The sequence below is a fragment of the Neolamprologus multifasciatus genome, chromosome 9, assembly GCF_963576455.1.
Source record: "Neolamprologus multifasciatus chromosome 9, fNeoMul1.2, whole genome shotgun sequence".
Classification (NCBI taxonomy): Eukaryota; Metazoa; Chordata; class Actinopteri; order Cichliformes; family Cichlidae; genus Neolamprologus; species Neolamprologus multifasciatus.
The window spans coordinates 4,757,377-4,828,528 of NC_140447.1; the positions used below are offsets into that span (position 1 = coordinate 4,757,377).

Consider the following 71,152-nt stretch of genomic DNA (forward strand, 5'->3'; position numbering starts at 1 on the left):
AGCATCAAATGGGAAACTGCCATCTCAGTTTTTCAGGCACCTTAGCTAACCTAGCACTTTGGGCAAAGTTTGTAGTTAGTCAGAAACCACATAAAAAGTCTGAACATATGTTGCTGCAGTTGTTTAATTCCTCCAAACTGCTGACCATTTGCTGCTGTATGCTGTGTTAGTTATCCTGCCCGGGTACTGATGCATATTCAACACAGACCCTGTTGGACCCTGCTGCCCTGTTGTCATGACACCCAAACCAACTTTTTACATCAGAATATTAGACTGATGGTTCTCTAATTTTGACTTTAACCATTACTTTTTTCTAAATCTAACCATGCTGGGGTACTGGTGCTGCAGTGAACCTGCATTTTGAGTTTATTTTGTATTTTTGTTTTTGTTTGATGTATTAGTAATAGTAAACGCTAGAACAGAACATTTTTCTATGTCTTAGTTAGGTTTCAGACTTTTAATGTTATCATCCGTGTTTCCTTGTTTACGTGTCATTTCCTGTTTCCTGTGTAAGTCTGTCGTGTCCTCTGCCCGTGCCTTGTCCCAGTTACCTGTTCCCATCATCCTCTCCCTGTGTTCCATCCCGTCTCTCCAGCCTGGCACGTGTTTCTCGTCCTATTGTCGAGCTTGTGCTGTCACAGTATATGTCTCATTGTCTTTCCTTTTTTATTTTGACAGTCTTGTGTTCGATGTTCAGTGTGTTTAGTTTTGCTTCCCCTCTGGCGTCAGCTGTTCCGCGTGTGTTTCCACTTCCCTCATTAACCATCTGTGTATTTAAGCCCTCTGTCTCACTTTTCATTATTGAGTCGCCTGTTTATCTCCTCACAGCTCCACAGTTCATGGCAACAGGATTATCAGGTTTCACGTCTTAGTGTCTCCCAGTGTAGGTTTTGTTAGTTCTCATTCAGTTTATGTTATCACTTATTTTCATGTGTTACATCAGCCGTAACAAAGGGTCGCTTTTTGTTAGCATTAGTTTTGCCTCCTGTGTGTTCTGCTTTTGGGTCCACATTACAACACACCGGCTACTCGCCTGTAACAAACCAAGTTTTGTTAAAGTTGTTGTTAAAAAATAAATAAATCTAAATTTGTATCATATCAATCTCCCACACCGTTGTCACACACTAGTTTTCTAGAGGAAAGTTTTGTGAGTTTTTTGGTTGGACTTTTAAAAAACAATTTCTTTTGCTATATAAATAATGTTTCCTGTGACACAAATTTAAAGTCAGAGTTTGAATGACTGTTGAACAATACTGCAAACACACAAAGTGCGAAGTGCACAAGTGTGATTACTCAGGTAAATATGAAGATTTTGCTTTTTGAAGTAGGGACAGTCATCAGATTGGGGGGGGTTGGTGTTAATTGGAACTAATCTTCTGTTTTAAAAGAAAAACACACAACATGTAATGCACAGGAATGCCCATAAAACACAAGCTTGTACTTTTAAGACCTTTGATGTAGCTTCACTCCTCCATCTCCTCTTTCTTCTTCTGTAATGACAAGTACATTTTTCCTCACATAGTATCCAATTACCCAGCTGTTAGATGTCTTGATTGATACACAGCATCAGAGCTGTGTGTGTATGCATCAGTGTATGTGTGCACATGTGTGCAGCATGTCAGCGCAGACTAATTACTAGATGAATGTCACTGTGTGACACAGTAAGGGTGAAGTATCACATCAGCAGCAGCAGCTAGAATATGTGGGATAGATCAAGGTGCCGACAGGCTTCATTAACCTCCAGTCAGTGGTTTGCGTGTAAGCACTTGCCCATTTTTCGTTGTGTGTGTGTGTTTGTCTGCAGCATTGTGACAAGACTTCATATGTGTAATTGGAGACTACGCCACTTCTTATTTCAGTTTTCATATTGCCTGCAATAAAATAACAAGCAGGTGTGTTTTTGATCACTGGTGTCAGAGAGGAGTGGGCTTTTAAATGAGACGAGCTCTCTCTCCAGTCACAAGATTACCTTAAAATGATATATGCTAATTTGTAAATTACTCATGTGTAGATAGTAGACCCAAACAGTTGAAATAACTAAGTTGTGAAGTTGATGATGTCATAATCACTGGTCCTTGCCTGTTGCTGTCAGTTTTACCAGTTTTGGCAGTTTTCATCCTCGTGTTAGCCTCTCCTGTGTCGTATTAATCATTTATTCTTTTATTCTGACATCTCTGTTTGTCTTAAACTTCAGTCCAGAATTTTGTCTCTTTTCCACCCTTTTTGTGCCACACTGTCTTTAGTCCTCTCAGTATGTGTCAAGTTTAGAGTTTTTGTACTCATGATTCATTCTTTTGGATTTGTTTGCAAGTGTCATCTGAGGAAGAACGATTTCTTATCTAGTTTTGCATGCTTTGTTGTGTTTTAATGTTGAGTGTATTTTTTTTGTGTGTTGCATGCTTTTATTGTATTTATTGGAACTTCTTCCGGAGAGACTCTGCCCCCTGCTTTCACTAAGTAGATACACCTGGAGGACACAGGGGACAGCTGTCAGTCAGGCCTCGTTGGCAGGGAGAGGCCAATAAGAGGGCCTGGCCGGTTGGAAAAGGGCATGCAGCTGGATGTAAGGAAGAACAAGGAGAGAGAGCCATGGAGCAACAGGAAGTGGCTGTGTGCGAGGACGCTGCCAAAGGCAGCGCGAGCCATGGAGCGGCAATCGGCAGCAGGGTGCAGCCGCAGGAGGAGGAGAGAGGGCCCTCAGTCAGTGGATGGCAGACTATTCCAGGGTGGTAGCAAGATGCCAGCGAAACACTTAAGGTACAGGCGGAGTTTGGAGCTCTGCCCTCGTGGGGTAAGTCCCGTTTTGTTAAAATACATAAAGACGCCCCGGTACATTAAGAAGGGTGACTGCCGCTGCTGTCCCGTGCTTAGCGGAAGCTCGAGCGTAGTGGCGAGGAGACGTAGGACGCGGTCGGCCTGGTGGAACAGGCAGATCCTTAACAACCAGGAAGTGTGAAGGGAGCCCGATTGGGACCCTCTGGACTTTTGCTCGTGGACTGAGGACCATTGGACTTTTATTGTGCAGAGTTTTATGTTTTATTTTTATTTTTTCTCTTCCCTGATCAGGGTACATTTTTATGCTCTAAATAAAGTGTATTTTATTTTTATTGACTATTTTAACCGGGTTTTACATGTCTTTCTGTTCCCAAGATCATCCCCTTCTGCTCTTCCTGCTCTAGCACCCGTGACACAAGTACTGCTTAGCCCTGTCTCGGATTCTATTTTGAATTCCTACTGAAACTTTATTACTAACGGTATTTCTGTCTTTGCCTCTCATTCATTATTGAAGTTGGCTAAAGCTCTCTACCTCTACTCTACCTCACGTTGTAAATGAAACACAACAACATGCCTCAATTACTCATTTATGATAGAAACCGCAGTGGTTTTCCAGAATCTAATGTTAGACTAATGGATGCGTTTTCCACTTCAGTTCAGTTCATTTTTGTTTCAAACATGTGCATTCACAATCATTACAAAATATCATTCCATTCTTTTGTTTAAAAAGGAGTAGGCAGACGTGTGCATTTATTTGTCCCTACCTCCTCAAATTCAATAGTAGCCTGATGGTTTGCCAGAATTGTTATGAGGTCAAACAAAACTCCAGGTCCATGATCGCAGTGGAACTGCCTCGTACACAATCTTTCACTTGGCTTTGTATAAAACAGTTACTAATTATCAGGGTGGTTAATTAACAGTATCAGCAGGTTTTATTTACTTTTTCTGAGAGTTACAGCTCAAGATTACGTCCTTGGATAATTTGTATCTGTATAATTTGTATTTGTATGTATTATACAATCATGGAAGAAAAAATGTGCAATTTTGCAGCAGACATCAGATTTTATGGCAGAGTTATGTACATTTACATATAAGCTGCAAATTCAAATAATGCATAGACAGTCTGTGTACGCCACAAATTCATGCTTAGCTGCAATCTTGGATGATTTGACTGCCAGCCAAATTCAGCTGATCGCAGGTAGGTGTTGTCTTTATACAGCTGGCTGTCTCATCGGTATCCCAACAATGATACAATCATTAACTGGCCTTGTTAGGAGAGATGGCATCCATCCCACTTTAGATGGAGCAGCTCTCATTTCTAGAAATCTTGCCAGATTTTTAAAACACCCTCAAAATGACGATGCAGAGCTGGTGCTAGAATGCAGAGCTGCAGTCTTACACACCTCTCTGCAGCCTCTGTTCTCCTTTCACCCACCAAAACCCCAAAGGAACAAGAATATAGCACCCTCAACAATAACTATGAGTAAAATATTGACTAGTGTTTAATTGAATGTGACCATTTTTACTTTATTTTTTTTTTAAACGGTCTACCCCACTTGAGTTTTGAGTACTTGAACGTGACGAATCCAAATGGATGAAGGAATACGTTCAGAATAAGTATTTAAGCAACAGTACGGAAAAATAAGATTATGGTTCAAACATTCCTGTGCTACCGATCAACTGTAGGAAGAGATTCTCTTCCTCTTTAGACAGAATGTAAAGCTTTACTTTAATACCACAGTCTGTATAAAGACAGCCTTTGAGCCATTCACACAAAAGAAAGTAATGAATGCCTAACTATTTGTTCAAAGTTGTGATGGAAGCCAACTGCTGTGTTTTTTATTTATTTTTCCCTTTTTTCACCATATACTCCTACCTTAGATGAAAAGCAGACCGATTAAGCTGAATTATTATTTTTGCAGTTTAGCAGATGATTTGAAAATTTCCAAGGACTATTTTGAAAACAAATCTTGAAAAGACAAGATGATTAACTAAAGTTAATATTGTAATTGTGTATGCTTAGAACAATTAATTGATTTCTTCATTTGCAACAAACAAATGTAAGTACCTTTTAAAGTCTTTTTACATTTGATTCTTGTGTGAACAAAAAAACATAAGACTTGACTTGACAGTCTGGACAGGCCATTAGAATGAAAAGTAAAGAGTCTGAGAATGCAAGGAAGGTTTTGCTAATTGGGTGCTAATTACTTAGTAAATTGTCTAATTATGCGGACAGATAATTAGGCATTGCTTGCACAGCATTCTTTCAGAAGTTAATTCATATTTTAGCATATGAAGGGAGCAGTGGGAGGGAGTTTGACAGGACTGCAGCACTTAAAGGTTGCTGTGTTAAAGGCCTTGCAGAGCCTCACGAGAAAGGTGGTTGTTGAGCAACATGATCCTGTAATATGACATGTATAATTTTGCTGTGGCTATGGATTAGTGATGTGTTGTTCACGAACGAAATGGCTCTTAGAGCCGGGTCTTTGACGTGAACGACGCGAGCCGGGTCCTTATCGCGAGCCGTGTTTTTTGTTTTTTTTTTCTTTCTCTCTCTCTCTCTCGCACTTTTGTCGCTTCACTCTGCCCGCGAGCCTTGTGCTTTGCGCTGGGCAGAGGGGGGAGGGGCGGTAGTTTGACTTGCAGTAGCACAGGAACAGAGCGGGAGGGAGAGAGAGAGAAAGAGAGCCAGGGACAACAAGGTCACATTAGAAAATTGCAGATGATAAAGGATTCAGAAAGTTTATTCATGCAGGTCCATATGACAGAGAATGTGCATCTTCATTTTGTTTTCATATTTTAATTTATATTTAATTGTGTTGTGGTTTGCCGTGTTTTGTGTTGTTTCACTTTCAATTTGTTTAAAAGAAAAAAGCTGAAAATTTAAATAGTTAAAAGTTGAAATGTGAATAGTTGGTTTTTCTATTATATGATTTATTTATTACATTTTATGTGGAGTGAATAAGTAAAAGTATATTTACGGTGGTCCCTAGAGACAAAACACAACAGAAATGCTCCAGGATGCTAGGGCGCAGTGTTGAGCTTTTGTTACCTGGTGGCTACACAAGCCAGCAAGTACCAACGACCGGATTTGGTGTGTGGTAGTAACAGGTAAATTAACTTTTTTTCAAAATTATTTGAATATATATGAGTGCTTGTGTAGAAATACACAAACAATTGTTTGTGTATTTATCACTTAAATTACACAATTGAAAGCATATGTGTATTAATACACACATGCTTTCAATTGTGTAATTTAAGTGATCTAGGTAGCTCTGTTTTGAAGTTCAGTTAATGCTAGGAATGTGTTTTGGAGTTTGAATGCGTTGTCTCTGGGGGTCACTGTATATATTTATATATAAATAAAACCGCTTTTTTTACATTAGTAATTCCTTTTTTTGTGCATAATTTCATATTATTGTTAATAATAAATTAATTAAAGCAACAAAACAACCTGAAGAGCCGGTTCGGAGCCAAAAGAGCCGGCTGTCTAAAAAGAGCCGGAAATCCCATCACTACTATGAGTAATATCTTATGGAATTAAAACGATAGGATGCCTTCAGCAATGTAGGTGCCAGATGTCATTTTAGCCCATCGCTAGGTGGTTGCTAAGCAACATGACAATAGAGATATAAATAAAATCTACTTCTGATCTCATAAAATTTGCTTAAGACAGAGATTATGTGTATTATTGTGTATTGGCAACCCCTAAAATAAACTTGCTTGACATTAACACAGATTTGAATCCTCTGTGTGAGCCCATGATCCAATCCAATCCAATTTTATTTATAAAGCACTTTAAAATACCCAGCACAGGAACAAAGTGCTGTACAGAAAATAAGTTAAAACAATAGAATAACAGAAAAAGCAAAATAAATAAATAAAACACATAAAACATAAAATTAAAACAGCCCTATATTAAAACAAAAACAAGATAAAACAGCATCGAATCACCTAAAAACAACTAAAATAAAAAATAAAAATAAATCCACCCTAACCACGCCTTTAAAGCTGTGACACTGGCGTCACTTTCATTTTTAATTAAAAAAAAAAAAGAAACATCGCTAAGCCACCTAAACATAATTAGTAAAGAAAACTTAACTGTATAATGGCCAGTGTTGGGAAGGTTACTTTTAAAATGTATTCCATTACAGATTGCATGCCCCAAAATGTATTCTGTAACGTTACTCAATGACAGTAATGTATTCTGAATACTTTGGATTACTTAATATTGTAGTGTTTTCAACGAGGATGTTGGTGACACCGAGTTAAACCACAAATGAAGACCCTGGAGTTTAGTTGCAGCTTGTTTAATTGTCTCCATGAACATGTGGTGAAAACTGAAATGACAGAAAATAAACTCCATCTCAACAGGCAGAAGCATGTTTACATCAATAAAGTGCATTACTCTCACTAAAACATTCATGTTAGCAAAATATACATTAATATCCAAAGCTATCTGCATGAACTGTCATATAAAGTAACTTACGGCGTTCCAGCCTGATAATTTGGAGTAGATGGCATTTGATTACATTTCCATACTGCCTTTAGCATGAGGAGCCTGTTTCTCAGCAAAACCGAGTGCTTGACCAAAACCGGAAGTGCTTGACCAGAACCGGAAGTGCCCCGCCAGAACAGGAAATACATTTTAGCGATATTTTCCTTTTAACTAAAACTCAAGTAAAGCATGAATTATTCATTTTAACAACACATATTAATTTTTTAATGGCAAATCTTTTTAGAATTATTTATTTCAAACTTATGAACCTATTTATTCAGAGAAATGCCTTAAGGGCAACACACTCCCCGCCTGGCCTCGGGAGGCCACTGTGCTAAACAAACATTATGCATTCAGTCCTTTGGCATGAGGAGGATAACTTCTGTAACTGGTCGCATAAATGTCTTTATGCATCCTTGATCGCATGTCTTTACCTCAATTTTCCTTACTCGATCGTCCTTGCTTGGGAATGTGGCAGTGACCCTGGCCATGGGCCAGCTTTTTCGTGCAACCTGCTTCTCCTTGAACAGAACCAGGTCACCAACTTGGAGGTTTCTGCGCGACCCGGTCCATTTCTGCCTTTGCTGCAATGTGGGTAGATACTCTCGCCTCCAGCGTGTCCAGAACTGGTTGGAAAGGGCTTGGACCCGTCTCCATTGTTTGTTGTAGAGGTCTTTATCCGAAAAGTCTCCAGGTGGGGATAGGAGACAAGATTTCTGCGTAAGGAGCATTGAAGGGGATAGGACGAAAGGGTTCTCTGGATCAGAAGACACTGGGACGAGCGGCCTTGCATTTATTATGGCTGTAACCTCAGCCATGAGTGTGCATAACACGTCGTGAGTCAGTTGAACCTTATTTTGTAGTAGCATGGAGTCCAGGATTCTGCGGGCGACTCCGATCATGCGCTCCCAAGAGCCTCCCATGTGGGATGCATGTGGTGGATTAAACTCCCAACTGCAGCCTTGGATAGTTAGGTACTGTTGGAGTGATTTATCCATTCCAAGTTCCTTTGAAGTGCTAATAAAGTTGGTGCCACGGTCAGATAGCAGCTGTTTGGTGGGGCCTCTCAGGGCAAAGAAGCGGCGGAGGGCGTTTATGCAGCTGGATGTGTCCAGAGATTCGATTACCTCAATATGCACAGCTCTCAAACTCATGCAGGTAAACATGATGGCCCACCGCTTACTTTCAGCTACTCCGCCCCTGGTACGCCTGGTTGTTATGGACCACGGTCCGAAGACATCAAGGCCGACGTAGGTGAAAGGAGGACAAGTTTTTAGGCGTTCAGGTGGTAGGTCCGCCATGAGTTGTTGTTCTTGTTTTCCACGTAGTTTGCGGCACGTTAAACATTTGTGGATTACTGAATTGACTAGTTTTTTGCCGCCTAAAAGCCACAGCCCAGCAGCTCTGATTGCTCCTTCCGTCAGATGACGACCTTGGTGCCTTGTTAGCTCGTGGTAATGGCGAGTGAGCAGAAGGGAGATGTGACTGTTTTTTGGAAGAATTACTGGGCTCTTTTCAACACTCTCAATTTCTGCGTGTTTGAGTCGGCCTCCAACAGAAATGAGACTGTCCTGTAACATTGGGCTGAGCTTCTTGAGGGGGCTCTGTTTTGAGATTGGCTTGCCAGCATCAAGGGCAGAAAGCACCTTCTCAAAGTATGCCTTCTGTGTCTCTTTGAAGATGACAGTTTTTGCTTGAGCAATCTCCTCTGGAGTTTGAGGCAGATGACATTTGTGCCAGCCTTTACATTTTTTGTTTGGATTAGTCCCATTGAAGGACTTTGCAATGTGGATAAGATTTGCTATGGCTCTGACTAAAGACTGAAAAGTAGAAAAGTGCTCAAAACGCTTACAGATGAGTACTTGGAGGTGAGTGACGTAAGTTTTTACTTCTGGTCTAATTTCTGAGTCCTTATCTGGTTCAATCAGGTCAAACGTTCCACTCAGTTGTGTTGTCTCTGCGGCAGGACGGTGGATGAAGGGTGGTCCGGTGAACCAGGTGGACTTTTTTAGTTGGAATGCCAACAGTGACCTAGACGCATGGTCTGCTGGATTTTCCTCTGTGCGCACATGATGCCACTGTTCTGGCTTTGATGACTGGCGAATGCGCTGTACTCTGTTGTGAACGTATGTGTAAAACGTTTTTGACTCATTACAGATGTAGCCAAGCACTACCTTACTGTCCGTATAGAAGTGCACTGCATCAAAGTCTAAGTCCAACTCATCTTGAATGAGGTCGGCCATTTCTGCTGCCAAGACGGCTGCACATAGTTCAAGCCTTGGTATTGTAGGTTCTGACAGGGGGGCTAGTTTTGCTTTGCCCATTATGAACCCAACCTCGACCTTCCCATCTGTTTGAATTGCCTTTAAGTAGGCTACAGCTCCTATGGCCTTAGTAGATGCATCTGAGAATAAACACAGTTCCTTTCGCTTTGCTCGACTTAGTGAGGTGGATGTGTAGGTTCTGGGAACATGTAGTTCTCTTAGATCCTGAAGGGAATTTCTCCACGTTTCCCATCTGCTTTGTTTGTCCTCTGGAAGGGGTACGTCCCAATCTGAACATTCCGAAGTAAGCTCTCTGAGTAGGGCCCTTCCTTGGATTGTAACGGGTGCCAATAGGCCCAGGGGGTCGAAGACGCTATTGACAGAGGACAATACGCCACGGCGAGTGAATGGCTTGCTTGAGGTGGCCACTGAGTAAGTGAATGTGTCTCTTGTTATTTCCCAAATGAGTCCAAGGCTTCGCTGGGATTGTGTCTCTTCACCACTTAAATCTAAGTTTTTAATGACAGGAGCACAATCTTCTGGGCAGAAGGCCTGCATAACTGCCTGAGAGTTGGAAACAAACTTATGCAGGCGCAGGTTAGATTCAGCGAGTGAGGCTTGTGTTCTTTGAAGCAAGTCTATAGCCTCAGCAGGAGAGGGGACAGAGATCAAGCCGTCATCTACATAAAAGTGCCTCTCCACGAACTTTACTGTATCTGCACCATAGTCCTTCGAACCTGCCCTGATGACCTTGCGTAGTCCATAAATGGCAACAGCCGGGGATGTTGAGTTGCCAAACACGTGGACTTTCATCCGGTACTCAACAACTTCGTTGTTTAGGTCGTTGTCCCTATGCCACAGAAAACGGAGGAAGTTGCGGTGGTCTTCGCATACCATAAAACAGTGAAACATTTGCTGTATATCTGCCATGATTGCAACACTTTCTGTCCGGAAGCGGAGAAAAACTCCGACAAGTGTGTTGTTTAAATCAGGGCCAGTCAGGAGGACATTGTTAAGTGAGACACCCAAGTACTGGGTGCTAGAATCGAAGACAACCCTGATCTGATTGGGTTTTTGTGGGTGGTAGACTCCAAATGTTGGAAGATACCAACACTCTTCTCCCTTTTCCAGTGGAGGAGCCACCTCAGCGTGACCATTGGAGAGGATTTTTTCTATGAAGGCCACGTAATGCTCCCGCATTTCAGGTTTCCTATTAAGGGTGCGTTTTAAGGAGGAGAACCTTGTGGCCGCCTGCTGTCTGTTGTTTGGTAATTGCTGGCGGGGTTCCTTAAATGGAAGTGGGGCGACCAAACTGTTGTCCACGTCTCTGTACATAGCATTGTCCATCTTTTTTAGAAAGAGAGTGTCCTGTATTGAGTGAGCTGGTTTGTTGTCGTTATCTGTCCGGTTAAAAACCGTTTGACCCAGAGTTTGTTCGGGCGCTTTACCTGGCCTGTTTGTGTGTGGCATTTCTTTGAGTTGCAGAAGGCTATTGCATGGTTTGAAAACTGTAGGGCGGCCATTTTCCAGAACGACTGTCTTCAGAGTGCTGACTGTAGGCTTATGAACATTACCCAGACAGACCTCCCCAACTACAACCCACCCTAGGTCTAGGCGCTGGGCGAAGGGGGCATTATGGGGGCCGTTAATTCTCTGCCTGACCTTGTGTGCCTGTAAAATAGTGATGTTCGATTCATGAACGAATCGTTCAATACTCGAGAATCACTTTACTGACTCGTGAATCATGATTCACAAGCCCAACTGACTCACTGACTCATCCCTGTTTCTGTTAGCAAACTAATTCGCTTAGTAGAAATATATCTAGCTTATAATTAAAATTGTGGGGGGGAAAAAACAACAGCCAGTTTCTTAACAAAAGCATTTCTGCTCTGAACTGGAAGAAAAAACCCTGAGTAGAAGCTCACATCAAGAAAATAGCTCCTCGGTTCACAGTAGCATCGCTCTGCTAACATGCTAACAGCACATTTGAGCTACTCACCCCCTCCCTTCCTATGCTGAATTGTAAGCGTAAGCAAATCACTCAGGACTCGCTCACTCCCTCCCTCCTGTGCTGAATCATAGAGCGAACGAATCACTCAGGACTCACTAACCCCCTACCTCCTGTGCTGAATCATAGAGCGAACGAATCACTCAGGACTCACTAACCCCCTCCCTCCTGTGCTGAATCGTAAGCGTAAGCGAATCACTCAGGACTCGCTCACCCCCTCCCTCCTGTGCTGAATCATAGAGCGAGCGAACGAATCACTCACTCACTCACCCCCTCCCTCCTGGCTCACAGCTCAAACGAGTTGAACGAATCACTGACTCACTCACCCCCTCCCTTCCTGTGCTGAATCGTAGCATAGAGGAATCACTCACTCACTCACCCCCTCCCTCCCGATTCGCAGCTTCTTCTTCTTCTTGGTTAGCAACCAACGTTAAGGTGCATTAGCGCCCCCTGGCACACAGCTCAGTGGACCCTCATGCTTCATACGACACACTCACCCCTCCCTCTCGGTTATCAGCTGTTGAAACTCAGAGCATGTTACCTTGGAAGAGTCGCTCCTTCACCGAAGATGAAGTCCGATAGTCTGACTGACGCAGTATAACATTCAGTCTACACTTTTTTTGCAAAGATTAAAGCAGACTTAAAGAAAAAATATATGAACTCAGTTCCACCACTATTAAAAAAATAAAAATGTTTAGACTCGCATTCTGCTGCTGCAATAATGTAAGTTAAATAATTAGAAATTCGCTATTTCACTAAATTATTTAGATAAGAAAATATATATGTGACACATTTGAGGAAAATACTAATAATAAAAAAACAGAAAATTCTAAAGGTGTTTGTGGTTTTTTTCCATGTGTATGGGGCAAGGGGGCGGTACTACGGTGTTGTTTGCAACAGTGCGACTTAATGATACGAGGAAAAATGGATAGTCGTCGAAGAAGCGATATTTGGATGCATTTTGAAATGAAAAGTGCAACACATGCACAATGCAACATTTAAAAGACAGTTTTGTCTTTTCGAGGGGGAAGTACATCAAATATGAGAAGACATCTCAGTAGCAAGCACCCCACAGTTATGCTACAACAACAGCACAGTCAAAACCCAGCTACTACCACTGGACAACCTAGCGGCCAGCAGCAGGAGCAACAATTTTCAAAAGCAGCATTATCAACAGCGGTCACATCACCTGTTTATTCCAGCAGCACATCAACAAGTACTCAGCAAGAAAATACAAGCACACACACAACAGGACAAGGACAACAATCAGCAAAAAGAAGACAGAGGCAGTCTTACATGGGAGCATTTGTGTCAAGGCCCATGATGCCTCTTCAGCAGAGCAAGGTTGACCAGGCTCTGGTTAAAATGATTGCCCAAGATTTTCAGCCCTTTTCAATCGTTGATGACAGAGGATTTAGGGAATTCACCAAGGCACTTGATCCTTCATATGTTCTTCCCAGTAGAAGTACAGTTTCCAGACAGCTGATGACCGATTTGTTTCAGAAGATAAGAGCTGATGTTCAGGAAAAAATCAAGACAGCACCTGCTGTGTGCTTAACAACTGATTGCTGGACCTCCAGCACATCAACAAGTTACATGTCTGTTACATGCCACTATGTGACCGAGTTTAAGCTGCAGTCAAACTTGTTGGACTGTTTTGAATTAAAAGACAACCATACATCTGAAAACCTGGCTAGAGAGCTGGAAAGGATTGCAACTGAATGGGCCATTATGGAAAAGATAGTTGCATGTGTAAGTGATAGTGCAGCCAATGTCAAGAAGGCTGTGGGTGACATTCTGCACTGGAACCATCTAAATTGTTTTGCACACATTTTGAATTTAATTGTCAGAAAGGGAATCCAGCAGTCTCAAATCCAAGAAATTATTAGAAAGGTAAAAGCAATAACTGAATATACACGCCGCAGCACAGTAGCTTCTGCTAAACTGAGAGAGACACAGCAGCAGATGGGACAGCCCCAACTACGACTGAAGCAAGATGTGCCAACCAGGTGGAATTCCACTTATTACATGCTGAAGCGGATTGCAGAAGTGAAGGATCCCCTCATTTCCACCCTGGCCTTGGTAAATCCACAGCTGCAAACCCTGTCACTTGAAGAGTGGGAGATGGTCAAGGAAACCTGTGAGGTCCTGCAGCCTTTTGAGGAAGTGACTGTGGAACTGAGTGCCGAAAGGTATGTTAAAATAGTGTCGTAATACATGTATATATTTCATGTTGTGTCATTACATTTGCCTAAACACATTTTTCAATTCTTTCCCAGATAATAGCATTTAAGATGTTTCTTACAAAAGCTTATAATTAAATGTAAACTGTAAAATGGTTTTATATGACAATGTATGCTTAATGCACTGCACTGCAGGGGCTGTAACTGCATTAAAACACATGGAACTATAGTCTTTCCTTTATTTCTCCTCAACAGGTTTGTTACTGGATCAAAAGCCATTTTAATGGCAAGAGGGCTGCAGAGGGTTACTGCACACAGACAGAGAAGTCCTTCCATCTATCAGCCAATCCGCAACATGGTAGACATCCTCATGGCAGAAATTGTCAAACGGCTGGGGGGGATCGAACAAGTGAGCCTGCTTGCAGATGCTACACTTTTGGATCCCAGGTTCAAGAAGCATGCATTTTTACATGATAGACATGCAGAAGATGCTGTAACAAGAGTTGTGGGAGCTGCATCGAGGTCCTTAAGACCACTGCCACTGGCAACACCCAGCACAGAGGAAGGAGAGGGTGTCCCACAGGCCAGTCCTTCCACTGAGACGGTGCCTGTGATTTGGGCTGATTTTGAGGAGTGGGTTGCATCACTGAGGCCAGGAGTCCAAAACCCCTTCACAGAGGCAATGCTGGAGATTAAAGGATTCCTGTCAGAGCCACTCCTACCCCGAACATCTGACCCCCTGGAGTGGTGGAAGTCCCATGCCACTGTCTTCAAAAAAACCTGCGATATTATGAAGACGAGACTCTGCATAGTGGCAACTTCCGTTCCATCAGAGCGGATCTTTTCAAAGGCAGGACAAATAATTACAGACAGGAGGAACCGTCTCAGCCCTGGAAAAGTTCGGGAGCTTATTTTCCTCAATGCCAATCTGTAAGGGACAATTAATTTTGAAGTGGACTAGTACTTTTGAACGCATTAATCTGTGAATTTTATTTATTTTTATTTTTATTTTTGATTTTGTTGATTCACATTTCATTTTCTATCTGTCAGAAATTTCATTGATATTCTATTGAAATAAAAATAAAAATTCCCTTTACAAATCTTTATTTTTTTGCTCTTTTTTGCTCTATAAAAATAGTTGATTTTCTTTTTCAATCACTCATCTTAGCAATAGGGTTTACATGAAAAGAGAAACAAATTAAGTTTGCATGAAAATGTACATTTTTTGCACTCTCCTAGCAACTGACTCAGTGACTCAAATGACTCAAAACACCCGATTCATTTTGGTGAGTGACTCATTCAAACTCGATTCACTAAAAGGAATCGAATTTACCATCACTACTGTAAAATGTCTCTCCCTAGTAGCAGGAGTATTTCGGCTTTAGGGTCTAGCTCTGGGATGTACTTTGCTATGGTACGGAGGTGCGGCTGGTGTAGCACTGCGCTAGGAGTTGGGATTTCATTCCTATTGTTAGGAATGTCCTGACACTCGACACTATGAGCGATGGTAGAGGGATAACTACTGACCTATCCAGTGACTCAATATGGAAGCCTTCAGCTATTTTACCCCATGTTTCTACAACACCAGAGCATGTTCTAAGATTGTAGGAGAAAGGTTCACTTTTAATGTCAAAAAGTTCGAAGAACTCAGGCTTGGCTAAAGAACGATTGCTCTGATCGTCTAGTATTACATATGCTTTAACAGCTCTGTCCTTGTAACCTTTACGGTGTGTTCACACCGAACGCGATGGACGCGAATAGAGCGTCAGGTTTACATGTAAAGTCAATGGAAAAGCGCGATGACGCGCGATTGCGGGTCCCGCGAAAATTCGGAAGCAGATTTGCGTCGCGAAAACGCGAAAACGCGTGAAACGCGCGTCAGTGTAGCGCGTCTGGCGCGTTTGACTCGCGAATAAAACCACGCGCGTGAGTTTTTGTGTTGCATTTTGTGCATACGCGCGTTTCGCGTCTACCGCTCGAGTTGGAAAAATCTGAACTCCAGCGTCAAATCGCGCCCCGACAACCAATCAGGGGCCTGGTGACGTGGCTCTGACCTAGGTCAAAGGGGCAGGTCCAGCCAAAGCCCGAATTCATTCTTCATTCAGTATGGAGGAAAAGCTAATCAGTGCCGTGGCTAATCACCCGGAGCTGTACGATGCTAGCTACTACTTTTACCGAGACAGGAATAAAAAGGACCTAGCTTGGAGACACATAAGTGAGGAGATCGGGCAACCTGGTAAGTTCATTCCTTCTTTTTAATTTTCAGACTGACCCGATGAACCCGCGCAAAAGCTAGCAAGCCCGCCTACTGTCCCGCTATTTTCCCACTGATGTACAAATACCTTTCCGCTAACAAGATAATGCGTTTATTCAGAGGACATCTGCAGGAGAAAGTGGAAGAGCCTCAGGGACACTTATAATAAGGAGAAGAAGACAGAGAAGGAGAAGAGGAGTGGGTCTGCAGCAGGATCGGGGAGAAAATGGAAGTTCTTCGCGGTCATGGGGTTTCTGGACCCCTTCCTCACCCCGCGGGAGACTAGCGGTAATATGGTGCGGACCGTGGAGAACTTCTCCCCCGAGGACCAGGGACAGCCCGGAGAGGCAGCAGGGGAGTGTCAGTCAGAAGGTATGTTTACATTGAGTTAATGTAGGCAGTTAATTTATGCGTGTTGTCATACAGGAACATATTTTGTTTATTAATAAACAGTATACAGTAGTCCCGCTGTTCATCCGTCACTGCCTGCCTTTTCGCTGATTTTTTTTATGGCACCGTACAGCTTTCAACGATGTGCATTGCATTCTGCAGCCCAAATGACAAATCTCCTCCATGTCGTGTCTCCTGCGCTTGCCAAACTTATCATGTTTGGTTTTGATAACCATCATGTCCAATAGAAAAAAACAGCACAAAAACACTCATAACTATGAGCCTCATTCGGAAATACACACCTGCACCGGGAGCAAAAAAGGCGCACAAAAGTGGCGCCGCAGACGGAGAAAAAGCGCGGCATAATACTTTTACGTTTTAAAATCGACAAAGGTTTTCACTTTGAGAATCAACTTGTGAGAACTGTGACTACTGTTCATGTGCTGCAATAAATGAGACCACTGTATATAATAATAAGTATATAAGTATATAATAATATAATATTCTCTATGACTGTTGTCTTCAACCTATATTAACATTAATAATAATATTAACATTTAATATTGTCTTCATAGAGTCAAGTAATCATGCAGCAGAGTCCTCAGCTGTCTCTTCTCCTGGCTCTCCAGTCCCTGGTCCCTCCACTCCTGCTGCTGCACCCACAGGTATGAACATCAAGCACTGACAGCTTTTTACTTGCTTGAATTCCCTTGTGATCACCTTTACTAAATATCTACAACCAATCAGTTTATATCCTGTTTTTTTTTTTCAATTTTGAAAATGAAAATCTAGTAGCAGCCTTCTCATTACTTTGTGTTGTTTTGTGCTGTGTTTTACAGGCCCACAGAGGAGGACAGCTCGAAGGCGGGCGAGGGACGGGTCCCAGGACGGTCCATCGGCGGTGGAGCTGGCCATCCTGGAGTCCCTAAAGAGGCCACGCCCGTCTCCAACTGAACATTTCCTCCTCGGCCTTGTTCCTGCTCTGGAGAGCATGCCGCCTCAGACACGAGAATTCGTGAAATTTCAAATTTATAAATTAGTTTTTGAAAACAGCACAGCTGTGTTAAATTTGGAAACATTGGACCCTAATGATCAGTAGTTTTCTGATGAGGCAGCAGCTCTCCAGGGCAGAAACAATGTTCTTATTTTTCTCCTCCTTCTCCCTGAGGCTCTTCCACTCCAAGCTGGGTCCTTTTTATTCCTGTCTCTCTGTAAATAGTTAAATTTCATATATTTATGATAAATGTTTTTGTTAATGAATTTATATTTTTTCAAATAAACATTTATAATGACAAAATGTCTCTGTTCTACTACACAGCAAATATTGGCACCCGACTTGACACAAGTAGAATTTATTTCATATTATACTAATGACAAAACATACTAATACAGTGGGATGCAAAAGTTTGGGCAACATTGTGAAAAGTAATTATTTTCTTGTACAAATCATTGGTTGTCACAATAAAAATAGTCAGTTAAATATCATATAGGAGACACACACAGTGATATTTGAGAAGTGAAATGCAGTTTACAGAAAGTGTGCAATAACTGTTTAAATCAAGCAGGTGCATAAATTGGCAACACAAAAAAAGAGAAATGAAATAAATATTTAGTGTATATCAATGTGTGTGTCTCCTATATGATATATGTAAGTGACATTTTTCATTGTAACAGTGATTCATACAGGAAAATAATGACTATTAATAAGGTTGCCCAAACTTGTGCACCACTGTATATAGGAACATAGTGAAGACAAGTTACTTAAGAGAGTAAAAATAGGTTCGTTTATTTTGGAGTAGAGCTCCATTTATTAAGAAAAAATTAAAAGGACAGGAACACTCTTTAGAGGTTTGTGGGTGGCCGTTGTGGGGAAGTCACTCGGACTTCAAACAGGCTACTCCTTTGGTTGCCAAGACACAGCTCCCTCCGCCGAGAAGTGAGCCATGAATTTCTCCCTCACCAGGACAGCCTCTCTGGAGGAGTTGTTTGCTGCCATACGACCCAGGCCTTGCAACGGCTCCACCACAGCAGGTGCCCCTCTCTCGTCCACACAGCGCAGAAAATTGTGGAGAACACAAGTTGCCTTCACACACTTCTCCGCTCCGTCTAAATAAAAAGGAGTGAGTATCACTACAAAGGTTAACTCAGTGGTCCTAATGCTCCAGTTTGATATCAGCAAACACCGAGCGCATACATTGATATGACACCACAGCTATGCTATCATTCAAACACTGATAACAGCATAAATCGAATTAAATCAGGACTTGATGAGACCTTCTGAGTATCACTAGAAATATTATAAACAGTCGTCTCCGTACCACAGTTTGCTTTCAGTAAACACAGAGAGCATTCACTGATAGCATAGCACATCCATGTTAGCAGTGTATAAATGGATAGTTTAGCATGTATTAGCACAGGTATCAATAAAGGACTACCGTATTAAATACTTTTACTAACCTCAGGCAGATGAACAGGCGCTCTGCAGGTGGGATTGAGCGCCTGTAATTGGTGTCTAGGCGGGCGATTCTGGGACCGACCCGGGGAAGCAGGTCCTCAAACTGGCCGAGTGAAAGACGGTGATATCGCTGAAATCGGCCGTCATCCAGGCGGAGCTCCTGGAGCAAATGGTGAAACTCACCAAACTGCTCACGCCTCTGGAGGACCTGATGGACCCAGGTACGGCGAGGGCGTCTTTTACGCCGCTGCTCTGCTCTCCACAGTACATACAGAAGGGAGACTCTCTCTTCAAGCGCTAACTCGACAGCTGCCATCTTGCAAAGATACCGGTCTGGCACAACTTCCTCCCACATCCCTCCCACATTTCCGGTTCACGCGCGTCAAAATATCATATTTTGAAGCGCGTTGGATTTTTCTTGGACACGCGTTGAGACGCGAATGTGCACGCGTCAAATTAGGGGCGTTTGGGGCGTTTTTGTTCGCGTCCATCGCGTTCGGTGTGAACACACCGTTAGGGTACACCCATGTGAGACATATCTTGGAACAGGAACGTCCCAAATGACCTGGACCGCACACGTCTGTGCAGCTTGTTGTGACATCAACCGTGTCATGACTGTTTTCTCTCTCCCCGCCATTCTCTTGTGCCGGAGGTGGAGCCTTGTTGGTCTGTGGTGGAGGACCGGGATGCATGACTGCGTCGTGACTTGTGCTGTCACATTCAGAACACTTTACTGAAGATTTGCATTCCTTCGCAAGATGAGTGTCTGAAGAACAGCATCTGAAGCATATTCCTTTCTCTTTGAGGAAGGCCTTTCTTTCGTCCAGTGGTTTATTCCTCAATGTTCTGCATCTTTTGAGTGGGTGTGGCTTGTTATGCAGTGGGCAGTTCCGGTTAAAGTCCTTGTTAGGGGGAGAAATATTGGTTTTGTGTACAGTAATTGGCTTGCTGGAATTTAAGTTTTTTGCAAAAGGTTTTTCTGGTTTTAAGTTTTGCTGGTGGAAACTTGGATCATTACGTTTCTTTGCCTCTTTACATATGAATTCACAGAAGTACTCAAAGGGTGGGAAACAGCCTTGGTTGTTCTCTTTATATTGAGAGCCGTGTGACATCCACCTTTCCTGAAGTCCATATGGGAGTTTGTCTACGATTGGGCTAATTCCACGAGAAGTGTCCAGATAGAGTAGACCAGGCAGATGGCCGTCTTCCTTAGCGCCTTGAATCTCTTGCAGTAAATCTCCTAGTTCACGTAGCTTGACATGATCTTTGACTGTTATTTTTGGGAAACTCTCCAACCGTTGGAAAAGTGACCTTTCGATTATTTCTGATGCTGCATAACATTCATTCAGTCTTTCCCATGCTTTGCATAGAGCTAATGTGGGGTTGTTGACATATACTGAACGTATGCGTTTCACCTGATCACTTGACTCCCTCCCTAACCACTTCGTCATGAGATCTAGCTCTTGAATGGGGGTGAGTTGGACCTCAGCTGTTGCGCTGGTAAACGAAGAACACCATGCTCTGTAGTTCTCTGGCCTATCGTCGAACTGGTAAAGGCCTGAGATTATTAAATCCCGACGTGCCATGTATTGGGCAAAGGGCTCTGCTTGATTTAAAATGCTGGCCGTGGTGTTATAGTTATGTTGAGGTATGAATGGTGAGCCGCATGGGTTGAGAGAGGTATTTTGTTTCTCCACTTTAGGTTTTGTTTCACCTTTCAGCTGGCTGGGCTTATTTAGAGCAGCGATATTATCTTTGGTAAGCCTTGTTTCAGAGTCGATGGGTTGTGGCTCTAAATTGCCTTCTTCAGAGGGATGCCACGTTACAAATGTGTTGGGTGAACTTGCTTGGGGGCAAGAAGTGGTTGGTAATTTTTGTGGACTGGGAGATAGCTTGGTGTCCATTTGAGATCGTACATATTCATTTGTACGTTCTAATTTTACACTTTCTGATGGAGATTTTCTACTCTCAGGTTCTTCTTGTATTGCTTCAGCTTCCTCTAGCACTTCTGCTTCAGCTACAGCAGCATCAGCTTCCCTCTGTAATGTTAACACTTCTAATTCCGCATCTATTTTTGCTTTTTCCAGTTCTCTTTGAGCTTTTTCAACTTTTAACTGTGCTTCTTTTGTTGCATAGCATGCTCTCACCTTGGCAGCCTCTGCTTTAGCTCGAGCATGGGCAGCGCTTACTGCTGATCCAGATGAGCGGCTGGTCCTTAAACTCCGTGCTGACTTGTTACTGGATGCCATTTTGACCGTGATGAATCATCAGTAGGCGCCTTTTCACTGTAGTGTATTCAACGAGGATGTTGGTGACACCGAGTTAAACCACAAATGAAGACCCTGGAGTTTAGTTGCAGCTTGTTTAATTGTCTCCATGAACATGTGGTGAAAACTGAAATGACAGAAAATAAACTCCATCTCAACAGGCAGAAGCATGTTTACATCAATAAAGTGCATTACTCTCACTAAAACATTCATGTTAGCAAAATATACATTAATATCCAAAGCTATCTGCATGAACTGTCATATAAAGTAACTTACGGCGTTCCAGCCTGATAATTCGGAGTAGATGGCATTTGATTACATCTCCATACTGCCTTTAGCATGAGGAGCCTGTTTCTCAGCAAAACCGAGTGCTTGACCAAAACCGGAAGTGCTTGACCAGAACCGGAAGTGCCCCGCCAGAACAGGAAATACATTTTAGCGATATTTTCCTTTTAACTAAAACTTAAGTAAAGCATGAATTATTCATTTTAACAACACATATTAATTTTTTAATGGCAAATCTTTTTAGAATTATTTATTTCAAACTTATGAACCTATTTATTCAGAGAAATGCCTTAAGGGCAACACAAATATATTATCATGCTATTTACAACTACATGAATGTACTATTGCTGTGATTTATTACTTGAAGGTTACTTCCCATACCAATACCAACTTGACTTTTAAGTCTTAATATAAAATGAGTAACAGTAGGTAGGGTGGACATTAGGTAAGGCTGCACTTTTTACAGCGATCTCGTATAGAAAACTATTCCGTGCGTATATACAGTGGCTTGCAAAAGTATTCGGCCCCCTTGAACTTTTTCACATTTTGTCACATTACAGCCACAAACATGAATCAGTTTTATTGGAATTCCACGTGAAAGACCAACACAAAGTGGTGCACACGTGAGAAGTAGAACGAAAATCATACATGATTCCAAACATTTTTTTTTTTTTACAAATAAATAATTAAAAAGTGGGGTGATCATTTTTGTGAATAATTTCTTTTAAATATTTTTTCACGTCATTATGCGGGTCACAAGTAGGGGTGACATGAGCCGCGAGATTGAGACACAGACATTAGAGCTTCTGTATGTGTCTTTTGTTTGGGTTTCCAAACAAACCCGTTGTTTTATCTGTTGTCAAAGAATTGGTGCTTTTTCGTTTGAATATGATTTTGGAGCGGGAACCATAATGTCACATTTAAATTACCTCTGAGGTGATATAACATAATTTGGACTTCTGTGTGAATTGGTTTGCCAACTGACTGTTCAGTTACATTATGTGTTAACTGCACCGTGGTGTTCGTGAGATTTAATGTTAGCTGCATTAAGTTAGCTGCAGATTTAGAGACAAACTCTATTCTGTATTTGAGTCAGTGATGGATTGTGTTCAAGTTGTTGTGGTGAGAACAGGACGTTGTATTTTCTCTTAAAGTTTCTGTAACGTAATTATAATTTTAATCATTCAGCACATGCATACACACACAGGCCACCTTATTAATACTGTTACGCCCCTTGTCTAGGCGTGTAAAGACGCACATAAGGTTGGAGGAGAGAGAGACAAGTACCCGCCCTGGTTCCCAAGTCAAACATCTGAAACCAGTTATGAGTAAAACAAAGGTGATTTTATTGAAGGTCAGGAAGCACAGCTCCAGGGTGACCCCAGGCCAAAATAATAAACAAAACCAACTGAGTCCTGCCAGGAAACTAACTAAACCCTAAGAAAGAAACAGAACAAACAAATGAATATACTATCCCTCGCTCCCTGGCTCCGAAAACAGGAGAAAACTGTTCAAAAGAAAAAGGTGGCTCACCCCTTCAGCCTATGTGTGCCTAAGCACTAAGTTGATACACCAGTTGCAGCTCTCACATAGCACACACAGATACACAGAGAAGTATAAGTTGGAAACCAGGGCGAGATCCGCGTCTGCTGTCAAACTGCTCGCTCGCGTCTCTCTCTCCTCCCCTCGGCAGCTGTCAGTGCGGCTTTTTGAACACAGTCATGTGTTCCAAGGTCCAATCAGCAGCTCACTACTCTTCACCTGTGAGGAGTCTTAAGCACAGTAAAAACATAGAAACAAATCAGCCCACACAGAGTCTTTATGGCCACAGCCGTAACACCCCCCTTCCCAAAATCAAAGCATCTCTCTTGTAGATGTTTTGACACTTACATGATAGTGCATCCGCTAACACATTCTCTGTACCCTTTTTATGGCGTATTTCCAAGTTGAAATCTTGCACCAGGAGAGACCATCTCATAAGCCTTTGATTCAAGTTCTGCATTCGCATTAGGAACACTGGGGGATTGTGGTCGGTATAAACGATCACAGGTGAGGGACTGGAACCGATGTACACCTCAAAATGCTGCAATGCGAACAACAGACAAAGGGTCTCTTTTTCAATTGTGCTGTACCTTCGCTGATGGACATTGAATTGACATTGATCCACACCATGTTGATCTTCCTGTAGCAATATGGCACCTGCTCCGTTTGCACTGGCATCTACTTCTAATTTAAAAGGGCGCACAAAATCAGGGGCAGCCAGCACTGGCGCACTGCACAGGAGAGTTTTAACAGCCAGGAACGCACTCTGACACGCAGAGGACCACAGAAAAGGTTTACACGCTAGTGAGGGGTGCGACCACTTCCGCAAAATTTCGACAGAAACCCCGGTAGTAGCCCACCATGCCGAGAAAACGGCGGTGCTCACGCCTAGTACGAGGGGCAGGAGAGTCCAGTATGGCCTGGATTTTGGCCAAGATAGGGCGCACTTGTCCCTGACCCACCTGTTTCCCTAAAACTGCTCCTGTAAGGAAAGCTCACTGTTGTTAAGCACGTGAGGTGGATAGCTCCAGTTGAGAGGACATTTAAATCTTACACTTGTTCTCCTGCATTTTGGAGGCTTCCAGGAACAAATCACAGCGTTCATTGTTGTATACTCTCTGTAACTGTCATGAGGGCAGAGCCCATTTTTTCTTTTTTTGGTTTTTTTTTTTTAATTTTTATTTTCCCTTTTGCTCTCTGTTCCAGTTGTCTGAATGGCAGCATTTCTCAATTTTTGTTTGTATTTGCTCTTACACATGAAACTGGAACCATAACTGGCATTTTCAGTTTAATTCAGTTGGAGTGTTGAATACTTCTAAGAATGTCACAATATGATCAGTGCTGGAATTTTTGACAGTCACTGTGTGTCTGTTTTTTCTGCGGCTCTTGAATGAAGGTTTTGACATGCAAGTGGTCCTTTTTTTTTCTCTGTTGGATAATTGTTTATTTAATACTAGAATATAATACCAACATGTCGTATGAAGATAGCACGTAGTATTTAAGTGACAAAGTATTATTGGGGTAGAAATTTTTGAATAGTGTTGGAATAAAGTCAGAAAATTGTAAAATATTCCAAGAGCTCAAATTATTTCATTAAAACATGTTTCAGTCACATTTTATCAACACAAAATGCTCAGGTTTATTGAATATGAATAAGTTGTGTGAATGTAACTCAGCTGTTTGAGTTGCAGCCAAAGCAACTGTCTGCAACCAATGTCCACTATTGAACTAATTAAATCCAACATGTTCATTGTTTCAGTGTATTTTGCCTTGAGTGCAGTTTGCATGTTATAAAAATGGTTCTTACATAGGAATATAATGAATGTTTTTTAAATACATTTTAAAGTCAGCACTTTGTTTGAACAAAGAAACATTGTTAAAGTCAGCAGCACTGTTTCAGACATTTCAATGCTCCATAAAGCAGTTTTAAGTCTTCAGCTATTCATGTGGACAATCGCTGATGAGCAACCAAATCTTTCAGAAAAATGCTCGACTTCATGTGGATTTAAGCAAGTTCAAATGCGTGTTAGTCATTGTTATTGCTGTCAAATATTCCACACAATTATTTGAATGCAACATTAAGCAGACAACGTAGGGGAAAAATCATCCAAACAACAATAACAGGACCTGGCCTGTTCACACGGGCTGCACTGTCACACTTCAGCAGTTCATTTATTTAACTGCCAAATTAGACTGATTCATTCTGCTTTTTGGAGAGTGAGACGGGTCAGAAAAGAGAACCGTGGTTGGCTCATTATCTCTCCGGTTGCATGTTTACTCTTCTAAATACACCTAATTGGGAGACCAAAGTGTCAGCGACTACCTCTACCCATTGCTGAGAGGGTAGTCAACCACACATCTGCTTACTGGCTCACTAATTTGATCCAACTTAACTGTCTCTTCGTGTCTCCATGTTAGCTGTCAGTGCACTTGGGTGTGACTTGGAAAAAGGAGGACGCTTGGGTACATGCTGTAAAAATTGTTGTTTTTTTTAAACCAGAAATAAAAACAAAGCTTGAAATAAAGATTTTGGCATTTATAGATAATATTTCATCCTGGAAAGTGAAAAATATCCGTTTTTATGTTTAGTAAAGAAGAAAAATATCTCAGTGAGAATACTTAAACATGTAGAATCTTTGCATACAGTCCTTATTTATTTAGAGACACTAAGGACCTATTAAATTGACAGCAGCAATATACAGACCCTTTCCAAATGCCATGGAAAAGTTTAATGTTCTGAATGGAATTATGGAAATAAATAAACTTCTATAGATTATAGATTCAGGGCCCACAACTTAAATGATTTCCAGTACTTGGTTTCTTATTTGTACATAATTTGGGCTTCCAGCTCGTGAAACCCACAAAAACAGGATTTCAAGAGATTAGAATACTGTGGAGGTGGCTCCATGGGTGGGCTAGGTTTCACAGTGAACTCACCCAAAACCTTGGCTGATTGTGACCTACACCCGTTTTCACATCTTGCCTCGTGTGATTATGTAGAGGCTCATCAGGGAGTCCATTGTCTCTCTCACCGGGGGAAAATCCCACAGGGCTTTAATCTGGGATTCTCCACCGTTTGACCTTAGAACTGAAGAAGCCCTTCAGATGAGAGGTGAAACGTCTTCAAACAACTTAAAGAAGTCCAGACGCTTTTCTTTCCAAGCTCCTTAGACCACAGTAAAATGAATGGTTACTTTGACCATAAGCCTCTCCTAATAGCTGTAAAAGTGTGTGTGTGTGTTTTAAATTTTCAGCTTTTTCCTTTTAAACAAATTTAAAGTGAAACACTGCAAACCACAACACAATTAAATATAAATTAAAATATGAAAACAAAAAGAAGATGCATATTCTCTGTCATATGGGCCTGCATGAATAAACTTTCTGAATCCTTTATCATCTGCAACTTTCTAATGTGACGTTGTTGTCCCTGGCTCTCTCTCTCTCTCTCTCCCTCTAAGTACCGCCCCTCCCCCCTCTGCCCAGCACAAAGGCTCGTGTGCGGAGTGAAGCGGGAAAAAAGTGCGAGAGAGAGGGCGAGAGAAGGGAAGGGGGGGGGGGGAAAAACAACAACAACAAAAAAAAAACCCCAGCGGCTCGCGATAAGGAGCCGGCTCCCGTCGTTCACGTCAAAGATCCAGCTATAAGAGCAATTTCGTTCGCAACCGACACATCACTAACAACCAGCCACTCAAGTAAAAAAAAAAAAAAAATGGAAGCAACTCTGAAAGTCTCTGTGTGGTCAACAGCAGACACACATTATGCCCATATCGTGGTCTAAACCAATTAGAGATAGTCAAGGGTGGAACCTCTCAGATGCCCAAGGTACGATGTTCAGATATTGAGATGTTCAGCTCAAAGCCTTTGAGGCACTTTTAATTTTGACTTTCTTGTTGACTCTGCACGCGACCAGCTAGGGGCGTCTGGCGCTTTTTGGTCGCGTCTATTGCATTCGGTGTGAATGCACCGTAATATGTACCATGCTTCAACATAATATTACGCCTGTGTGTGTGTGTGTGTATGTATGTATGTATGTATGTATGTATGTATAAGGACCCTGTGAAATGCATTTTATACGCGCACACACACACAGTTCTTTATAGCCAGGTGCCATGTTTATTTTGAATTTTGCCTTTGTTGTGACAGTCCACAGTCTGCACAGCTCCGGTCTCAGCTGTTCCCAGCCTTCCCTCCACTCCTCTCCCGTCTCACTAAAAAAGGGAAGGAAACAGTCATCAGACCAAACGCCATCAGCTGTGTTCTCACCTGCCTCTCCAGTACCGCCCCGTTGAGTTTGACATATCTGATTGTTTGGTTTCACCTAATGCGCCTTAAGTTACCGTATTTTTCATACATGTCTTTCTTGTAGAACTGTGCTCCAAATAAAGAACTTTGTTGATAAGATTGATTTGTAAATGATTAGCTAACAATGTTGTCTGTATGGATAGCAATTTACAAAAAAGAAAAAGTGAACATGTAAAACTGCGGTGTTAAGCGATGCGTTTGAAAAATTTGGGTGCACATAACTTTTGTGGTGGTGCACCAGTGCAACTGTGGCAAAAAGTTAGTCTAGAGCTCGGAAGGGCCTCCTAGAACAGAGCTGGCCCTCTGGATCAGCCTGATCAGTAGTGATGGGAATTCCGGCTCTTTTTGGAGAACCGGCTCTTTAGGCTCGGCTCACTAAAAAGATCCGGCTCTTTCAGCTCCCAACTGGCTCTTCAGCTTGTTTTTTTTTTTTTTGCTTTAATTAATTTATTATCAACAACAATATAAAATTATGCACAAAATGAATTACTAATGTAAAAAAATATATTTATATATGTTTATTGTATAAATATGCATTTATTTTTTCACTCCAAATAAAATGTAAAATATAAATTATAAAATACAAAAAACTATTTACAATTCAACTTCTGTAAAAACTGTCTAATAGAGTTGTGTTGGTTTAGGTGGTTGTGGTGGTGTACTGCAAGATGCTGTAGATGCAGTAGCAACAGTTGCAGTAGACAGACTGGCACCTTCATTAATATCACACTCGTTTTATCTTCCCATTGCACTGATGGGTGGACAGTTCTCAGGAGCCTGTGGAGGTTGTTTGCGGAGCCGGCTCTATATGATATCCCTTTCTTGCAGACTCAACACTCTGCCTATGTGTTGTCAATAAAATTGAAATGATTTCAGATTTTGCTTCTTTTCTTGGTGTTGCTTATTTTCCTAGCTATACCTTTCTAAAGTGTCGATGTTGTTGGCCCTGTCTCTCTCTCCCTTCTGCTCTGTTCCTGTGCTACTGCACAAGGAGGGGGGGGGAAACAAAAACAAACTAAAAAAACCCACCCGTTGTTCACATCAAAGAGCCGGCTCTAAGAGGTGTTTCGTTTGCGACCGACTAATCACTACTGTTCAGTCTCCTCCTGCCCCAGCAGACCACACCGTAAAAGATGGCTGAGGCCACCACAGAGTCATAGAAGGTCTTCAGGAGTGGACTCACCTCATAGTAAGAAAGTTCCTGGTTCCAATCTGTGTGGTTTATATAATCCCTCTGTACCTGTGATTCTACACAATGGACTATGGGAGGAAGCCAAATACTCCGAGTATTCGGTCTCCTCCCACAGTCCAAGAACCCACACGTTTGGATAATTAATCATCCTAAACTCAAAAAAGTGAAATTTGGTGGTTATTGCATTTACAAGACTCTAACATGTAATTTGAACACAATGAATTTATGTTTCTAAGGTGAACGTAATAAAATTATATAAGATCTACATGAAATTTACCAACTTAGCACCTCTTAAATTTATTCTTGTTGATATGACATGATAAAATCTAACAAGAGTGGTTAGCTGCCTTAAAGACTCGCGATATCACAAGATCACGTGAGATTCTAAACAACAAGAGGCAGGAAAGCACTTCACGGTCATCTTGGAAAGGTAAGAGTGAATCTATCTTCATCCATCTTGATGAAAATACTCTTTGCACAAAGGTATCATTAGTTTGTCGATTCTTTTCAGTTCTATTTATTCACATTTGTTTTGTTTTTTTTAAATATCTGTTTGTTTATGCCATTCTAGCTAGCTAACACGTTAGTGCAAGAATATAGCACAATGTCATGCTAGCATGATAGCCTAATATGAAAGACTTAGCTACACTGAAAAAAAGGGATTGGCCAGCTCTTGGATTTACGTAAGCATCTTGCGTGTATTTAACACAATTGCCTCGTGCTTTAAAGTTAAGTGTAACTATATAGTGTAGAAACTACATGATATGCAGAGAGGGTAGATTAAATTGTTCATATCATGTTCAAGTGAAGTAAGTCAATAATATAGCAATGTTAAATCCCGCGACACTGCACGGGATTTCAGTCTCGCACTCTTTGGTTTCAGGAAGGCATCCATCTCAGTCAAGTCGAGCAGCCACCTCTGGGTGGTTGTTACATTAAAAAAGTCTACCTTGTAATTTGAACACAATAATTTCATGTTTCTATAAACGTAATTAAATCATGTAGGATTTGCATGGAATTCAAAAACTTAATTTGTTCTTGTTGAGATGACAGGATACAATCTAGTAAGAGTGGTTAGTTGCTGAACTCATGAAATTCACAAGATCGCACAAGATTTCAAACTGCAGGAAAATCACTGGAGTTATAAGAGGCAGAGAACTACACACACACCAAATGCATGCTATTGCTATTTATTGTGGATTAACCTGTCAAGGACAAAAACAAAAAAATTCTGCATCAAATACAGGAAATCATAGTTTTCCTGTATTTCCTAGATTGTTGGCATGGTGGTGCGTGCTGTTGCTTCACAGTAAGAAGGTCCTGGGTTCAAATCCACATTCTGGCTAGTTTGCAGTGGTGGGTATTCTGGTTTCCTCCCACAGTTAAAAGTCATGCACACTGAAAAAAATGCAATAGGCTGGTTGTTGAATTTGCATATAAGGATTTCATATATCCAGCTTGACTAGTTTCAATTTCTCATGTCAACATAATTTAGTCTTTTCATTTTCACATATTCTTTAAGGATGTTCAGTGTATTAGACTAAATCATGTTGGAAAGAAACAAAGCAGTGATATTTTCTCCTGAAGCTCCACCCCCTGGAAATGTTCAGGAGGAAAAATCGCCTGCACCGTCCGCCATTTTTGTCTCTCGCTTTGGAAACTGGAAACCGTCTGGAGTTCTTTACTTGAAGGTAAATAAGAATTTAAAGCTAAAACACCAGTGAGAAAGAGTGTAGACCCTTTAGATATGTGGACTTTTACTGGTGTAATGTCATTTTTCTGGTATGTGGGTTGTTTATCAAAAACCATGAAAGGCCAACGTAAGGCTCCAGTTAGCTAATGTTAAACGAAATTATGTGATAAATAAATTAGTAATAATCAAATATAATGGGAAATAAGATTGTTTATATATTTTTTTCAGCCTAAATTTACTGAGTATTACAAAGTTGCATCAGTGTCTGTACTAAGTGGTGGTAAATGCAGTGGCTTAACCATTAAACAAGCTAATAGGGCAGGGATACGACTGTCTTCTGCCACAAAATAAAGTAAATTCGTGCTCATGTAAGGTCATATTTATGGGATGTTTGCTTTTCTGTAGCTTTAGTTCAATTTATTCTTCTAAAATCTGTTTTTATTATTATTAATATGGCTGCTCTGTTGATAGTGTGTCAGTGGTGACATTACCAGCACATAGCCACAGCCGCTATAAACATGCTGATAGGTTGATGTAGCTTCTGCAGCCAGCAGCGAGAACACTCAATACAGACTTAAGATTCAGTGTAACAAGTTATCTAAATGTTGCGTGTCCTGTTTGTAAGCCCAGAAAATAAAATTAAATAAAATGACAAGCTCTAGCTTCAAGCTAATGTAAGCTTCACGCTATTGTGAGGTTGTTAAATTTGCAAATATGCGCTTCACATATTCTACATGAATCATTTATATTTTTGATCTAAACATAATTCAGTCTCATGCTTTTCACTTGCTTTTAAAAGACTGTTCAGTCTTTTAAAATAAGTCAATTAAAATAATCGAAAATAGTTATGTTTTCTGTTGAAACCCCGCCCCTATAGGGTGTGTTCTGCGAGGGAAGATTGACCGTGGTGTCCGCCATTTCTTCTCTTCGTGGGAGGCGTACGTTTGGCGCAGAGCTCTACTTTGTCGAGGTAAATTAAACTTAAAACTAAATTTTCGAGGGGAAATGAAGATAAAATCTATCAGATGTGTGAATTTTTACCGAGGTAGTTTTTCGTATATACTGCCGTTGAGCAACATAATGGAAAATAAGAATTATTCCTCAAATTAACTGACAATAATGCTAGCTTAAGCTGCAGGATAGTATTATGCGTGTTAACATCTTTTCCAACAAACTTGTGTGCATTTAGTTAACTGGTGTTAGTAAAAATGTTTTACAAAAAAAAGACAGGTATGAAGGGCCTGCAGTAGTCATTAGTGCCAGAGAAATTGTAAGTTTATTGTATTTTCTGGGTCATTGTGACAATATAATTATTTGAAATGTATTGACTTTTTCTTTACAGATATTTGGTGCTTATCCCTGCTGAGAGGCAGATTGTTGTCACTTCAGAGCAATTCTCTAGTGCTGTTCTGTAGTGGTATTAAAGTTAATGTTGTAATAATATTATTTCGTTTGTTAGTGAAGATTTGCATATGTTATCTTACTTTCTGTAAATTAAATTTTGCAGAAAGATCAAATTAAATTATGTAACTAAGTATTACTGAAAGAGAATTTTGGTGGTAGGATACAGATGTGTAATATTCCAGTTATCAACACTGTACTTAGTTTTAAGTTTTTGGATTAGGTTTGGGTTCCCACATGGAATATTTTTTTTTCAGATAAAGGTGCGTAGTAATTTACCATATATCTGTAATGCTTTAATCAGATGGTAAATTATTTTAATGTATAATTAATAACCATGATTAGTTTATTTTTAAAACACACATAGAAGTATGTTGAACAGTTTGTCTACATCTTTAATAGATGCTAAATGTTTTTATAATTGATGCAAAATTTGATATTTTCTTGATATCGTATTCTGCCTGTGAAACAAAATTTACCTCTGTCCTGAGTGTCCCTAAAGGCTCTGTAGGAGTGGTGAGTGTTTGAACTATACATAGGGCAGTACTTAAGGGGTTTAAGTACATTTAAGCTCTACTAAATTGCATTGCAAATGTTAATGAATCTGTCTCTCTCCCTCTCCTCCTTCTCCAGTGAATGTGGCAGTGTAAAGGGTGCTCAGTATCAGTTAAAGGTAGATTGGAGCTACTTAATCATTACAAACTCAAACATCCACACTTTGGACGTACTTCCCGTTATCCATGTACGTATTCAAAATGCCCATGCACATTTAAGACATGGAACGCCTTAAATGTACATCAAAGTAGAGTGCATTCTTCACAAGACAGTCAGACATTGAAAGAGTTATCTATATTTAGTTGTCACTTATGTTCCTGCAAGAACTTGGCAAATGAAAGGGAGTACTTTATTCATATCAACTCACATCTAAAGAAAAATGAAAATGTTTCTTGCATGTTTGTTGGTTGCAGTTTTCAGACTTGTATTTATGGAACCTTTAAATCTCACAAGAGTCGCAGGCATACACCCCATAACCTTGCAGATTTTAAACCAGGTACTGTGAAGAAATCTACAGTAGCATCTCTGTCATCATTTCCTGATGAAAAGTGTGAGGAATTTGTCGAGGAGGATTCAAATTGTATATCGGTAGATTGCAGCGATCAAGATAAAGCCCTGCCAAATGCAATAGAGCAGCAGCTTGCAGCGGCCTTACTGAAGTTGGAGTGTTTAGTACATGTGCCAGGTACAGCTATTGATGAATTTTTACAAGAACTTTATCATTTAAAAAGCGCTGCATCAGTCCCAGTATCTAGAGGCTTCATAACTGACATCTTTAGCCGTCACCATCTTCAAGTTGAAGACTCTGTAGTTGAAGAAATCCTTGCAGCAGTTTGTTTATCTGACCCTCTTCAAAAAGCAATAGGAAAAGGAGGCCCTCTTAGCACCACATATCAACGTAAACAATTTTACAGGGAAAAGTTTGGTGTTGTGGAACCAGTTACCTACATACTTGATCAAAAAAAGAAGCGCACCTTTCAGTATGTCCCACTGTTACAATCATTACAGCAACTTTTAAATAGAAAAGCAATTCTTGATAAGGTACTTGAAAGTCATAGAGGAAAGGACGAAACTGAAGTTGACCCATCTTATGAGTACAGGTCTGTTAAAGATGGTTATCATTTCAAAAACAACTGTTTCTTGAATGCTGATGAGTTGCGTATATCACTTTGTTTGTATGTAGATGATTTTGAGACCTGCAATCCCCTAGGGACGTCTCGAAAGAAGCACAAGCTTTTTGGTGTTTATTGGATACTATCAAACCTGCCCCCAGGCTGTCACTCTGCTTTATCGTCTATTTATCTTGCTGTGCTTTGTAAAAGTGATGATGTTAGAGCATATGGTTATGACAAAGTTTTGGAACCTCTTGTGGAAGATCTTAAAAGTTTGGAGGACCATGGTGTGTATATTGCTTTGTTAGGGAAATCTCTCAAAGGTACTTTGCATAGCATTGTGGCTGATAATTTGGGAGCACACAGCATTGCTGGCTTTGTTGAAAATTTTTCTGGTGATTACTTTTGTCGGTTTTGCACAGCAAAACGTTGTGATAGTAATTCTCACAGTGTTGCTTCAGGTTTTTTTTGCCTCCGAACTAAAGCAGTTCATGCAGAACATGTTAAAAAAGCCTCTGAGAACAGCACACAGTACTTGGGTTAAACAACATTGTGTTTTTGCAAAACGATTGTCACATTTTCATGTAGTCTCTGGTTTTCCCCCGGACATTGCTCACGACTTATTTGAGGGTATTGTGCCAGTAGAGGTGGCTCATTGCTTAGCATCACTGATATCCAAGAAGTTTTTTACAATAGATGTGCTAAATAAAGCTATATTGTCATTCCCCTATAAATGGCCAGACAAAACAAACAAGCCACATGTTGTGCCACAGAGACTCTTGGGTTTGAAAACAACTGGAGGCAATGCCCATGAAAACTGGAATTTGCTGAGGTTGCTCCCATTTTTAATAGGACATCGTGTGCCAGAAAATGAGCCAGCATGGTTTGTATTAATAGTTTTAAAAGATATTGTTGAGTTAGTTGTTGCCCTTGTACATACTGATGAGTCCATCTCATATCTTGAAAGCAAAATAGTTGAACACAGACAAAGGTACCAAGAGCTGTTTTCCTTTGTCAGACTTCTACCAAAGCATCACTATCTTGAGCACTATCCTCAGATGATAAGGTATTTTGGCCCTCTTTCAGCAGTATGGACAATGCGATCTGAAGCCAAACATCGTTTTTTTAAGCAAATTGTCAAACACACCAGTTGCTATAAAAATGTACCTTTGACTTTGGCTTCAAAACATCAGCTGATGATTTCTTTCCACATCAGCTCACCGTCATATGGTAAATGCAACCTAGATGCACATCATGCGTCCCCAGTTCCAGTTGATCTACTGAAAGAGGACGTTTGTCAAGCTATTAGGTCAAAACACCCTGGTACATGTGAAGTATATCTGGCCAAAAACGTGTCTGTTATTGGCATAACCTACAGTGAAGGGATGATAGTTACTCATGGTTCAACAGCCGGATTACCAGAGTTTGCCGAAATTATTCAGATGTGTGTTATTAATGAGAACCTGTTTCTCATTGTCAAAGTGTTGTGTGGGTGGTACAATGAACACTACAGAGCCTTTGAATTAAGTATGTCCCCTTCAAGAGAAATCAAGCTTCTAGCACTGAATGAACTCTGTGACACTTATCCGTTGGCTGATTACATGGTTGGCCCAATCCGAATGGTGACCTTAAAAAGGCATATCATCATAAAAGGTTGGTTAATTAGGAGTTTTGATTAGTTTGCAGTTTTGTTTTTACTTGACTGCACTTTTTGTTTTTGTTTGGGCATAGGGCTACAAGACAGATAATGTGCAGTGCTTAACACATTTGTTTGACCACCCAATGTAAGGTTTATGGTAGATCTGCCCTATATTAACAGTATTGGTAATTACCAAAATTATTACCACCGCCAAGGAAGTGATGTATTCAAGGTCAACTTAAGGATTTATTGGTGGAAAATTCACAAAAAGTCTTTTAACTTAGAAACTGATTATTACAAGTGTAGTGTTTATTGTAAACATATAGATTGTATCATTTAACTTTTTTTTTTTAAATATTATGTCACTTTTGACCTCTGACCTCTCCTTCAAGCTCAACAGATTTTTCTAAAGGTCAAAGTGACAGTAATGTTATATAGAGCTATTTAAAACTATGTTTCTTACTGCCATTGGTTATTTTTACAAAATATAGTCATACAGGGATTCTAAATATCAAATTTCTTTGGCTCTCTGATCTCTTCTACCCAGAGGGTTAGCTGGCTTGGCGGAGGTTTGCACTCTATGTGCTTCCTGTTTATGTTTCTGTAATGGTCAAAGTATATTTGTCTTATTTCTAGTCAAAAAAAATCATCAGTGCATCTTGAAACTGGAGAATTTTCACTTGTTCACTTGGCAGATTTTTTACATTTATTTCAACCAAAAATAACTTGTATTAGTTGAAAATTCTTCAGTTTCAAGATGCACTGTCTAAAAACAAGTTCCTATATCTCACTGAAATGTTACTCTGTAGCTGAATGTGTATTATTTTAAGTGTGATGAGATTATTTTGACTAAAATATTCTAAAATATTTCGTTTTTCTTTCCTTTTTTGGGGGGGGGGTGGCTTGTGGTGTAATAAGTTTGTTAAACACTGGATATGCAGACATAATGTTTATTTTTTGGGGGGGGGGGCTACTTTTGATTTTTCTATTTTTTCCAATTTAAATTGTTAATTTTCTTGTGGGCAGCTTATCAATCTTTTAATTATCTGTTATGTAATTTTTAAATTTGAGATTTAATTATTCAGACGTGTTTTTGTAATTGATCATTTCACTTTTTATTTTAAAGTATAGTGTTCTTTTCCATCTATTTCGCAGATTAAGGATATTATGAAGCGCCTTGAGGCGACTTTTGTTGTGATTTGGCGCTATATAAATAAAATTTAATTGAATTGAATTGAACAATGGCCCCGGCAATTCTCAAAGTGATTTTGGGAGCCTTCCTCGCCGCCGCCGCCGCCGCCGCCGCCGCCGCCTTCCTCGCGGCCGCCGCCGCCGCCTTCCTTGCGGCCGCCCACCGGACCAGCTCAGCGGCCGTCGCCGCCTTCCTCGCGGCCGCCCACCGGACCAGCTCAGCGGCCGTCGCCGCCTTCCTCGCGGCCGCCCACCGGACCAGCTCAGCGGCCGCCGCCGTCTTCCTCGCGGCCGCCCACCTGAACTGTCTCGTCTCGGCCGCCGGCCACGCGGCCGCCCACCTGAACTGTCCCGTCTCGGCCGCCGGCCACGCGGCCGCCCACCTGAACTGTTTCTGTTTTGGACTCCGTCCCTCCGTCCTGGGCCCCCTCCGCCCGCCCTGTTCTGGTTTTTCTTTCTTTTGGCCGTCGGGTGCCGGCCTTTGGAGGGGGGGGTACTGTCAGGGTTCCTGGGTCGGTGACCCAGTGCTTTCCGTTTTGTTCATGTTCAGTTTATTTTGCCACTTCCTGTTTCATTTCCTGTTTGTTCCTGTGTCTCGTGCCATTAGCCAGATTATGTTCAGCTGTGTACTCACCGGTCTCTCATTATCATCCTCATCAGTCTGTGTATTTAAGTCTTCTGTTTCCACTCGTGCTTTGTCGTGTCATTGATGATGTTTAGGTTATGTTGTTGTTTCCGCCAGCATTCGGTCAGCCAGCCAGTCAGTCAGTCCTCCTTCGTTCGTTCGTTCATTCAGTCAGTCGTCCAGCCAGCCATGTCCTTCCTCTGTTCTGTGTGTTCATTCCGTCATCAATAAATCACCCAGCTTCACCTACCTGCGAGTCCTGCGTTTGGGTTCCTTCTTCCTCGCCTCCACTCCACAACGCCTGACAAGCAGTCAGAGGCTGACTTTTCACTGTGGACTTCCAGGATCCGTTATTGAACTTATTGAAGAAGTGCAAAGACAGTGTGGCCTCAATAATAGCAACTTCCGGCTTCAGTTCATGGATCCACTATTTGGGAATGAGTTCATGAACCTTACTTCAATGGATGAAATACAAGATAGGGGAACAATCAGAATGACTTCCCTGGCTGAAGGCTTAACTACACAGTCTGCTGAGGCTGATGAAGCTGATGCTTCATGCAGTTTTGGTCTGGATGATTCCACCTCCCAGTCCAGTGGATGTGTTGATACAGACATACTCTCATCACCAGAATCTGAGGCATCCTGCTCATCAACCTCTAGGGTATTGTGGCCAAGGGTTTTTTGTGTTCCTGAGTTTTCCTTTGATGCAGAGCTAAAACTTGAGCGAGGCAATGCAGCATACAAAGAAAAGGGCACATTGCTTACTCCAGATCATAAACTGAAGTCGCAAATTCTTGAAGGCCTCATTCAAGAAATTGTCAGATACAAAGTTTATGTCACTGATAAAGACTTTAACACAGTTGGTGAGGCCCTCATCTCAAAACATCCTTGTCTCACTGAGAGGGGCTCCCTCACAGGATATGCTGGATGGAAAGCTAGCTTAAAGAATAAACTGGCAAGTTACCGCACTCATTTAAGAAAGTTAGGATGCCCTGAGGTGGTTGTGAACTCTGTGACACAGAAACCAGGGGGCAAATCAAGTGCTGCTTTTGCCATTAAAAGACCACGGCGGTCTGAAGTAAACTATTGTCCCCCCTATCCGGTTGGAGAATCTGAAGATAGCCTTGAGACTGTGAGAATGGAGCTTCTTTTAGATGTGAAGAAGACAAACAACCGGGAGGTGGTGAGAATGAAAATGGAGAAAACATTTGCATATAGGAGACATGAAGTAGTTTGTGACACACCCATGATCAGCGACTTCCAGGCAAGATGGCCAGCACCCTTTGAAGTGAGCGAGGTATGTAATTTGTGAATTCTTTTGTGAAGATCATTGTGTTTTAATGGTATCCTGTAATAGAACATTGACAACATTTACGTTGTCTGCCAGGTTTGTGGAAACTGTCAAAAGTCATTTTGAATTGTAAAGATTTTTTGTTATTGATTGTAGCACCTGAAGCATACACTGTATATAAAAGATATAAATGGTTTCTAGGTCTGCTGACTTTATCTTTGACCTCAGTAAACATGGTTTATGGTTCCTGAGTGTTTGTGGTCTAAGTTGCTAGTTTCATATTCATTATGAAACTAGCAAACTAGCAAAAGTTTTCATTATGAAACTCTACCACCTGAGCTCAGGTGGTAGAGCAGGTCATCTACTGATCAGTAGGTTGGTGGTTCGATTCCTGGCTTCCCCTAGTCTGCATGCCAAATATCCTTGGGCAAGATACTAACCCCAAATTGCTCTCCGATGCATCCATCGGAGTATGAATGTGTGTGAATGTTATCTAGAAAAGCACCTAGAGAAATGTGCTTGTGCGAATGGGTGTGAATGGGTGAATGCACAAGTTGTGTAAAGCGCTTTGAGTGCTCAGAAGAGTAGAAAAGCGCTATATAAGAACCAGTCCATTTACCATTTACCATTTACCATTATGACAGGGTGTTCATTGTACCCATTAATATGGAAAAGGACAGTGGACTAGTGTGTGCTCATTGGCTAACAATTTTTGATTAACTAATGAGGGTAAAGTGTCTCTTGGTTCCATAGGCAGATCTACACTTTGCTAATGACGTGCTATTTAAAAAGAAAGCTGGAAGGGCAACTGTGGAAACGCACAGCTTAAGACTTCAAAATAGAAATTAACAAGTGGTGACATCATTCTCTTTTTATATATAATCAGTGGTTATAAGCCACTTCTAACTCGAGCAGTTGTGTAACTTTTTTCCTCTGGAAGCCTGTCGAAATTCAGCTCTACTGATGGAGGGTTGTCAATCTGTGTGGCCTGTGACATTGTTCTTGTTGTAGGCTTTAGCTCAGGAGGTAGAGCAGGCCATCTACTGATCAGAAGCTTAGTGGTTTGATCCCTGGCTCCTCAAGTCTGCATGCCAAGTATCCTTCGGCTACAAGAGATACTAACCCCAAATTGCTCTCTGATGCGTTCATCGGAGTATGAATGGTAGTTAGGAAGCACTAAAAAACTTAGAAGACAGTGTTTGTGTGAACTGATGTGATTGGATGAATGTGGCATGTTGTACAGTGGGGCAAAAAAGTATTTAGTCAGCCACCGATTGTGCAAGTTCCCCCACTTAAAATGATGACAGAGGTCAGTAATTTGCACCAGAGGTACACTTCAACTGTGAGAGACAGAATGTGAAAAAAAAATCCATGAATTCACATGGTAGGATTTGTAAAGAATTTATTCGTAAATCAGGGTGGAAAATAAGTATTTGGTCACCTCAAACAAGGAAAATCCCTGGCTCTCACAGACCTGTAACGTCTTCTGTAAGAAGCTTTTCTGTCCCCCACTCGTTACCTGTATGAATGGCACCTGTTTGACCTCATCATCTGTATAAAAGACACCTGTCCACAGCCTCAACCAGTCAGACTCCAAACTCCGCCATGGCCAAGACCAAAGAGCTTTCGAAGGACACCAGGAAAAGAATTGTAGACCTGCACCAGACTGGGAAGAGTGAATCTACAATAGGCAAGCAGCTTGGTGTGAAAAAATCAACTGTGGGAGCAATCATCAGAAAATGGAAGACATACAAGACCACTGATAATCTCCCTCGATCTGGGGCTCCACGCAAGATCTCATCCCGTGGGGTCAAAATGATCATGAGAACGGTGAGCAAAGATCCCAGAACCACACGGGGGGACCTGGTGAATGACCTGCAGAGAGCTGGGACCAAAGTAACAAAGGTCACCATCAGTAACACACTACAACGGCAGGGAATCAAATCCCGCAGTGCCAGACGTGTTCCGCTGCTGAAGCCAGTGCATGTCCAGGCCCGTCTGAAGTTTGCCAGAGAGCACATGGATGATACAGCAGAGGATTGGGAGAATGTCATGTGGTCAGATGAAACCAAAGTAGAACTTTTTGGTATAAACTCAACTCGTCGTGTTTGGAGGAAGAAGAATACTGAGTTGCATCCCAAGAACACCATACCTACTGTGAAGCATGGGGGTGGAAACATCATGCTATGGGGCTGTTTTTCTGCCAAGGGGACAGGACGACTGATCCGTGTTAAGGACAGAATGAATGGGGCCAAGTATCGTGAGATTTTGAGCCAAAACCTCCTTCCATCAGTGAGAACTTTGAAGATGAAACGAGGCTGGGTCTTCCAACATTACAATGATCCAAAACACACCGCCCGGGCAACAAAGGAGTGGCTCCGTAAGAAGCATTTGAAAGTCCTGGAGTGGCCTAGCCAGTCTCCAGACCTCAACCCCATAGAAAATCTGTGGCGGGAGTTGAAAGTCCGTGTTGCTCGGCGACAGCCCCAAAACATCACTGCTCTTGAGAAGATCTGCATGGAGGAATGGGCCAAAATACCAGCTACTGTGTGTGCAAACCTGGGAAAGACCTATAGTAAACGTTTGACCTCTGTTATTGCCAACAAAGGTTATGTTACAAAGTATTGAGTTGTATTTTTGTTATTGACCAAATACTTATTTTCCACCCTGATTTACGAATAAATTCTTTACAAATCCTACCATGTGAATTCATGGATTTTTTTTCCACATTCTGTCTCTCACAGTTGAAGTGTACCTCTGGTGCAAATTACTGACCTCTGTCATCATTTTAAGTGGGGGAACTTGCACAATCGGTGGCTGACTAAATACTTTTTTGCCCCACTGTATACAGCGCTTTGAGTACTCTGGGAGAGTAGAAAAGCACTATATAAAAATCAGTCCATTTCACCACAAAAGTGAGTGGGATGCATAGCTAAAAATTAGTAATATGAGAAAAAATATAACTTTTTGTAAATGTGACCTTGTTACATTTGAGTTTGTGACTGTATTTTTATGTGTCAACTTCTCTTTTTAGATAAATGCAGAGTTTAAGCGCATTACCACCATGCCACTGCAGTCCCGATTTCTCTCGCAGATAGATGTGCTATCTGACAAATTTATAAAGGTGTTCAAAAAGCGAGGAGGACAGATAGGAAGAAGACTGCAGAATATTCTGGAACCCATGGCCCAGGTAAGAAAGAATTTTAATTTGTGTCTACAGTTTAGAGAAACTAATAATTTTAACAAAATGCTGCTTGTCACCCTTTGCCAGGATGATGTTGATCTTGTGCGGGAATGTATTATCAAGGGGCTCTGTGTGTACCTCAACGAAGACCCCAGCAATTTAATGACAGAACATGTGGTAAGTGTTATTATAGAAGGTCATTTTTATTGAAAATAAATGTGGTTGCTTTATGAACGAAACCCCCCCTCCCAAAACGTAAAAATCTAAAATCTCTTACCCCTTGGCTGAAAAAGGCTTTTATTGCCACAATGACGCGTGGACAACTGAACAACAAAGTCATGTAGGATTGTCAAATTCATCCCATTGGTGCAGCTACTAAAAAGATTTTAAATCTCAGTGACCTTGACTTCTCGGATTTTGAAAATGATCTAAGATTTTCAAAATTGTGCCACAGGTGTATCTGCTGGTGACTGGGGGATACCACTGGCGGCCCCCAGTTTGTATGTCTTTTTTTATTCTAAAATGAATAGACATATCTGAAAATGATTAGACTATATTTAGCTATGAAATCTTGTTTTATCTACATGCTGACATGCCACAATTTCACTTTTTAATGGACATATTTAATAAATATTGGGGCCACCTTATTTATTAGACAAAATACTGTATGGCCTGGAAGTGTTTATAAAAAAATATTTATGAAATACTTGGATCCAGCTAACGTCTTTGTTTTGGATCATAGTTTAGCACAGTTCAGATGCTAGTATCTCCGCGGTTATTGCTTTTGACAAAATTAACATAATAACCAAAAACCAGACTAAATCGACAAGCTTGTTTTGTGTCAGTCACTTTGTAAAAATACTGCTTCATTCAGTGTCCTTTCTAAACCATGGCAAAATGTAGTTATCTACTAATAAATGAGTTGAACGTCACCTTAACCAAGGGAGAAAGAGATACAGAGAATTGTCTATATGGATTAGAGAAGATATTTTGTTTAGGTGTTTTACTTTTTTTTTCCTTCTACATGCATTAGGACCACGTGTTCTCTGAACACCTCTTCAGAGAATGAAGAGGTGTTCATAGTTGAACACCTCTTCATTCTCTGACAGTATTCTGGTTTTTTGCAGTGACCAGTGTTCTGTTGAATTTAATTTTGGGAATGTGTATTTTCCCTGCCACAGATGAAGGAGTTATCCAACAATCTATTGAGGAAACAACCATGGGAATCTACATCATAAAGTCAAGAGATGCCAGTGACAGCCCTGAGGACATTGGGATAGTCCTTGAAGGCCAGAGAGTCTTGCAGGATTTGGATAACTGTGCCCTAGCAGCTGCTATGCTATTTGGATTAATGTACACTTTGAACCTGACCTACCCACCAGAACTGAAGTATACCTTCGAGGTATTCCAGAAACTGGTTATGGAGCTCAAAGGGAACAGCCTTTCAAAGAAGGCCCAGGTTCTCAAGAACAGACTGTACGAGTGAACAGTTATGACATGGAAACAATATGTCTACCTCTCTGAATATGTTCCATTGATTCTTTTTTTGCCAACACTGGTAAAATTACAGTATATAGTGAAACTGATTTTTCTCACAATTTTATAGGTTTTTACTGGTAGGAGCAACTTTCACTTTTAACTTTGGGACCATCATTACTATAGCATTCAATGTTCATTTTTCAAGCCATACTCTTTTGAGGAATAGTTTGTACTCTAGTGTTTTTTTTCTTGTTTTTTTGGTTTGTTTGTATTTCTTATCACATTGAGGCTGAGTGTGCCACACTTTCTGCTTCTGCACAAAAATTTTCAATCAAGGTGTATTGCCACTGACATTGCATGTAATTGCCAACTCAGTCCCATTCAATTGTAAAATGATCGTTGCATCATTGCCGTCACCAAAGTCATTTTGAAGCTGGTAACTGCTCTCAGGTCAAAAGCCTGAAGTAATTGAAGCAGCTGTTTAGAAGGCATACAATTTTTAAGTTCATTGGACATGGTTACAGTAATTTTGGTTATGTTCTGATGTCCAACCACTGTTTTGTTTTGTTTGTTAGTATAAGTTATTGTGATGTTTTACTTATAGAAGGATTTTAGGGATCTTGGTTTTGTGTTTGTCAATCTAACACACTGTAGTCAAATACAATTAACATAAAATAACTCTTTACATTTTACATAACCAGTTAATGTCTGATAAACAAGTAGTTTCTATAAATATTTGACATGAATGAAAAGGATACAAACAACATGAAAAAATCATGTTCATGTTACAAAAAATTTGTGTGCAGTCATAACATGAAAAAATAAGGTTGACAAAACATAACTTAATTGCGTGCAACCGATTACAATAATTTTTTTTATGTTTATCCCACTGATTATTTTTTTCAGTGCAGCTATTAGAGTTAGGGTTAACTGGTGATTCTAAATTACCCGTGAATGTAAGTGCACGTGGTTGTTTGTTTCTATGTGATAGACTGGTGAGCTGTCAAGGTTGCACCCTGCCTCGTAACCTATCACTTCAGGGTTATTTCCCAGCCCTCCTGCAACCCGGAGGATGGTAGTCCTTGTAAATCCATTCAATTTTTATGGTAACCAGACTGTAGATTTTGTTGAACATTATGTAATATGAAGACAACATGTAGTATTTAAGTGACCAAGTAGCATTTGGATAAAAGTTATTGAATAGTGTTGAAATAAAATGACAGAATTGTGAAGGATTAAAATATTCCAGGAGCTCAACTTACTTCATCTGAACATGTTTCAATCGTGTTTTATGAACACAAAATGCACAGGTTTACTGAATATGAAAAAGTTGTGTTGATTTAACTCAGTTGTTTAGGTTTCTGCCAAAGCAAAACATTTGTGTGCAACAAATGTCCACTATTGAATCAAGTAAATCCAACATGGCCTTTTTTTCAGTGTACTCCAAATATAGATATTGTTTATAACTTAACCTCTGCACATAAGCTAGTTTGGCTCTACCACAGAGACTGTTGTGATAAATTTACATTTTACGTGTGGGTTGTTGAAATTTGTAAGTTTGTAAGTTGCAACTGATGGACTGTGGTTTATTTAACAATTTATGTGTGTTTAGTACACTGAGGAGGAAAGACAAAACATGAACAGATATGTTTTCCTGTTTTATGTTATTTTTTTTTTTAATTAAATATTTTTCTACTCAATAAACTTGGAGACGTGCAGTTCCCTCCTGTAAAGATAATAAATGTTTAATCTTATCAGGTGGTGAAAGGTCTGAAGAGCTGGCAGGCCAGTTCATCAAATTCAAGGTGAGCTAATATTTTTCTTAAAAATTATCACATTCCCATGTTAAAAATTTAATATATTCATTTGTAAGTGACATATAGTTTTGAGACCAAGAAAACATTGCATTCTGATTTTATGTAAACATCATCTAAACTTTCTTGAATTGGGGGTATGGCATGATTAAATTAATACACAAAGTAAAAAACAATATTAAAATGACAGACTTGTCTAAAATGCATAAATACTATTTGAAAAGATAAAGACTGTAAAACAATAGCCTCTGTATTTCTCACAAATTCCTGGTAATTCAACTAAAAGTTCTTTAATCCCACTGCTAGGTCGTTTCATTTGTTTTTTCCCCCCTCTGTGTATAAAGACTGATGCTGTTGAAATCAGAAGAGAATACATCGCCTTTGCGTGTACCTGAATGAAGATCCTGAGAAGCTGTTGAAGGATTACCTGGTATGTTAACTTGCCTGTATCCTTAACTAAGGAGATGATCAAAGATAAGCTTGAACTACATACAAAAAGTTTCAGGGGATGGGGTTTTCCTGTAAATTACCGGTGGCTGTAAAAAATACCTTTTAAAATAGGAAAAGTAAGAGCTTTATGTTTCTCACTGGATACTACACGCACCATTCTTGAGTGTTTTATACTAACCTTATTATAATATCATTATAATATCCTCATTCATACAAGATTTTTATGTAACATTTACACTTCAATGGATGTATCAGGAGCAACTTGGGGTTCAGTATGTTACCCATTGATAGTTTTAGTATCAGATTAGAGAAGCCAGGGATTAAACCAGTAGAGAACTTGCTCTACCTCCTGTGCCACAGTCACCTCTATCACAACTCAAGATTTTGAAAGACAGGACATTGTTGAGGTATTGAATGGACTTCTCTTGAGTCAGGAAAAATATCGGGCAGTCATTTTTGATTACATTTACATTATTATAAGGCTTGAATGAAAAAAGCTTTTAGGTATTTTACATTAATGTAAAACAGATATGTACTTTTAAAACTGTTTGCAATGGACATTAGTGAGAAATCATTATCTTTTTTTTTTGTTTTATTGTCACAGGAAGTTGATAAAAAGCATCGCCACTGCCATAGCAGAGACAGTCTTTGGAATCTGTGTCATTCGGTCAGAGGGTGCGGAGCCTGGCGATGACCCTCAGGATGTTATGATTGTTCTAGAGGGGTGGAAGTGATGGGTGAGTTGGGCAATGTAGTTTTTGCAGTGACAATGTTGCTTGGCCTGGTCTATTCACTGAACCTGAGCTACCCTCTGGAACTCAGGTACACCTTTGAGGTCCTGCAGAAGATTCTTATGGAATTAGATGCACACGAACAATCCAACAGCACACAAAGTACAGGTTCTCAAAACACTATTTTCTCGTTGAGAAATGTTCCCATTACAACAGCTACACCATGTATCTGGACCATGAACCTAAAATAATTGCAGATAGATGATACCATGCATTTTTTATTGATTTTGAGAAAACACAAAATTGGTGCTCTTTCTTTTTTGAAAGTGCATCTGTTGACCTTCAAAGTAGTTGTATTGGTCATCAGAAAATCACCTGATTCAGCCATTCATTGTTGTTAAAAAAATTGTTTTAACAGGTTAACTTTCCAATTTGTCCACTACTTTTTTTCTGTTATGTAACTTGCACTTGCATTTCATGTATTCTTTATACGTTATGTGAAATTTGCTATAAATTCAATAAATTGGAGAAAACAAAAAGGTGTATGACAAATTTTTATTTACCTTTTAGATGTAATAGTGAAATGTATGTTAACCAGACTCTAGACTTTGTTAAGTGCTCCAAAAAATTACTCTTTAAATTAACTTAAAATAATCATGGAAAGAATTTCCACGTGATTAAATTGCTTTCTATTAACATTAAACACTTGTGTTGGAACAACTTAATTTGCATGAGTTGGTTCAACTCAATTAACTTAAGCTGGGACCAAATTTAGTAAATTAGTTGGAGAAAACCTACTGAATTGAGTTGGAACAAAACTCTAAGTTGGATCAACACTATTAAAATATATTGGATCAAAATGCAGTAAATACGTTGATTCATCAATCTTTAATTAAGTTGGTCCAACTTGAGTGCATTAAGTTGTAGTAACAGAATTGCATAGTGCTAAAATAAAGCAATTTAATCACGTGGAAATTCTTTCCATGATTTTTTTTATGTTCATTTAAAGAGTTATTTTCAACAGCCTCACAGCAAGCACAGACTTACAGGACACATACGCAAGCCACGCTTGTTCATATTAGTGAATAGTCACACACATAGTCAGACTTATGGAGCCTATCACCACACTTTTTTCTCTTTCTATTTACAAACAAGTGATGTTTCCACATTTTCTCCACCCGTCTAAACGAAACACCCAGCTTACATCATTAGACATACACACACAATTATGGGCATGCTGAGGTTTGTCACATGGAATGTAAATGGGGCTGGCACCAGAGGAAAGAGGTTAAAGATATTTAACCAGCTTAAAAAACTACAGGCAGATGTTGTTTTATTACAAGAAACTCACAGACCTGTTACAGGTTTAAACGAACTTAAAACACCTGAGTTTCCTAATGTGTTTGCAGCTTGTTATAATTCTAGACAAAGAGGAGTAGCAATTTTAATACATAAAAATGTTAATTTTACAGTACTCGATACAGTTATAGATCCAGAGGGTAGATTTCTAATTATTAAACTATCAATATTGAACAAAAAACTATGTATTGTAAGTATATATGGTCCAAATGTTGATGAACCCTCATTCTTCCACGGATTTTTTAGTGCACTCTCTGAACACCTTGATTGCACACTCATTCTTGGAGGCGACCTCAACCTTGGACTAAATGAAGAAATGGATAGGCTCAACACAACAGGAACTCAGCGCAATTGGCAATCCACAAATATAATCAAACAGTATATGAGCGACTATGGCCTTTGCGATGCATGGCGCTCCCTTCACCCCAACAGTAAGGAATATACTTTCTTCTCACATGTTCATCACTCCTACTCTCGTCTGGATTATTTTTTGGTCAGCAGCTCACTGCTGAGTGACATTTCAGACACTGAGATTCACCCTATAGCTGTCAGCGATCATGCTCCTGTATCTTTAACACTAATACACAAGAATAATACTACGCCAAGTAAAAACTGGAGATTTAACACATCACTACTTAAAGATGAAGACTTTATTAAATATTTTAAAAAGGAATGGACTTCATATTTAGACTTTAATGACACTCCCGGAACATCTGCTTCTGTTCTATGGGAAGCAGGAAAAGCTGTGATGAGAGGTAAAATAATTTCTTTCTCATCACACAAAAAGAAAGAAGAAAACAAAAATATTCAGGAATTAGAAAAAACCATCAAATCCTTAGAAGAAGCCTACGCGTTCCACCAAGATCAAGAAATAATGAACAAAATATGCAAAACAAAACTAGAATTAAATGAAATTATTAATAGAAAAACACAATTCCTTGTACAAAGACTTCGCTTGCAGAATTTTGAACACAGTAACAAACCAGGTCGATTTCTAGCAAACCAGTTAAAAATAAATAAAGAAAAAACAACTATATGTGCTACTAAAGATTTATCAGGGAACACAATATATGACCCTGGAAGAATAAACAAGATTTTTAGGGATTTCTATGAAACTTTATATTCACCACAAATAAACCCGTCTAAAAATGAAATTGATTTGTTTCTTGACAACGTAACTCTTCCAAAATTACTAGACAGTCAAGCAATGGCACTGGATTCACCACTGACGCCAGGTGAACTCCAGGAAGCCCTGATAAGTATGCCCATTAATAAAGCTCCAGGTCCAGACGGCTTTCCTGCAGAATTCTACAAAGAATTCTGGACAATTTTGGCACCAGTATTCCATGGAATGTTGCAGGAAATCAAGAAAAATGGCAGACTACCACCAAATATGAATTCTGCTAACATTAGTCTCCTGCTAAAACCAGGAAAAGACCCTTTATTTCCCTCAAGTTATCGTCCAATATCCCTTATAAATGTAGACCTTAAAATAATCTGCAAAGCTCTCTCAAAGAGATTAGAGAAAATAACCCCCCTCTTAATTCATCCTGACCAAACTGGTTTCATAAAAGGTCGGCACTCCTCAACAAACACTCGTAGATTACTTAATTTAATAGACTACTCATACAATAAAAACATTGAAACCATAATATTATCTCTAGATGCAGAAAAAGCATTTGACAGAGTTAAAATTAAACCACATCCCACTTCTAAAGAAAGTAGAAGGCGATCTGACTAGATGGAAATCTCTACCCATATCACTCATGGGAAGGGTCGCCACTATAAAAATGATGATCTTGCCAAAAATAAATTACTTATTTTTAATGATCCCTAACAAACCATCACAAGATTGGTTCAGATCTCTGGATTCACATATTTCTAAATTCCTTTGGAAAGATAAACCCCCGCGCATCAGCTTAAAAACGCTACAAAGAACCAAGGATAGAGGAGGATTAGATCTGCCTAATTTTCACCAATACTTCTTAGCCAACAGGCTTCAGTTCATCTCAGAATGGTTAAAATGTACCCTCTTAGATGAGCCCTGGCTAAATGTTGAACAGGCACTATGCAATGATCTAGAGATTTCAGACCTACCATTTATTAGCTCAAACATCAAAAGACATGAATGCTTTAAAAGCATCAACATCAGCTTTTCTCTGACAGCATGGTGGGAGTTTCTAAAAATAACGGAGTCTTCATTAATCCCATGCAAACGTACACCTATCTGGAATAACCCTGACATATTACAAAACAAAAATATGATTAATTTCCCAGAATGGAGTTGTAAAGGAATTAAATACTTAGAACATATATTAGAGGGAACAGAATTTATTCCATTTGACAGACTAGTTACACAATATGGGATCAACAAGAAAAGATTTTTAGAATATCAACAAATTAAATCCATAGTAAAAAAGAAATTTAACCTCAGTCAAGTTGAATTACAAACACCACCAAGTGTGGTTCAATTTCTTACTCTTAAATCCCCCAAACTATTATCTAAAATATACAGAACACTTTCTAAAATAGATGAATCAATATCCCTTCCTATTGCAAAATGGGAAGCAGATTTATCAGTCAGCTTAGACCAAAACGTCTGGTCTCAGATTTGCTTAAAAACCTTTAAATTGATTAAAAATCCCAATCTGCAATTAATACAATACAAAATACTGCATAGAGTGCACTATACAGGTCATCGAATGTTTAAGATGGGCTTTACATCCGCCAACAACTGCTCACACTGTCAAGGCAATACACCAGACAGTTACATCCACGCTCTTTGGTTCTGTCCACCAGTGCAGAAGTTTTGGCACGAGATATGTGAGGACTTATCAAAGTGTCTGAAATGTAAAATTCCAACCTCCCCTTTAGTATGCTTGTTGGGAAATTTGGATGATGTCACTACAGAAATTAATACAGTCCACATGGTTTTTATTGCCCTATGCATCGCCAAGAAAACGGTCCTCATGAACTGGAAAAATAAAAATAATCTTAATTCTAGCCAATATAGAAACTATCTAATAGATCACATTAGTCTCGATATAGCCTCTGCCACCACATTAGATCAATCCCTCTGGGCTCCTTTGATCGGCTCCATCACCTAGCGGGGGTGGGGGGTTGTGGTTTGGTCCCGCCTTGGCTATTGTGGTTGATGTGGAGGTTGGGATGGGCTTAGGGCACCTGGAGGACTCCTAGAGACGTTATCCCTGGAGGGCTTAACCCGGGGATTGTGTTCATAACCTGGTTAGTGGCTCTGGTCGCTCTCAGAGGTTGTTCTCCTCGTGGCCGCGTGCAGCGGGGCTGGAGGATGGTCTGTGCTGGCGGACGTAGGTTACTGGCCTGGTGGCCTGGCTGCCCCTGAGTGGATCCGGGGCGGGCGTGGGGGTTTGGGGTTCGGGGGTGCTTCGCCTCCGTGCTGGGGCTCTGGCTGGGCCTTGGGGGCTTCGGTCCTCGTCGGTGTGTCGCCGAGGTTGTGGGCGGGTGGGTGCACAGGGGCTCAGCCCTGGCGCAGAGGGCCTCTTGTGCATCGGCCTAACCGGGGGGCTCTTGAACTGGCAGGGAGGTTGTTCCATCTTTGCAGGAGTCCACTCTGCAGGTGGGGGAGAGACATAGGAGAAGTGGAGAATAAACTTAACCTGGGTGTCTGTGTCTTGTGTAGTCTGGGAGATGATTGAATGTTGGGGTGGGTACAGTTTCCTCTGCGGTGGGGTGGGGTGGGCTGCCCCGGGTCCTGTGGGGCTTGGCGGTGCTGCTGCCGTAGGCCCCGGTCTGGATGGGCCTGGGCTCCCTTGCCTTGGTGGATACCAGAGGACGGGGGTGCATATTGGGGTCAGCGGGGGAGCTGGCCCTAGGGAGGGACACCCTCCCCTCCCTTCTTTTCCTCCCCATCCCCGGCTGCCTCCCTCTTCCCGCTCCACCACACCCACCCACACAGGTAGGGCTTTGGGGTGCGGGTGTGTCACCAGGGTGCAGGGGAGACATCCCCCCCCCCCCCCCCTCTGTCCTCTTCTGGCCACCTGTGCCTCAATTTTATCTCACAACTTAGACATCCACATTACTTACACTCTCATAACACACACACACACACACACACATATATATATATATATAGGGCCTTGAGGGCGGGCACGTTAACGGCGTCCAGTAGACGGTCTGTGTATTCAAACCTACCTCTGGCGCCGGTGCCCACCTCTCAATTTTAAATCCATGTAGACATTGAGGGTTCTCGGGAGGGGCCGTGCTAACACCTGCTGCTCTCTGGCAGCAGCACCATGCTCTCCCTTGTTTTAAATACACTTTAGAGCAACACGCAGCAACACTACACTTGAGCGGGAGGAGGGAGGTATGGGGTCTTAACACACCCCCGTTCTCTGCTAGCCATCGGGGCGGGGGGGCTGGGAAGAGATGCTGGCTGTCTGATTGGCCTCCCTGCTGCTGCGGAGCCTGGGGCGGTCTGCTTGCCTCCACCCTGGAGGGAAGGGTAACATCTCTTGGGTCTGGGTGCCGTTTCCATCTCTGGGGGTGAGGATACCTGGACCCGGGGTATAGAGTATGTTTGGGGAGTGTCATTGTGTGTACATGTCCATTTACGTTTATTCCTATGTTGGGTGAGTGCTGAGTGTTTGTATATGTGTGCATGAGGGTGGGAATGCATGTCTGTGTCTGTGTGTGCCTGTTTGTCTGTGTCTATATGTCAGGTCGGGTCTTAGACTCCACCTCTCTGGGAACTCCAAGGCCCTCCAAAGTGTGGAGGCCTATCTCCCCTCACCACACTCCCTGCCGGTGACTGATGCCCTCAGGGGTCGGTGTATTGTTGGTTCTTGGTGTCCAGGGCTGGTCATGTGCCAGCTCACTCCCGGTGGCTACTTGGCGGGGCCTGGCGCCTGCTGCTCGGTCAGGCCTCTTCCGGGGCGCGGGGGGCCCTCGGGCCTCCGGCCTCTGTGCCTGCGGCTCGGTTCACTCTGGCACAGCTGGCTGCCGGCGGAGCCGGCGGGCACGCCAGTGCAGCCCCCTCTAGCTTCTGCCCGGTGGCTACTGGGTGACCCCTCGTCTGGGGATCCTCAGCCCTTCCCATGAAGGTGGCACGGATACCCCTCTGGTGGTCCTCCTTGGGCTCTTGCACTCTGGAGCCTCTGGGTGTCTGGGGCCTGGATCTCCTCCATGCCTGCTTCATGCCCTGGGGGACAGGGCTATGGCTCTCTACATCCTCTAGCAGACCATTACATGGGGAAACCATTTGAATACAAGCGCGCCGATCCACACAGGTGTGCACATGGGTGTTCACTGTTCGTAGACTTAAATCACACCTTTCTTGGCTGCTACTTCAAAGCACATTGTGCGCTGTCTGTCCTGCGTGCTGCACAACAACATTCAATATTTAGTATTTACTGCTGTTTACACTTAGCTAGATTAATGCGATGGTGTTGTGTATAGTATGTTGCATTGTTTTGTTTTTTTTGCTTGTTTTCTATTCTTTTTCTCTCAACAGGTGATCCTGGAGATATTTTTTCCCCCCTTTCTCACTGTCCCTCTCCCCTTCTGTTTTTCTTTTCCTTCCTCTTTCTTTCTCCCTTTCCTATCCCTCACTCATGTCTGTCCCGTCTGTAACAACTGAAAATAAAATAAATAATAAAAACAAAGGTCGATCAAATGGACCAATACGGCAATGCCATGATGATCCATTTGGCAAAATAAATCCATTGGGTATCCTTGTTGGTCTTCAGACAACAATTCTGACGGCTAAAGAACCAAATGGGACAGGCGGAAAAAAAAAAAAAAAAAAAAAAAGAGTTATTTTTTTGAGTGTAAACTGGCCATTCGTCTGGAGCAGATAATGGTTTAAATTGTGTCAGGGGTTGGTTTGTAATCCAAAATGCTTTGAGTGATCAGGAAGAGTTAAACTGTAAAAACCAGTATAGTGCATTTACCTTGATTGCACCCTTTTGAAATCACTGAATTATAAAAACATAACATTTTAAACAAGAAAGCATTTGTATAACTTATTTAGTTGAGTAAACAATAAAAGAAAATGATACTGAAATAACCAAAGCAAAGGATGCAGGTTGACTAATTCTGCTAAGGGAATGAAATTCTTTATGAAAACCATTTAACACCCACTCATATACACAAAGAAAATGAAGGATGCTCAAAAGCATGTTAATAACCAGCATACAGTGTGTATCCAGTTGGCTGGCTGATTAAAAACTCATTTAATGTAAAACCAAGTGTGTGGGCGCAAGAACCGTACAGCGTTGTAGGTATTTAACTAAAACCATTTATTTAGTTCTTTATCTGACGAATCTGGACAGACATGGGGACATGACAAAAAGTTCTTGATAAATCATATTTTCACTAACTAAACCAAATTTAATCTAAATAGGGAACATTTGAACTGCGTAGAGGTACGAAGTTTAATAAATTAGCTTCAGAATAAATCATTTATTACCCCCACAAACACTTATAAAATCTTGTAACACCAGATTTCACATTATAAGCTGCATTCATTGTGAATAGCAACATGGAAAAAAAACTGTCTGCTTAAGATCATACATGCCTGAACCACAGCCATGTTTGACACGTATATTCATGACAAATCCTCCTAAATGTTCCAAAACCACAAACTCTGTGGAGACGAACAGATGAGTGGTTTTAATTAGGGTGAATCAAAGGAGCCATGTCCCTGTATTCAGATGGACAACTTGTGATTATAAACTTTATCATCACAATTTCATTGTGTTTGTTTTAATGTTTGCTCAATTTTCATCCTTCTTTAATAGAAGAGCGTAGACAGTAATGGAACTGTGTGGTTAGGAGAAACATGGGAAATGGTCTCAAACACTGACCCAGCTGTGTGAGCCCAAATTATGAGCTACAGTATATGGATGTTTTGTTTAGCCACATGAGCTACTGCAGCTCTAGTTGGAAATTTTAACATGGAAGTCTAAGGGAAGTGATTCACTTTTTGTCACCCCAAATAAAAAACAAAAAACACCGAACATTAATAAACTTAAAACATGAACACGGAGTCACAGACTTGGGACCACGACACTTTGTCTCATTTTTTCAGCTTCACAGGTGATGGCTTCACCGTTTGCCCAGATTTTATTGACTTGAACCTTTCTATTAAAGTATAATCCAATTATTTAAGGTTAATGTCATTGCTATAAAATCCTAAGTAAATTCCACTAATTTGTCACAAAAGTAACAAGCACAGTTAAATGACCTAAAACTACAAAGCTTTGGTCATGGGCAGTGCTTGTGTTCGTGTCAGGGTTGATTGAAGGAACCCAAATGCGGAAAGCTCTTAATGGAAAAGTGTTTATTTACATAAAGCTATGAAACAGTGCCAACAATCCACCACATGTTCCCAATTCCCAGGCCGGGATTCCTCTCCTTGATATGTGGTGAAGTTGTGTCCTCCTATGTACACAGTGTGCTGCTCCCACCACACGTTTCCACATTTGACCTAGAAACACGAAACGCCACAGTTAGTACAGTCCTATCTACCATCCGACAAAAACACTTAAACCATTACACAGGAGATAACAGAAACCACAATCATAGAGCTGACAAACTAACGGTGTTCCTAGTGTAACAATCCAACGCCAACTGCTGCTCCACTGCTCTCTTAAGTAGGGCTCCTTGATTAGGCAGAACGGCAACAGGTGAGTGATTAATCCCAGGTGTGGCTGGCTCACAGGCGCCAGGCCTGGTGTGACACACACACACACAGGGAAGCGAGGGACCAGGAGCAGATCAAATATTCATCAAATCAAAAAATAACACATGATCCCTGGGCCACAGACCCATAACAGTTCGTCCATTTAGCTGTGAAGGATGCCTTTTTCCTTTGCACCTTCAGTCTCACATCAGATGCTGGACCATTTGTGGGAACAGTAAGTATTATCTCCATTTTCATTCACGTGTTTTATTTGCCCATAAACACGTATAAAGAAGCCAAACGTAAATACAAAATGGAAAAGAGGCCTCAATTAATTAAAGTGATCCTCTTTAAGTCTTCATATTTTGTCATGCATTACTGCAACATGTTAAGGTAAACGTGAAGAACCGCATGGACGGAGTCATTCTTTTGCATTGGAAGCAGACTAAGTTTGTCAGCTTTTAATGTTTTACTACTCCAAGGTGTTTATCATGGCATGAATAGTCTGTAAGTTCGAGCGGCTGTAAGTTAATGTTTCTCAACGTTAAAAGCTCCACTGGAGGAGCTGATTGAGATTGCTGGTGTGAGAAAGTAAGCAAGTAAAATTAATTTATATAGCATTTTTCACAGATACAAATCACAAAGTGCTTCACAACACAAGAAATGGAAATATAACACAATGTAACAGTAAATAACACTGTAATGTAAAACAATAAAAACAACATAAGAAGAAATTAATCAAATGCTTTTCTAAATAAAAATGTCTTCAGTGATTTGTTTGTTTTTTTTTAAAGAATCAATGGAGTGCAGTAGAGGTGGGAATCACCATACATCCCACAATACGATATTATTACAATTTTTAAAAATATTTTGCGATATTCAGATTCTGTACATAAAGGTAAACTTTATCAATATTCATTTTCTCTAATATCAAAGTCTCACACTCAGTCTTTCTCTCATTTCAGTTTGATTGTTGACAAACTGAACGGTTTGTATTACAGTCTAGTCCAACTTAACTGAATCAACCATCTGGTACAATTATAGCTATTCTGAACTATGCAGTTTATGAAAACTATGCAGCCCCTTCAGCAACTGAAGAATTTGAAAGTAAATTAAAACAAAATATAATTTTACATGAAATAAAAAAGTTTTAAACTTAATTAAATAAAACATGTCTTAAATTAAAATAAGTAAACTGTCATGTTTATTGCTGCCATAAACAAGTTAAACACATTTGGACAGTGAAGGAATGTCAGGATTCTTGCTCAGAAAAAGGATCAACATGCTCTGAAGTCAGAGCACAAAAACCTTTTTGTAACAAAATATCGATTTCTGCTGTCCCTGTATCCATACATTATTAGCAAACAAAATATCACCATACTACACAGTATCCATTTTTTCCCCCCCACCCCTACCGTGCAGCGTAGAGACCGTGGAAAAGACTTCCACAACCGTGGTGCCACTGCCTGAAAGGCCCGATCATCACGGGTTTTTAAACAAGTGCGCGGTACCACCAGCAGCCTCTGACCTAATGACCTTAAAGCTCAAGAAGATGAATGCCGTGTCAGCAGGTCAGATAAATATTGAGGAGCCTGACCATGTAGGGCCCTAAAAGTTAGAACTAAAATTTTAAAATGAAACCTAAAACTTACAGGCAACCAGTGAAGGGAGGCTAAAACTGGAGTAATATGAGATCTTCTCTTGGTGGCTGTTAAGAGACGTGCTGCAGCATTCTGCACAGTCTGAAGACGATTTAAAGCTGATTTGTTGTTGTGTTGTTGAGCCTGATACGGCTGCTACCCCCTTACGGGACCCAGTTCAGTGGTTGATAACTGACGGATGGTTTAAGAGCAGTGGAAATAATTTGCTTTAATTTTCATCTGCTAGACATCTGTTGGCTAGGCCACCATGTTTGCAACGGAGGCTGGGAGTTTGAGAGAAATTGAAACTGACCGTCTTTGACCCGCATTTCTCTTCTTTTTTTTTTTTCCCTCTCATTCGATTTCTTTATCAAGTGGCTGCTTGTGGTAAGCACGATGTTTTACTATTAGCATTCCTGTGCTAAGAAGATGTGATTTGCCTTCTTTTGTTCTCTGTCAAGGTTGGACACACCTTAAATAGCTCAACCGGTGACTGTCATGATTGTGTGACAAGGTTAATCAAGTTAACATTAAATAACAGAATTACTGCGACCAGTTTACAGCGAGAAAAAGCCTGACACTCAACATGTTTGGAGGTAAAAACCAAAACAGTTTTCATTACTTAATATTTCTACTAATTTTTAGTCACAGTCATAAATCCAAACATTTTGAGCTTAAAGCTAACTCGCATAATACTTAAGGTTTACCAGTAAGCGTGGTATTTTATTTGCTCTCAATCATAACCTTTCCTTTCTCCTCAGAGACAACCATCCAAATTTCTTGATGAGGAGCAGCTGTGCAGGACCTGGAACAAAGGCCACCAACTGATTTTAAAATACATGATAAATATTCAATAAATAATTAAACTTCCTTTGTGCAAATATTCTTCATGTGCAAATCTATGCTTAAAGTGCAATGCTAAAGAAATTGCTTGTTAAGGTGCTCTTAATAAAGTGAAAGGTGTGCTTCTAAAGTGCTATAGAAATGAGAATATGAATAACTGTAGTAAGGGAGTCCTCTTCTTTACATTTCCTCCCCTGTCTCTTAAGCACAGAGTGCTTCAGTCCTCTGTCATCCTAGATAAACAGTCAGCAACCACATTTGACTTCCCTAGCCTGTACTAGACCGTAAAGTCATAAGGCTGCAGAGACAGGTACCGTCCTTTGTCAAGATGAATTATGCCTTTGTCTACCAGCTCTGATTGGCAAGAAGTATTTAACTTTAGGCATGCTAAACCAGGCCTTTAGGTCCTTTAATTACACATTTGCTGACAAACAGACAAATCTCAAATTATTGTAAGGGAATTTTCAGCCAAAGGGACTATTGGTGGCAAAGGCTCATGAGAATGGGTGTCTAATAAGGCTCCTTCCATTTCTTAATGGCCACTATATCCCTGAAGGTGACAACACTTGGGGAACTCTCATGCTTCTCAAAGACATTGTTGAGCTTGTTGTGGCACCAGGTCATACTGAAGAGACACTGAATTTCCTGAACTGCAAGATATCACATGCTACAATTCACATTTCCAGAGTTGCTAATTACCTGTCCATTTTCCCCAGATGGCTGTGCAGCAGAAATTTACCACAAGGATTATAGTCACTGAGGGAGATATTAGAAAGATGACCACGGGAAAATAGACCGGACACATTTGATTTGCTTGGCTCACTACGATTTCACCCTACAACACCAGGATCCAGAATTTAACAATGAATTCTGTAACCTCACATATCTCAGAGCTTCCTGAGAAACCAACCATCAAAATAATCACAACAATTTCCTAGTGGCACAGTCAGCCTGGGAGACACCGAGATCTTGTTTGTCTCCTCTGAAAGAAGCTCTCAGTGGCCAGAGGAATTTGAAATTCACACATTTCCCAAAGACTTCTGCTATATTTGCTGCTGTATCTCAGGGATAGAAATTGTCTTGAGGTTATAAAAGAGATGAAACACTTGGCAGAAGCCATGTATTCATTCAAAGCATACCCAACAAGGGAAGAGTTTGAAGCAGTTGCAAAAAGCCTTAGTACAAGCACACCCATGCCTTAAAGAATCAGGGCCGTCCTGTGGATGGGATGGCTGAAAGAATAGTCTGAGGTTCAAATGAGGAACTGTAGAACACAAATGTGCCAGCTGGGCTGACTTGATGTTGCTTTGAATGGTGGTAAACGTAGAAGGTACTCCACAAGTGGTGACCCTCCCAACAAAGCCATTAAGAAGCCAAAGAAAGAGGATTTGATTTCAATGCCCAATTGTCCAGAATGAATGGATGACCACAACCTGGAGGAAGCTCATCATGTCATGATCCTGGGCCATGTTGGCCCAGCATTCTTAGTTTTTGTGTGTTTTGTTCTTTATTTACGCCCTGGCTCTAGGTTGTTCTTTAAAGATGCTCCTTATTTGATTTCCCCCTGTGTGCCCCTCTGTGTATCTGTGAGCCCTCGTTTCCCCTCCTTGTGTTTTATTCCATGTTTTCCCCGTGCTCTCTCTCCCCTAGTCTAGTTTGCGTCTGTGCTACTTCCTATTTTACGTTGAAGGTCTGTGTCTCATGTGAGTGTGTCTCATGTGAGTGTATCCTACTTTGCTCCCTTGTCTCGTCAGTTCTGATTTCTCCAGCTGTGCTCCCCTTCTGTGTCTCATTCCCCTCGTTATTTCCCAGTGTATTTGAGCCCTGTGTTTCTGTGTCAGTGTTGCGATCTCCGTCATGCTGTGTGTTTCTCCCTGTGGCTCCCTGTGTGTGTTTTGTTAGATTCTTCTCAGTTTAAGTGTAGTAGACGTTCTTTGTTCAGCAATCAAAGCTGCCATTTTGAGTTCAATTCAATTTTCAATTCAATTCAATTCAATTTTATTTATATAGCGCCAAATCACAACAAATGTCGCCTCAAGGCGCTTCATAGATACAGAGAAAAGCCCAACAATCATATGACCCCCTATGAGCAAGCACTTTGGCGACAGTGGGAAGGAAAAACTCCCTTTTAACAGGAAGAAACCTCCGGCAGAACCAGGCTCAGGGAGGGGCGGCCATCTGCTGCGACCGGTTGGGGTGAGAGAAGGAAGACAGGATAAAGACATGCTGTGGAAGAGAGACAGAGATTAATAACAGATACGATTCAATACAGAGAGGTCTGTTAATACATAGTGAGTGAGAAAGGTGACTGGAAAGGAAAAACTCAATGCATCATGGGAATCCCCCGGCAGCCTACATCTATTGCAGCATAACTAAGGGAGGATTCAGGGTCACCTGGTCCAGCCCTAACTATATGCTTTAGCAAAAAGGAAGGTTTTAAGCCTAATCTTAAAAGTAGAGATAGTGTCTGTCTCCTGAATCCAAACTGGAAGCTGGTTCCACAGAAGAGGGGCCTGAAAACTGAAGGCTCTGCCTCCCATTCTACTTTTAAATACTCTAGGAACAACAAGTAGGCCTGCAGAGCGAGAGCGAAGTGCTCTAATAGGGTGATATGGTACTACAAGGTCATTAAGATAAGATGGGGCCTGATTATTTAAGACCTTGTATGTGAGGAGCAGGATTTTGAATTCAATTCTGGATTTAACAGGAAGCCAATGAAGGGAAGCCAAAACAGGAGAAATATGCTCTCTCTTTCTAGTCCCTGTCAGTACTCTTGCTGCAGCATTTTGGATTAACTGAAGGCTTTTCAGTGAGTTTTTTGGACATCCTGATAATAATGAATTGCAGTAGTCTAGCCTGGAAGTAATAAACGCATGAACTAGTTTCTCAGCGTCACTCTGAGACAGGATATTTCTAATTTTAGAGATGTTGCGCAAATGGAAGAACGCAGTCTTACATATTTGTTTAATATGTGCGTTGAAGGACATATCCTGGTCAAAAATGACTCCAAGGTTCCTCACAGTGTTACTGGAGGCCAAGGTAATGCCATCCAGAGTAAGAATCTGGTTAGATACCATATTTCTAAGCTTTTCAGCGCCGAGTACAATGACCTCAGTTTTATCTGAGTTAAGAAGCAGAAAGTTAGTGGCCATCCAAGTCTTTATGTCTTTAAGACATTCCTGCAGTTTAACTAATTGGTGTGTGTTATCTGGCTTCATGGACAGATAGAGCTGGGTGTCATCTGCATAGCAGTGAAAATGTATGCTATGTCTTCTAATGATGCTGCCTAGGGGAAGCATGTATAATGTAAACAGAATTGGTCCTAGCACCGAACCCTGTGGAACTCCATAATTAACCTCAGTGTGTGTGAAGAGGACTCTCCATTTACATGCACAAATTGGAGTCTATTAGATAGATATGATACAAACCACTGCAGTGCAATACCTGTAATACCTACAGCATGTTCTAATCGCTCTAATAGAATATTATGGTCAACAGTATCGAATGCTGCACTAAGGTCAAGAAGGACAAGCACAGAGATGAGTCCACTGTCAGAGGCCATAAGAAGATCATTTGTAACCTTCAATAAAGCTGTTTCTGTGCTGTGATGAACTCTGAAACCTGACTGAAACTCTTCAAATAAACCATTCCTCTGCAGATGATCTGTTAGCTGTTTGACAACTACTCTTTCAAGGATGTTTGATATGAAAGGAAGGTTGGAGATTGGCCTATAATTAGCTAAGACTGCTGGGTCTAGAGATGGCTTTTTGAGTAAAGGTTTAACTGCAGCCACCTTGAAGGCCTGTGGTACATAGCCGATTATTAGAGATAGGTTGATCATATATAAGATCGAAGAATTAATCAATGGCAGGACTTCTTTGAGCAGTTTTGTAGGAATGGGGTCTAAAAGACACGTTGATGGTTTGGAGGAAGTAATTATTGAAGTTAACTCAGAAAGATCGATGGGAAAAAAAGAGTCTAACTTAACATCAATGGAACTAAGAGTAGCTGTAGATAATATTACATCTGTGGGATGATTATTGGTAATTTTTTCTCTAATGATAAAAATTTTATTTGTGAAGAAGTTCATGAAGTCATCACTAGTTAACGTTAAAGGGATGGTTGGCTCAAAAGAGCTCTGACTTTTTGTCAGCCTGGCTACAGTGCTGAAGAGAAACCTGGGGTTGTTCTTATTTTCTTCAATCAGTGATGAGTAGTAAGCTGTTCTGGCTTTGCGGAGGGCTTTCTTATAAAGCAACAAACTATTTCTCCAGGCTAAATGATGATCCTCTAAATTTGTGACACGCCATTTCCTCTCCAGATTACGAGTCATCTGCTTTAGGGTACGTGTTTGAGAATTATACCACGGGGTCAGGTACTTCTGATTAGAGACCTTAGTTTTCACTGGAGCTACAGTATCCAGAGTCGTACGTAGTGAGGAGGTGAAATTATTAACAAGATAATCGACCTCTGTTGGGGTAGCGTTCAGATAGCTGCTCTGCTCTGTGTTGGTACAGGGCATTGACGATGATAACAGTGGCTGGATTATATTCTTAAACTTAGTTACAGCGCTTTCAGAAAGACATCTACTTTGATAAAGTCCACTCTCCACTGCTGCGTAATCAATTATTGTAAATGTAAATGTTATCAAGAAATGATCAGACAGGAGAGGGTTTTCAGGAAATACTGTTAAATGTTCAGTTTCTATGCCATATGTTAAAACAAGATCTAGAGTGTGATTAAAGTGGTGGGTGGGTTCTTTTACATTTTGAGAGAAACCAATTGAGTCTAACAACAGATTAAATGCCATGTTGAGGCTGTCATTTTTAGCATCTACATGGATGTTAAAATCACCCACAATAATTATTCAATTAGTTCAATCCCATTTCTAGTGAGTTTGCGTTTGGGTCCAATTCCTGCCTGCACACAGCCAAAACATGACACATCAGGTTTCATTGGGGTCATTGGTCATCTAGTTATCCAGTATTTGCTATGTTTGTGTGTTGTTTGGCTTTTTTGTGCTCCTCTAGTGATATGATAGTAATTATATCACTTTTTAACATAATGCTCTACCCGTTGCTAAGCAGATTTTGGCCAAACAATTTCATAATGTCTGTAGTTAATTTTTTACTCAGAAGAGGCTGTTAAAAACAATTTAAACTATTAAACTCAATATTGGGTATTTTGCCTGAAGCTATAATCTCCAGGTCATTTTGCCTGCTTTGGTAGCAACAATTACAAGGATTCAGTTTTGTTCAGGTTTGGAGTATCTTCTATTGTGGCTTTTTGTTTTGTTTTGTTTTGTTTTACAATTTTTCTTTCTCTGCTGGGATTCATGTGCCAATAAAGGTTTATAGCCAGTTAAAACACTAAGCAAACCACATACTGTTAGGTGTACAAAGTCAGTATGTCATTATTAAGAATCCTTTCTGCAACATTTGTGAGTTTTTAGAGCCTGGGACTTAACAACATTTTAGAGATTCTTTTTAAAGTAGCTATACTGATATCCCTTTCTAGAGTATTTACATGTTGTATGTATGAAGAATTACACCTAGCTAAAATGTTGACTTTTGATCAAAAGTAAGCTATGGTTTTTGTGAAAATGTAAAAGCAAAAATGTCTCCATAGACTTATGGATGAACTATGTACCATAACTACTGCAAAAGGTGTATGTATGTGTACTAATAAACGAAAGTAGTAAATTTGCACAAAAAAATAGCATAATTGTAGTTCTCATATTCACAATTATTGGCTACTGTACTGCATGTTTGCAGCATTGTGCTGGTAAATGGCCAACTAAAATCTGTATGTAAACCATGTTCAGCTCATAGTTCATGGTGGCTGAGAAATTTTAAAACAAAAACCCTTAACATGTTAGTCAGAGGCAACGTAACTTGCAGTACTGTAAGTATTACGCAGGCATGTGTTCGTAAGACAGTTTGTAGTGAAGAGAAAAATCTGTTAATTTAAAAAGCAAGTCATGTTCCCTGACTCCAACTGCTGAAAGATAAAACTTGCAAATAGAAATAAAAAATAAATGTGATTATTTTGTTTTGCTTTTCTTGTTTAAATTTCTTGTGGAAAATAATAAATATTCTCACTTTGAAGACTAAAAGTATTGTAATTGATGAGGTATATCAACTTAGAATGTACTTTACTGGAATGCAAGTTTCAAGTATATTAATTATAAAAAGAAACTGACTTTGTTAGATATTTTTATTTAAATCAACTTAAATAATTACACTGGACTTAATAGTTTAGGTATAGTAAATAGTTTTATTATACTGGACTTAAAATATTAAGTATAATAAATATCCAAGGAAATTGATATTGCAAAAGATTTTAAGTTGACTCAACTTGCAATTGAGTGTGTTGTGCGTAAAATAGTTATTCCGGTTGATGCAAAAGTTGAAGTTAAATATACAAGTTATCCCACATTACTTACATTTTTTTACAAAAACCTAAAACATTAGAAAAATGTAGATTAGAAAAAGTAAATTTTGAAAATCCTAGCCCTGTTCCTAGCATTCCTGTTCTGCCTCTTGTTTTGTGACAACTATGATAGATTCCATGCCAAGAAATTAGACGTTAAACATTAGAAAAATGTTTTAAGTAAACTCAACTTCTGAGCTGAGAGTGCTGGCCTCGAGTTATAATAAATATATACAAGAGAAATGCACAAAATAACTAAAGGAACACTGGGCCTCATTGACTAGCTGTGCATATGAACAAATCTAAATGTTGCATACTATTCAGAGATTTGTCTTTATTTTTATATCTGAATTTTGTTCATACTGTACAAACAGATTTAACCCTCTCAGGCTCAAATTAAACTTTTTGTTGCTAATGCACAACCAAGTCCTGCAGTGGTACTTCTGAGTAAAAAAAACTCATAAAATATGTATGTGGGGTAATCAGGTTGTTAGTTTTTAACTGTTGCAAATCTGCAACGCCTGCCTGGAGAGGGTTAAAACTGCCTCAGATTGTGCTTGCAACAAAAGATGAAGTCCTAACTGGATGCCGCGACTTACTAATTTCTTGGCATGGGATCTATCCTAGTTGTCACAAGACAAGAGTCAGAACAGGAATACTGGGAACAGGGCTAGGATTTTCTGTATCCAGATGAAGTGTTTAGGGAAAGGATAAAACAAACTAATGTGGAAGGTCTGAAAGTTAAGGGCGACAGACAATATCTATCTTAATTTATCACCACCACTAACATCAGAGCATAGACACACATCTACACATACACAGATGCATGCGCTGTTACCTCCAGTGCTCTGACACATAATTATTTAGTTTCCCACAGGGACACTTTGTCACTCGTTGAAATAGAAGCAGAGCAAGTGTGTGTGTGTGTGTGTGTGTGTGTGTGTGTGTGTGTGTGTGTGTGTGTGTGTGTGTTTGTCTTTCCTTCTGTCTAGGTTTCAGTTCTACCACTATGTGCCTCCTACACAGTGTGCTGCTTTCCTTTTACTAGCCAGCTTTGTGTTGTTTGTGTGTTTGTTTTTTCACAGAATCTATAAAGTATAGATGAAGTGATTGGATCGTGTTTTCTGGTGCAGAGAAAGTCACCATGTAACTAAGGATTTTAATTATTTCAGTCAAAGTAAATCAGTGTGTGGTGAAACTCCTGCAAGAATCACATTTTCAGAAAACACAATTACTCTAGAGCAGGGCGTCTACCAGGGAAAAGGTTGGTTGATTCTTGGCTCTATCCTTGGACAAATGACTGAACCCTGAATTGCTCCTGATGCACTTTGATGTAGAAAAAGTGTTTGTATGAATGTGTGTGAATGGGTGAATGACACATGTGTAAAATCCTTTGAGTGCCCAAGTAGAGTAGCACTATGTAAACCAGTCAATTCATTTCATAAGTGGTCATAATGAACGTTTTAATACAGCATTCCAACTTAAACGTTCGCTCTGTCCAATTTCAAAGACATGTTATACTGCTACTACTGTTTTTACTACTTAGTAATGTAACATCGTCAGCGGTAGTATATTAGTGTATATGGTTTATATTGTATTGTATCGTAAGATCATACTGTAAGATAAAGTCACTATCCTTTGTTGTTGTCATGGTCCTGGGTAATTTTGACCCAGCGTTTTGTGTTTCCTTGGATTTAATTTTGTGTTTTGTGTTGATTCTGATTTTGTATTAGTTTAGTTTGTATTAGTTTTTCAGCTCAGTTAGCTGCCCAGCAACAAGCCCAGTCATCCTTTCTTTCACTTGCTCAGTTTCCTGTGTCCCCGCTAGTGCAATCATCTACTCCAACTTCACCACCATTATCGTCTCCACCTTTACTTCAGTCGCCCTCAGCTCAGCCACCTATTCAGCTGTCATCTTCACCTACTCCTCCTGTACAACAAGGTAGGTCAATTCAACCCGAAAGAAACTGTTTTTCGTTGGTTCATTCCAAGCAGAGAGACAGACCTAATAATAATGTCAACATTCCTCAAGAGCTGGCCAGTTCTGAGACTATGACCCACTCCAGGGCCTCCCCAGAGGCTGAGTTCAGCCCTCAGCCCACTCTGGTCCACTGGAGGCTAAGAACCCAGCTGAGGACTGCAACCAGCTGTCTCTGCCTGAGCAGAGTCAGTGCTCCGCGCAGCTGCAGTCTGCTCTGTGTTTGCAAGAGGCCCATGCGCCTGCTGGTTCTGTTTTGTCCCTGACAGAGGAGCCCATCCAGCCTCATGCCACATCAGCTGAGGGGCCCGAGGAGCCCGTCCTCCACCACCTGCAACCTCCACACGTCGCCTGCAGCATCACCGCCCACATCAGCCTCGCCTGCAGCAGCAGCTTCGTCCACGCCGCCTGCAGCAGCAGCTTCATTCACGCCCTCGCGTGGTCCAGCCACTGCATCCACGCCCTCGCCTGGTCCAGCCTCCGCATCCACTTCAGCTTTGCATGGTCCAGCCTCCGCATCAGCTTCAGCGTCGCCTGGTCCAGCCTCTGCATCCACGCCCTCGCCTGGTCCAGCCTCCGCATCCACTTCAGCTTTGCATGGTCCAGCCTCATCAGCTTCAGCCTCGCTGCAGAAGCCTCGCCTGCAGCAGCCTCGCTGCAGAAGCCTCGCCTGCAGCAGCCTCATCAGCTTCAGCCTCGCCTGCAGCAGCCTCATCAGCTTCAGCCTCGCCTGCAGCAGCCTCATCAGCTTCAGCATCGCCTGCAGCAGCCTCATCAGCTTCGTCTGCATCGCCTTCTGCTTCAGCTTCGTCTGCATCGGTTTCAGCTTCGTCTGCATCGGCTTCGCTTTCAGCTTCGTCTGGTCCAGCCTCTGCCTCGGCCTCTGCCTCATCCTCGTCTGGTCCAGCGTCTGCCTCGGCCTCTGCCTCGGCCTTGTCTGGTCCGGCCTCTCCTTCGGCCTCGTCTGGTGCTGCGGGGACCACGCCGCCTTCAGGTCCCAAACTGCCGTCTCAACATCTTCGGTCATCTGTCAGGCCGCTTGTTGGGCATCGTCGCCACTGTGGACGAACTCCTGAATGCCGCCACTGCCTTCCGCGTGGCCAGCCTCCGGATCTGCTCTGTTGCCACCACTGCCTCCCGCGTGGCCGACCCCCTGAACTGTTTCACTCTGGGCTGCTGTGGTGGAAACCTCCAGGCCGGCCACCAGAACTAAGTGAACTGTTAAGCTGTCAGCCACCGGGCCGGCCCCCTGACCTGTGTTTTGGACTCTGTCTCTCAAGCCCCAGTCTGTGTGTAGTGACCATTTTGTTTGGGATTCTGGGTCTGTTAACTGTTTTGAATCCTGTATGTGTAAAATTGATTTAAAAGGTGGTTACAGAAGGAAGATGAAAGACTGAGAAGATTGAAATGCATAAAACGTGAACATGTACTGAACACTTTTACATTTTAGAGATTTAACATATTTGTTTCTCTGGTGTTAAATACTTAAATTAAATAAATGTAATTACTGTAATTTATTGCATGACACATTAAAAGTACTTTAAAATAATGTGTAAAAAAGTGTTGGAGGAACATCATTTTATGAGTAAAACAGCTCAAAAACATGGTTTTTAAGCTACCAATTATTAAGTAAGGGGTAATTCAAATTACTTTTGATTGTGGAGGAAAAGATAATAATAATAATAATAATAATAACAATCCTCTGAAGGGAACTGAAGACTAGGAGATAGCCCCGTTCTTGGACAGCAACGTCTCGGGAGTCGTTGCGGTGGTTGCAGTCTCGCGTTTCTTATTGTTGTTGTTGAAGTTGTCATCTTGTCTTGCATTGTTATTGGAGGTTGCTGCACTGTTGGTGGCACTGTCACTTGGTGTTCGCTCGCTCTGCAGTAGAGTATCATTTCCTGTTCCTGCTCAAACACAGTGGTGTTTTTGCATAGCTTATCTGCTTAGCAATTTAATTAAAAACTGTTAGATACATTCTTTTTTCATAGTATAATCTTCACGTGCCTCATCCGAAGCACAATCTCTGTATACTCACTACCTAACTTATAGCCAAAGTATTCACTCACTGTGTTTTTACTTTTTCGCTAGCTTAGCTTAGCTCGTAGCTGACTCGCTAGCACCATGGCCTCTTCACCTGTCCCTCCTGCACTTTTCTGCTCATTGTGTCAGATGTTTAGTTACTCCTCGGCCTCCTTTAGCAGTAATGATATCTGTAATAAATGTAACATACTTGCAGCTCTGGTGTCACGGTCCTGGGTCAGTGACCCAGTGTTTTGAGTTTCTTGTTCCTCTGAGTTTTTTGTATTATGTTCTTAGTTCTCTTTGTTGTCCCAGCTTATTCTTTAGTGTAGTGTCTTAGTTTGGTTTTCTTGTATTCTGTTTAGTTATCTGAGTATTTAGTAGCTACCCTCTGTGTCTCTTTGTTGTTGGTATTGTCTGTGTTTCTTAGTTGCTCTGTCTCCCCTAGTCTAGTTTGCGTCTTCCTGTTTTACTTTGAAGGTCTGTGTCTCATGTGAGTGTATCCTACTTTGCTCCCTTGTCTCGTCAGTTCTGATTTCTCCCAGCTGTGCTCTCCTTCTGTGTCTCATTCCCCTCGTTACTTCCCAGTGTATTTAAACCCTGTGTTTCTCTGAGTCAGTGTCGCGTCGTCGCTCTTGCTGTGTGGATCTCCCTGTGAGTTTTAGTTCATTGTTTCCCAGTTTAGCTTAGTTTACTTTGTATGCTCGTTTTTCTGTGACCAGCAAATAAAGCTGTGATTTTGAGTTGATCCCCTGAGTCTGAGTCCTGCACTTTGAGTCCTCATCTCCTACCTGCCACACAGCGTTTCCTGACATCTTGAGGCCAGGATTACTGAATTGGAGACTCGGCTCCAACCTGTTCGTGTGTCTAACCGTTTTCCCCACTCTGCGACACACCCGCCGGGGGTCAAACTCTGGTAATTGGTGATTCTGTTCTCACACATGTGAAACTAGAGACACTGGCAACCATAGTCAATTGTCTTCCAGGGGCCAGAGCAGGCAACATTGAGGGAAATTTAAAACTGCTGGCTAAGGGTAAACGTAAATTCAGTAAAATCATAATTCACGTCGGCAGTAATGACACCCGGTTACGCCAATCAGAGGTCACTAAAATCAATATTGAATCGGTGTGTAACTTTGCCAAAACGATGTGGGACTCTGTAGTTTTCTCTGGTCCCCTCCCCAATCAGACCAGGAGTGACATGTTTAGCCGCATGTTCTCCTTAAATTGCTGGCTGTCTGAGTGGTGTCCCAGAAACGATGTGGGCTTCAAAGATAATTGGCAAACCTTCTGGAGGAAACCTGGTCTTGTTAGGAGAGATGGCATCCATCCCACTTTGGATGGAGCAGCTCTCATTTCTAGAAATATGGACAAATTTATTAACCCCCCCAAAATATGACTATGCAGAGTTGGGCCCAGGAAGCAGAGTTGCAGTCTTACACGCCTCTCTGCAGCTTCTCTCCTCCTGCTACCCCCCCAAAAAACCCATCTCCATAGAGACTGTGTCAGCTCCCAAACAGACAAAAAACAAACTAAAAACCAGCAACAAACAACTTAAACATAAACAATCACAAAGAAAGAAAATACAGTATCCACATCTGAACCAAAGAGTAAAACAGTGAAATGTGGATTATTAAATATTAGGTCTCTCTCCTCCAAGTCTCTGTTAGTACATGACTTAATAATTGATCAACAAATTGATTTACTCTGCCTTACAGAAACCTGGTTGCAGCAGGATGATTATGTTAGTTTAAATGAATCAACACCCCCGAGTCATTCTAATTACCAGAAACCTCAAAGCACAGGCCGAGGGGGAGGTGTGGCAGCAATCTTTCACACCAGCCTGTTAATCAACCAAAGACACAGACAGACTTTTAATTCATTTGAAAGCCTGATGCTTAGCCTCGTCCACCCCAGCTGTGAAACTCAGAAACCAGTCTTACTTGTTATCATCTATCGTCCACCTGGGCCTTACACAGAGTTTCTGTCTTTTTATCTGATTTAGTGCTCAGCTCAAACAAAATAATTGTGGGTGATTTTAACCCACAATTATGGCATCTACATCTCATGTAGATGCCACTTCATAAGCGCATGGCACAACACAGAAGAGCCACCTCCACAGGACAAGACTCAGCAGTCCATCTGCATCTAAAGGTCAAAGGTCACTCTTTTGAGGATGCCAATGTTTACATTTTGGACAGAGAGGACAGATGGTTTGAAAGAGGAGTGAAAGAAGCATCTATGTCCACTGTGAGCGACCATCTTTGAACAGAGGCGGTGGTTTACGACACCAACTGTCTGCCATCTATAATCCAGTTTTGAGTTCCCTCCCCAGACGCCTTAACGCCCACTCACATCCTGGGCCATCTGACCTCAGGAAGTCACATGATAAGGTGGGGCCAGGTTTCACAATGAACTCACCTGAAACTCTGGCTGATTGGGACCCACACCCAGTTTCACACCTTGGCTCAGGCGATTAGAGGATCATCAGGGGGTCCTTTTGTCCCTCTGTGGGGGGAAACTCCCACTAGGTTTAAATCTGGGACTCTCCACCATTTGACCTTAGAACTGAAGAAGCTTCTCGGATGAGAGGTGAAACATCTTCAAGCAACTTAAAGAAGTCCAGACACTTTTCTATGCAAGCTCCTTTGACTACGATGACCTGGATGACTGAGAACCTTCACAGACACGTAGCCTAAAGCAGATAACTCGTAAGCTGGAGAGGAAATGTCACAAATTTAGAAGATCATCATTTAGCCTGGAGAAATAGTTTGTTGCTTTATAAGAAAGCCCTCATGAGTTCATGACCTTCTTCACAAATAAAATTTTTATCATTAGAGAAAAAATTACCAATAATCATCCCACAGATGTAATATTATCTACAGCTACTCTTAGTACCATTGATGTTAAGTTGGACTCTTTTTCTCCAATTGATCTTTCTGAGTTAACTTCAATAATTACTTCCTCCAAACCATCAACGTGTCTTTTAGACCCCATTCCTACAAAACTGCTCAAAGAAGTCCTGCCATTAATTAATTCTTCGATCTTAAATATGATCAACCTATCTCTAATAATCGGCTATGTACCACAGGCCTTCAAGGTGGCTGCAGTTAAACCTTTACTCAAAAAGCATTTCTAGACCCAGCAGTCTTAGCTAATTATAGGCCAATCTCCAACCTTCCTTTCATATCAAAAATCCTTGAAAGAGTAGTTGTCAAACAGCTAACAGATCATCTGCAGAGGAATGGTTTATTTGAAGAGTTTCAGTCAGGTTTCAGAGCTCATCACAGCACAGAAACAGCTTTAGTGAAGGTTACAAATGATCTTCTTATGGCCTCTTACACTCAAAAAAATAATTCATTGGATGAACTTAATTTTATCTTGCCACTTATATTCCATCTAAACAAATCATGTTATATTAATCCATCTTGATTGTGTTGTTTCAAGACGATATATTTTGTAAGTGTAACATAATTTAAACATTAACATTCAGTTAATTTGATTTTTATTCAGTTAACATGTTTGTACCAAGTTAGTCTAATTAAATAAATTTAAATTCATGTTAGATTGTTCAAACACTATGGCACATCAAAAGTCAGTCTTGTTACATGAACTAGTAAAATATTTGTTTGTTA

The 71,152-nt window shown here is 40.9% G+C and overlaps 5 protein-coding genes and 1 long non-coding RNA gene across 7 annotated transcripts; 5 read left to right on the top strand and 1 right to left on the bottom strand.

The window, feature by feature from the left end:
* Positions 1-7,006: 7,006 nt before the first annotated feature.
* LOC146510859 (uncharacterized) lies at positions 7,007-10,884 on the bottom strand. The gene has a single exon (XM_085173599.1). The coding sequence runs from the start codon at positions 10,882-10,884 to the stop codon at positions 7,627-7,629; it is 3,258 nt and encodes a 1,085-aa protein (XP_085029725.1). The 3' UTR covers positions 7,007-7,626.
* Positions 10,885-11,570: 686 nt separating this feature from the next.
* Positions 11,571-15,071, top strand: LOC146510860 (E3 SUMO-protein ligase ZBED1-like). Its single transcript, XM_085173224.1, has 2 exons — positions 11,571-13,737; positions 13,984-15,071. Exons 1-2 carry the CDS (start codon positions 12,587-12,589, stop codon positions 14,660-14,662), a joined length of 1,830 nt encoding a protein of 609 aa, XP_085029350.1. The 5' UTR covers positions 11,571-12,586; the 3' UTR covers positions 14,663-15,071.
* A 763-nt stretch (positions 15,072-15,834) lies between these two features.
* LOC146510861 (uncharacterized) lies at positions 15,835-17,669 on the top strand. Its single transcript, XM_085173225.1, has 4 exons — positions 15,835-15,964; positions 16,103-16,354; positions 16,948-17,037; positions 17,212-17,669. The coding sequence occupies exons 1-4, from the start codon at positions 15,835-15,837 to the stop codon at positions 17,469-17,471; spliced, it is 732 nt and encodes a 243-aa protein (XP_085029351.1). The 3' UTR covers positions 17,472-17,669.
* Positions 17,670-30,985: 13,316 nt separating this feature from the next.
* On the top strand, positions 30,986-43,215 carry LOC146510862 (uncharacterized). Of its 2 annotated transcripts, XM_085173175.1 has the most exons (4): positions 36,945-37,928; positions 40,957-41,112; positions 41,194-41,302; positions 42,288-43,215. In XM_085173175.1, exons 1-4 carry the CDS (start codon positions 37,050-37,052, stop codon positions 42,590-42,592), a joined length of 1,449 nt encoding a protein of 482 aa, XP_085029301.1. In that variant the 5' UTR covers positions 36,945-37,049; the 3' UTR covers positions 42,593-43,215. The 2 variants fall into 2 exon arrangements, 1 of the variants encoding a protein (XP_085029301.1); XR_014876193.1 differs by lacking the exons at positions 36,945-37,928; positions 41,194-41,302; positions 42,288-43,215 and adding an exon at positions 30,986-31,078 and having other exon boundaries at positions 40,957-41,179.
* On the top strand, positions 31,078-35,163 carry LOC146510863 (uncharacterized). Its single transcript, XM_085173174.1, has 2 exons — positions 31,078-32,025; positions 32,143-35,163. Exon 2 carries the CDS (start codon positions 32,146-32,148, stop codon positions 33,718-33,720), a length of 1,575 nt encoding a protein of 524 aa, XP_085029300.1. The 5' UTR covers positions 31,078-32,025; positions 32,143-32,145; the 3' UTR covers positions 33,721-35,163.
* Positions 43,216-44,307: 1,092 nt separating the features above from the next.
* On the top strand, positions 44,308-46,119 carry LOC146510864 (uncharacterized). The gene is made up of 3 exons (XR_014876194.1): positions 44,308-44,390; positions 44,744-44,829; positions 45,454-46,119. It is a non-coding gene; the product is annotated as an uncharacterized LOC146510864 (long non-coding RNA).
* The last annotated feature ends 25,033 nt before the right edge of the window (positions 46,120-71,152 follow it).

Excerpts from the sequence above, each read along its gene's own strand:
- LOC146510859 (XM_085173599.1), bottom strand. The coding sequence starts at position 10,884 with ATGGACAATGCTATGTACAGAGACGTGGACAACAGTTTGGTCGCCCCA.
- LOC146510860 (XM_085173224.1), top strand. The coding sequence starts at position 12,587 with ATGAGAAGACATCTCAGTAGCAAGCACCCCACAGTTATGCTACAACAA. Across the intron at positions 13,738-13,983 it reads GTGGAACTGAGTGCCGAAAG|GTTTGTTACTGGATCAAAAG; the intron begins GTATGTTAAAAT and ends TCTCCTCAACAG.
- LOC146510861 (XM_085173225.1), top strand. The coding sequence starts at position 15,835 with ATGGAGGAAAAGCTAATCAGTGCCGTGGCTAATCACCCGGAGCTGTAC. Across the intron at positions 15,965-16,102 it reads TGAGGAGATCGGGCAACCTG|AGGACATCTGCAGGAGAAAG; the intron begins GTAAGTTCATTC and ends GCGTTTATTCAG. Across the intron at positions 17,038-17,211 it reads TCCTGCTGCTGCACCCACAG|GCCCACAGAGGAGGACAGCT; the intron begins GTATGAACATCA and ends TGTGTTTTACAG.
- LOC146510863 (XM_085173174.1), top strand. The coding sequence starts at position 32,146 with ATGTGGCAGTGTAAAGGGTGCTCAGTATCAGTTAAAGGTAGATTGGAG.
- LOC146510862 (XM_085173175.1), top strand. The coding sequence starts at position 37,050 with ATGGATCCACTATTTGGGAATGAGTTCATGAACCTTACTTCAATGGAT. Across the intron at positions 41,113-41,193 it reads TTCTGGAACCCATGGCCCAG|GATGATGTTGATCTTGTGCG; the intron begins GTAAGAAAGAAT and ends ACCCTTTGCCAG. Across the intron at positions 41,303-42,287 it reads GGTAAGTGTTATTATAGAAG|ATGAAGGAGTTATCCAACAA; the intron begins GTCATTTTTATT and ends TCCCTGCCACAG.